Here is a 72,089-nt window from a genome sequence, read left to right as displayed (position 1 = left end):
ATGGATCAGTGCATTTCGATGGCATCCTTCACTTCTGAATCACTGCTGATACATTTTCTCCAATCAGAATCTTCCCACTGGGTCTGGTCTTGCCCGCTATGAACTCTTTGATGAATTTAATGAACACCGACAATTTCAAAGCTTGCAAAAATTGTAAGTTGATCTCCAATTTTCCAAAGATGTCCATAAAATCCACAGGCTCACCCTTTTTCTTCTTAGCCTCTCCTCGGTGCGGGAACGGTTTCACTTGCCTCCCTGGTCCTGCAGATCCTTCAGCTGGAAACTCGTCCATTTCTCCCTTTGCTAATTCCTTCTCTGCTTCCGGCTCTGGGTCTAGTAAGAATGGTTCAGTTTCTATAGGTAGCGATTTCTCTAGATCACCTTCCCGAATATCATCCCTCCTTAAGGTACTCTCCACTTTTGAATTTTCAGGTTCAGGAACTGAGTTCTTTCCCTTCTCTCCTTCTGTGGAAGCTATCTATTTATTCGTTTTCATCAATGGACCGTCATCCCTTTTCCCAGATATCAAAGTGATTTGACTGATGTTAGCTCTGTCTGGTGGCCTCACTAAAGCAGGAATCCTTCCTTCATTCCCTCGCATTTCACTCAAAGAAGTTGCTATCTGAGACAACTGTTTGGCCAACATGTCCATTGTTGCCTTCTGCTCTAGCTGCGCATCCTGAAGCTTATGCACTACGTCATTGTTGGATTGCGAGTTGTTCTGCATATGCTGTTGAGAACTGACTAAATCATGTACCATGTCATCTAGATTCCTTGGTGTTTTAGGAATGGGTTGGCTGGGATTCGGTCCCGAACCTTGGTTCGATCCGCTTCCGTGGTTCTGTCAAAAGTTTCCCTGACTCCCTGAATTGTTGTTGTACTGATTTCCTGGCCCTTGGTTCCCTTGGTAAGGTGGTTGGGAATTTTGATAATTTCCAGGGTAGTTCCTTTGGTGCGGTGGTACATAAGGGTTCCCCTGGTGGTTGTGATTCCTGTTTCCCCAAGCCGAATTATCCCCTAATTCCGGTTGTTCCAGCTGCTCTACCCCTCCTGATTTCTCCCAGACCAATTAGTCTGTCTTTCTGGTTGATGTGTCAACTGAGTGTTCTGTTGTGGGGGTGGCTGGTTTGGATCGTTGTCAGACCATCTAAAATTGGGATGGTTCCTCCAGGGTGCATCCCTCTGTCTCCCCGAATTCCAACTTCCATCTAGGTTCCAACTTCCCATCGCATTAACTTGGGTGTGGTAATCTCCCTCTAGAGGGCCATAGTATTGCTGGGGTGAAATTTCTCCTGGACCTGGAGGCTTTTCTTTTTCTTGTGAGGCTGTTGGATTAGTCTTCTCGATTGCATTCAGGAGTGCTTTCTCAAGCATATCTATTCTCGCCTCGACTCTTTCGTCATCATGCTCTCTCAGCGCATTTGCTGACCCTCTCCTCATAGCATTACTCGGGCTGTCGTATGCCTTTTTGGCTTCAATCAACTTTCCCAAGATCTCTCTGGCTTCACTCTCCTTTTTCTTTGTGAAATTTCCCCTGCTCGAGGAATTCATCAAATCCTTCGACTCGGGGTTTGCCCCTTCATAGAACAGATAATAAATCTCTACCTCGATCATTCTGTGATTCGGGCAGGCATCCAACAATTCTTTAAACCGCGACCAATACTGACTCAGAGACTCGTCATACTCTTGCTTACACTCCACGATTTCCTTTTTGAGGGCGTTCGTCTTGTTCGACGGAAAAAAGTAATCCAGAAATTCCAGCTTGAAATCTCTCCATGTACGAATGGAATCCGAAGGTAACCTTAGTAGCCAGGTATTGGCCTCTCCCTTCAAGGCGAACGGAATCGCACGTAGGCGATAATCTTCCTCTGTTGTGTCGTTGGGCCTTTTCTGAATACTGCACAACTTGCTGAACTCATTTAAGAACTCATACGGACACTCGTTCCTCCGTCCAGAGAATGTTGGTAAAATGCCTAACACATTTGTTTTGATATCTAGGGCTCTCTGACATGGGTTCATCACTATAGCCTAGGCTGGCTCACCATCTAGATGGGCAGTGAGCGAACCAATCTCCGGATCTGGATCGACTACATGTGCCATGTCCCCGATTTCTGCCTCCTCTGTACTTGTTTCTGAAGACGACTTAGGATCCTCCCTTCCTGACAAACTCCAACTTTCGTCGCTTTCTGAACCAAACGGAAATGGATCTCCTGTAGATAATCCCAATCTGGTGGTGACCGTAGATGCTGTGTCCTTGACCTGCCAAATAAACTGATCGTTCCTCCACTCAGATGAGTTACCCCAGTATCCAAACTGTGAGCTGCTGCTCATAAACTAAATCTGAAAAGAAAGAAAAGAACAAATCCAAACTATGTACGCCAAAATCTCTAAACACAATCACAAATTACGCCTTCCATCCCCACAAACGGCGCCATTTGATAGTCGCGGCTTTACTGTGCATGCTTTTATGCTGGGTCGAGCTTCTCAGACCAGAGAATCCGCTAGATCACAAGGTCTAGGAACTCTAAGGATCTCATAAGTCTCAGTCGTTGGACACACAGATTCTGCATTCAAAAACCCTCAACCCGCTATACTATGAATTAGTTCATGGAAGTAGGGATCGATCCCACAAAGATGGATGCGTAAGAAAGCATTTAGAAGACTCTGGAAAGATGTATGGCTGCTGCCACATAAATTTGGGCTGAGGTATAACTACTACTAGACCTAAGAACAAAGTAAACCCTGGACCTAGGAAACTGAAAACATAATACTGACATTGAACTTTCTCATAACTGCGAGATATTAAACTAACTTCTTAGACCGAGCAATCAACTTCCTAAATTGACTAGACAGAAAGCAAGTAAATAGTGGAGACCATTTTCCAAAAACAGAAAGTACGGAATTAAAGCTGCAAATAACAAACTAAAGGGTTAACTAACACTGACGTACATCTCATTACCTGCATCAAATACGAACATGAAGAAAACAGAGCACGAACCCAGATTCAAATAGAATGTAATAGTGCGTACGTCGGAAACTTGCAATTAGACGGAAATAAAACAGATCTACATATACTAGACGGAATGAAATGAAAACACGAAAATCCGACATCAACTCCGATCACTTTGTTTCAGATCCAAACGTGGATGCTTAATCCACTCCGGATCCAAGCATTCCGAACCCAACAACCAACACAATAAACTCCATAACTTCTGATTCAACCAACCTATCCCGATCAACACAAGCTTTCAATAATTCTGCGCAAACTCAGTGGATCAACGCAAAAATCACAGTAACCACGACAAACTTAAAACCAATTGCATCCATGTTCGAATTTAACAGCAACTCAAATACGGAAACAGAAACTTCATAAACCAACGGAAATTCAACAGAAGACAAAGCTGAGTTTCGAACAGTGAAGCTCGGTGAAATTCACGACGGAAAATTAAAATGAAAGCAATTAAATTGTATCTTCGCCCTCCGCGAGGACGGTGTTGCCCAACTACTAAACAGCAAATGAAACCCGAAAACTGCCCTACGATTCCCTAAACATTCCCCCAAGTGTGTAAAAGTGAGTGAGCTACGAGCCACAATCTGGTCACAAGTCCTCCACCCGAGAAGGTCCCTTCAGATTGCATGCTCTCCTCCTTATATAGGTGCGGAGTTGATCTTCTAGAAGCCTTCGTAGAAATCTCCATTCTACCCTTCAGCTTCGTTGTCTCCTTCGTCTAGTCATTTTTCTCCAAATTGCTCACTTATTCGCCAGTTTCCTTGGACCATGCAATTGTCCTCTTCTTTTCCTGGATCTGGCGAAAACCTTCTACACACCTGGCTTAAAATAGGCGTTAGACCCTGCAAACACATGAATTTTACCCTTTAACCAATGCATGAAATTAGCCTTATCAAACGGCTGCTCGAAGTAATGGGGAAGTTTGAAGATCCAAAGAGGGCGGCAACCTACAAGGAGAGGTGTGGTTCTGGTAAGCTAGCGAAATCTGGGAAACAGTACGACCCAGAAGAGTTGAGGGATATTGACTCAGATGAGGAGTTTTGCCAATACATAGGTGCTATTGGGTTTGATTGGCTCTTGAAACATAGCACCGCGGAAGTGCCAACGTTGTTAGCTCGGGAGTTCTTTTCGACGTTTAGGCTGAAACCCACTATCGATCTTGACGCGGACTTGATCTCTTTCCGTTTGTTTACTGAGGAGCACGAGATGAGTATGAGGGAGTGGTCCCTATGGATTGGGTTGTTCACTCGCGCAGAGGATGATGAGGGAATTTGGAACGAACGAGTAGTTGGAGCTCCGAAGTTCACTCCCGGATTTAAGCCACAATCTGCGTGGGAGTTTGTCACCCATCCTAAGGTGGGACAATTCAAGACCAGCTATTCGAAGAGCTTCCATATTGACAACCGCATCCTGCGATTTGCCCAGATGTTTATAAGCTACAACCTAATGGGGACTTCCAATTCTGCCTTGACAACTGTCGACCTCTATTTTACATGGTGCATGGCGAAAGAAGTAAAGGTGCACTTGGGGTATTGGCTGGCTCAGGCTTGTCATCAAATGGCCGCCAATCCCTCCCGCCACATGTATACATGTCACCTTCTCGGAGCTTACCTCCAGCGCAACACGATAATGAAGATAGCCAAATCCGCGCCCGAGGTAGTCATGTGTGAGCCGCCGGAAATTTTCAGCGTTGATTATTTCTTCAACAAGGCCCTGCTCTACATGCATGGGAAGGATGTGTGTTTCTATGAGGTGGGCAGGATGGAACCCCAAGTGAAACCGGAGCAGGATAGTGTCAAAGTAGTGAACAACGAAGAATATGAAGAGATGAAAAAGGGAATGGGCATGATGCAGAAGGAGCTCAGTGATGTCCGAAAGGAGATGGGCGAGATGAGGAAAGAACTCGGTGGGGTCCGGGAGAAAATACAGAACCTCAGGGGCGGTGTTACTGGACTGGTGGAGAGGTCATCTGCGCAGAATGATCGTATGGCGGAGGTCTTAAACTTGATGATGATGACCAAATGGCTGAAGGAGAAGTTTTCCGAGCCCCAGAAGAAACTACCCTCTGGCCCCAGCAGCGTGTCCAAGTAGCTAGGGCAGGGAAGCTCTGAAGGGGTTAGCAGCGGAAGCGTGCACGAAATCTGATCACATAAATTTGATCTATTTAGCATATTATTTAGGCAAATTCTATTCGCGTAATTATCACATGTATCATGCTCATAACTTGAATTAAAACATGCTTTAGCATATAAAATCCCTAAAACATGTTCACTACGGAATTAGCCAATTTACCTCGTAGATTCAATCAAGAATCGATGATGGCTTGCTCCGTCTCCACGTGAAGATCTTCAGTAGTCGACCTCTGATCTTCTGACTGGTGTCCCGGACTGTATACTGATATTTGTGTGGGCAAATCTCACCAGAATACTAGGACTCGAATAATGAAGACAGAACTCAGCTCACGGAGGGAGCAATTTTCGAATTCTCTCTCTTTCTCTAGTGGGGGACGAAAATTGTAACTTTCACAATTTTTTTTTCTGTTCTCCTATTTATAAAGTCACATATTGTGCCCAGTCAGGGATCTAAGGAAGAATTTGGACATGACCTCACCCAATTAGCTTTTTACTAATTAAATTGAACCCACAATTTAATATAAGCTTATATTAGAATATTACAAGCAGCCACTACAGAAGTAATATTGCACTGCCTTTCCAAATCCGAAATTACAAGTATTTCGGGTTTCCTTTTTATTTGTTTAATTCATTTCCCGCACTTAAGATAAAAACATCCATTAATTAATGTCTGCTATGGACTTAATTAATTAACATATTTTATTCTCCAAGAGTGGACTTAGCAAGAAACTCTTATTTATTATTCATAGAGTAATTAAACTCCAACTAGCTAGGTTCCGAATAATAAAACCTCGTTTCGAGCTCCTCTTGTGGATGTTATCAAACGAGACTCTACTCGCGCACGATTCAACATAATAGCAATCCTAGCACCGCTAGACAATGATCACCACTACCCAAAATACCTGGATCGTTGGGTGACGAAAAACCCGCACCTTTGGTAAGTCAAAGTAGTAGATACTCAATATCGTATGCTCAATGCTAATGTACATTGATTAAGAAATTAATTATCAAGACCTCGTCTTTCAGTAGATAGCATAAAGACTCGTCTTGCTGTTAGATCTATTCAGTGCTATACCACACCAACGTCATCATATTTCAATAAGGCTTAGAAATAATCGGACTAACATTGCAACCTTTCACGATAGGTAGTCTAGGTCTATCTGGGTTGTGAAATTCTTATTTTTCTTTATTCATAACTGACCGCGTACCTTAAATTGAGCGCATCCCACAACCGGTCTACTAGAACAAAGACTTAGACTTATGTTATGTTCACTTATACATTTAAATATGCAATAAACATCCATTAAATGTAAAACATAACAACATTATGACAAAAATAATCTGTTGCATTCATTGAAAAATAATTATTAGAGTTTTACAGTATTCAATCACTCGAAAGGTGATTTCTAGTATACAAACCCTAACAAGCTCGTCCCTCCAGCAACCCCCACCAGTTTCCAAGCCCCTGTGATCCCCGTCTGCATCGAAGCCCTTGTCTGTGAAGAAGCCAGTGTCGAAACAAAGAGAGAAGGAAGAGGAGAAACCGGTGTCGCCAGCTAGGAAGAAAGTGAAAGTGACCCGCCCCTATGTTCCACCCCAGTTTGGCTCCCGGTGAGGGCCAAACCCCGAATTGAGATCCCCATGACCAAGTAACTTTTACTTTTCAGTTTTTCTTTCGTTTTCTTTTCATTTTTATGTTTAAGCTTGTGCTTTTGTGTTTGTTTTTCCAACATGCCTCGTGATGTTTATATGTGTCTTCTCCCACTTAGCCCAATCCTTGGTCTAAGTGTGAGAAGTTTGTGTTTCTTTTAGGCATGTTTTGGTTTTTGTTCTATTGTAATTTCTCCCACTTAGCCCGTTGCTCAGTCTAAGTGTGAGAAGTTTGTTTTGCTTGTGCTTGTTCGTTGTGTTGTGTGTTGTGCTCTGTGTGTTTGTTAGGTCTGTTTTTACTTCCCTGTTTCCCCCCTTCACTGGGATAGCTTGGGGACAAGCTTGAGTGAAGTGGGAGGGGGAGGGAGTTAGTGGAGTTTCTGTTAATATGAATAGGAGTCTTTAGGTTTTTGTGTGTCGCATGAGCCAGTGAATACAATAAGGCAAGATTTCCTTAGTAAGAGCAATTGAAGATTTGATGAATGTCAACTTTGAGGCATTTTTCCTTAATAAGCTGAATTCGGTTTGAATGAAGTAAGAACGATAGAGGATGCCTTAGATGACCTAGTTGTGAAGCCCCACTATAAGAGTGAGTTATAAGCCTAAACATTTCGAGCTAACATGTAAAAAGGGGGGCCTCCACTAAATGCTTGAGGAGAAGAGTCTAAAGGAGAAAATAAAAAATCGGGGGTATAAGCTGAACGAAGTCAAGAAAAGGGGGTATAAGCTGAACGAAGTCCAGGAAAAGGAGGTATAAGCTGGACGAAGTCCATGGAGAAATAAAATAAAAAAATCAGAGGTATAAGCTGGACGAAGTCCAGAGAGATAAAAAATATATATATAAAAGGGGGAATAGAAAGAAAAAAAGGGAAAGAAAGAGATCTTAAGGCAGGAAGCAATAGTAACCTGACCCAGGAGTTAAAGGGAAAAGGGGACTGCAGGAAGGAGAAACTCTCATAACCCGAACATCAGTGGTGTGTCATTGACGTAAGAGTGATTCGATCCTAACATCCCTGGAGAGGAATGAGAGATCGAGTGAATCCAACAATTGGGAAGTCAATAGGCTAGCTTGACGAACTGACAGACCGATTAGGTAGAAGAAGGAAAGGGGAGGATTTGGAGACTGTAGACGAATCGGATAGACCTTAAGCTTGTGGGGACGGCTACCTTAAAGTTGAAACTAGTTCATGCCTTTGTTTTTGTTTTTTTTAAGTGTTTATTTTCTTTTTGAGAGTTTGTAGTATGTCTAGGTCTAGGAGCGTGTGTCTTGTTTGTGTCCAGAGTCGGTCATAGGATAACCCTGCATTGGAATTTAGCCTTATTTCTTTTTCTTGTCTTTCATGCTTGAGGACAAGCATGGTTTAAGTGTGAGCAGTTTGATACGGCTAAATTCCTGCATTGGTTAGGGGATTAATTTCATGCATTTACGGGGTCTAACACATCTTTTTAAGCCAGGTGTGTAGTAGAATCCGCCAGGCCAAGGAACAAAGGAAGGCAATTGCCTGGTGAGGGAAATTTGGCGATAAAGTTAACAATTTGAAGAAAAATGACCAGACAAATGAGATCACATTTGAGTGGTTTTAGGGGTTTATTTTCGTTTTTTGTTGGGTAACACCGTCCTCACGTAGGACGAAGAAACAATTTACTGTTTTCATTTCGTTTTGTTGTTGTGAATTTCACCGAGCTTCGCTGTTCGACGCTCGGCTTTGTTACCGTCGTTTTTTCGTTGTTCGTTTCTATGCAATTTCTACTTTCCTTTAAGTTGGTGTTGATTTCGAGTATGGATGATGTTAGTTTCTGAATTTATGGTTATTTGCTTAGTTGGATGCTTTTCGCACTTGATTTGTTGAAATTGGAGTAGAATCGTGGTTGGATTGTCGATTGATCGGAGTGGAATTGTTGAATCGGAGTTATGGAGTTGTTCCTGGTTGTAATCGGGTTTGGATTGCTTGGATCCGGAGTGGATTAAGCGTCCGACGTGTGGATCTGAAGCAGAGTTGTCTGATTGTGAATGACTTTGATGTTTCATTTTGTGTTCTGTTTACTTCGTCTAGTAGATATAGATCTGTGGGTTTCCGGTTAATCGTCAGTTTCTGACCTCCGAACTTGTATGTTCTGCTTGAATCTGGTTATTGGCTCTGTTTTCTCCATGTTCATGTTTAAATCAAGCAATGAAATGCAGGTTGTTAGTTAAATTCATAGTTCGTAGTTGCAGCTTTTCGTCCGTACTTTGTTGTTTTAGGGAGATGGTCCCCACTGCTTGCGTTCTTTCTGTCTAGATAATTTAGGTAGTTGTTTACTAGGTCAAGGAACTTTGTTTGAGAGATTGGAGTTATGAATATGTTCCATGCCTGCATGATGTTTTCAGTTTCCTAGGTCTAGGATCGTATTTTCTTCCTAAGTCTAGAATTAATTTTCCTCAATCCAAAATTGCGTGGAAGCAGCCAATCCCTTTGCCAGAATCTCCCAAAGGCTTTTTTTACGCGTCCATCTTCGTGGGATCGATCCCTACTTCCCTGTACTAATTCATAGTATAGCGGGTTGAGGGTTTTGAATGCGGAATTTGTGTGTCCGACGACTGAGACTTCTGAGATCCTCTGAGTTCCTAGACCTTGTGATCTAGTGGATTCTCTGGGTTTAAGAAGCCTGGCCTAACTTAAAAGCACACACGGGTTCAAGATAGCACTTCAAGCTATCTGGACAAACGGACAAGCATGATCAGGAAGAAGAGGGGAGGGAAAGGAATCTGAGACTGTAGACAATTGGATTGACCATAATCTTGTGGGGACGATTTCCAAGCTTTATAAACCAGTTATGTTTTTCCTTTTACATGGCAATGTGTTTAGTATGTGTTTTCTTTTCTTAGAATCTTCCATGTAGTTGCGTTTGTTTATGTTGCTTTCTATAAGAACCATGGTTGAAACTTGCCTCTTTTATTTTTCTTTTCTTTCATTCTTGAGGATAAGTATGGGTTAAGTGTGAGCAGTTTGATGAGGTTCGTTTCGTACATGTGTTCAGTAGTAAAACTGGATCAAATTCTGTAAACTAACGCTTAATTTTGAGCCAGGTGTGTGTATAAGTCCGCCATTTTCAGAAACTAAGTTGATCAACTGGGCGGACAAGTGGATCAGGAGAATGAGCCAAATCGGCGCACAAACGGATCAAGTGAACCAAATGACAAGCAGCGAAGCACCAAATGAAAGATTAATACGCCGCACAAGAAAAAATCCTCAAGGGAAAAGGGTAAAGATGACCTTTCAAAAGACAAATGCCCTAAGGATCAAGACCTCACGCCTTCTTACAAATGGAAATAGAGAAGGAAGAAGGAGGGAGGCTTCAATCAGTGCCACTCATTAGTTTTCGGCTGTTTTCTAGAGCTGAAATTGGCAGCTCTAACACTCCGTTCTCCTATTTTTACACACACACACACACACACTTGGTTCCTTTCTAGTTTAGTTTAGTTAGTTGGCGCTTTTGGTGGTTTTTTTCTACACATTTCAGCTTTCGGTTCTGTATTCCACTCCGAGAAGGGGTGATAAAATAATTTCTTATTTCCTTGTTTGTTTTCAGTTTACTTTTGTTGTTATTGACGATTGATGCTTTTGACTTAGTGGATTCGAAGTTATGTTTTCATTTTAGGTCACCGTGTTCTGTTTTATGCATGATGTTTCTGATTTGCTTTCAGTTTCCTTTTCATTTTGCATTTTCTAGGTTATATATGTTTTGCTCTGCTTTGATTTGTTCAGATCTGATGTTTTATGCTTGAGAATCCGTAGTATGTTTAGATCCAATAGTTTGTGTGTCAGTTCATGTATGATTATGGGTTAGTTTCATGTTTTACGTAGTTGTAGTTTAGATCTTAGAAGTAGATTTAGTTTATGAGCTGATTTGAAGTTTAATCTTCTTTGATCTCTCAGATCTACATTTCTGCTATGTTTTCCAGGTTGATTTTGCGAAGAAGATGAAGCCGTTACAAAGTTTTTACTTTATCGTACAATTTGCAGGGGACTGACAGCCCCCGTGTATTCTGTTTGTCCATTTATGGAAAGTTCAACTAAGTTGAGCAAGTAGACTAATTAAGCTTTATGAGTTGATCAGTTTAATTGCTTTAATCTTCCCAGTCTAGTAGTTAACTTAACCCACCCCTAGAAGCGTGGCCGCAACCATTCCCCTTTCGTGTCCAGCATACAAATCTCAAACGCCTCATCTCTGTGGGATCGATCCTTAATTCCCTTTCTAGTTAATAGTATTAGTGGGTTAAGGTTTTGAAAGCACGCTTGTCTTGAGTTCTTCATTTCTTTTCTCTCGAGTCGGAGTAAATCAAGTTGATCAGCCTGAGTTTCAACTAGATCCACTAACATGTTTTCACAGGTAGAAGAACATACAATTAGCTGGCCGGATCAGTTTGATGATTTGACTTGAGTAGTCCACAACGATACAAATGCATACTGAAGAAGAAAGACACAAAGCAAGCACTTTTCAACATCCAATTAAATTTTTATTACTAAATAATTATTATAATTCAAGTCTTAAAAACAACTACTTGCATATATAATTAGTTTATTAGTGTTATCATTCAACGAAATAAAAAATAAATATCTATTCACATCCAAATTTTATTACTAGTTCATCTTTAAAATTCTAAGTTATAAAAAAACTTCATGCGCAAACACTTAATTTTTAAACGTTATCATCCGATGAAATATTAGTAGTCATTCAGATCTAATTATTTTTTAATTACGAAATCATTCTTAAAATTTTAAGTTAATTTCTTTATTGTTGTCGTCTCGTATCCATTCACATCCAATTATTTTTTTGTTAATTAAACTTTAAATACTAAGTTATAAAAACAACTCCAGTGCATATACTTTATTCCTAAACGTCATTATCTAAAGAAATATTAGTAGTCATTCTCATCCAATTATTTTTTATTACCAAATAATTCTTAAAATTCTAAGTTACTAAAACGAATGTATGTGTATATACTTAATTTCTAATTGTTATCATCCAATGGAATAATAGTCATTAACATTCAATTAATTTTTTATTACTAAATCATTCTTAAAATTCTTAATTATAAAAATTACTGTATGCATAGATAATTAATTTCTTAATGTTATCATCTAATGAAATAATAATAATAATAATAGTTATTCGTATCCAATTAAATAATAGTAGTACTCCAATACTACTTATTATCATCTAATTTCTTAATTTCTTAATGTTGCCCTCCAAACAATATATTCTCGTATCATATCATTTTGTGAACCTTCTCGTATTATCTTGTCTTATGAGTTGTGTGTATCATCTTTATACCAATTTTTATAATTTAAATTCATCCTCGGAGCATTGTTCGACTCATTCGTACACAATATTTCGTTTTCTTTTCATTTTTATGTTTAAGCTTGTGCTTTTGTGTTTGTTTTTCCAACATGCCTCGTGATGTTTATATGTGTCTTCTCCCACTTAGCCCAATCCTTGGTCTAAGTGTGAGAAGTTTGTGTTTCTTTTAGGCATGTTTTGGTTTTTGTTCTATTGTAATTTCTCCCACTTAGCCCGTTGCTCAGTCTAAGTGTGAGAAGTTTGTTTTGCTTGTGCTTGTTCGTTGTGTTGTGTGTTATGCTCTGTGTGTTTGTTAGGTCTGTTTATACTTCCCTGTTTCCCCCCTTCACTGGGATAGCTTGGGGACAAGCTTGAGTGAAGTGGGAGGGGGAGGGAGTTAGTGGAGTTTCTGTTAATATGAATAGGAGTCTTTAGGTTTTTGTGTGTCGCATGAGCCAGTGAATACAATAAGGCAAGATTTCCTTAGTAAGAGCAATTGAAGATATGATGCATGTCAACTTTGAGGCATTTTTCCTTAATAAGCTGAATTCGGTTTGAATGAACTAAGAACGATAGAGGATGCCTTAGATGACCTAGTTGTGAAGCCCCACTATAAGAGTGAGTTATAAGCCTAAACACTTCAAGGTAACATGTAAAAAGGGGGGCCTCCACTAAATGCTTGAGGAGAAGAGTCTAAAGGAGAAAATAAAAAATCGGGGGTATAAGCTGAACGAAGTCCAAAAAAGGGGGTATAAGCTGGACGAAGTCCAGGAAAAGGAGGTATAAGCTGGACGAAGTTCAGGGGAGAAATAAAATAAAAAAATCGGAGGTATAAGCTGGACGAAGTCCAGAGAGATAAAAAATATATATATAAAAGGGGGAATAGAAAGAAAAAAAAGGGAAAGAAAGAGATCTTAAGGCAGGAAGCAATAGTAACCTGACCCAGGAGTTAAAGGGAAAAGGGGACTGCAGAAAGGAGAAACTCTCATAACCCGAACATCAGTGGTGTGTCATTGACGTAAGAGTGAATCGATCCTAACATCCCTGGAGAGGAATGAGAGATCGAGTGAATCCAACAATTGGGAAGTCAATAGGCTAGCTTGACGAACTGACAGACCGATTAGGTAGAAGAAGGAAAGGGGAGGATTTGGAGACTGTAGACGAATCAGATAGACCTTAAGCTTGTGGGGAAGGCTACCTTAAAGTTGAAACTAGTTCATGCCTTTGTTTTTGTTTTTTTAAGTGTTTATTTTCTTTTTTGAGAGTTTGTAGTATGTCTAGGTCTAGGAGCTTGTGTCTTGTTTGTGTCCAGAGTCGGTCATAGGATAACCCTGCATTGGAATTTCGCCTTATTTCTTTTTCTTGTCTTTCATGCTTGAGGACAAGCATGGTTTAAGTGTGAGCAGTTTGATACGGCTAAATTCCTGCATAGGTTAGGGGATTAATTTCATGCATTTACGGAGTCTAACACATCTTTTTAAGCCAGGTGTGTAGTAGAATCCGCCAGGCCAAGGAACAAAGGAAGGCAATTGCCTGGTGAAGGAAATTTGGCGATAAAGTTAACAATTTGAAGAAAAATGACTAGACGAAGGAGATCACTAAAGCTGAAGGGCATAATAGAGATTTTTGCGAAGGCTTCTAGAATGATCACCTCCGCATCTATATAAAGGAGAGAGCATGCAAAATTGAAAAAAAGCTTCGGCACTTTTGTTTCTTTTGGCTCTCGGTTCACTCGCACACATTCCTACACACTTGGTATTCGAAATTCGAGGGGTTTTAGGGGTTTATTTTCATTTGTTTGTTGGGTAACACCGTCCTCACATAGGATGAAGAAACAATTTACTGTTTTCATTTCGTTTTGTTGTTGTGAATTTCACCGAGCTTCGCTGTTCGATGCTCGGCTTTGTTACCGTCGTATTTTCGTTGTTCGTTTCTATGCAATTTCTGTTTTCCTTTAAGTTGGTGTTGATTTCGAGTATGGATGATGTTAGTTTCTGAATTTATGGTTATTTGCTTAGTTGGATGCTTTTCGCACTTGATTTGTTGAAATTGGAGTAGAATCGTGGTTGGATTGTCGATTGATCGGAGTGGAATTGTTGAATCGGAGTTATGGAGTTGTTCCTGGTTGTAATCGGGTTTGGATTGCTTGGATCCGGAGTGGAATAAGCGTCCGACGTGTGGATCTGAAGCAGAGTTGTCTGATTGTGAATGAGTTTGATGTTTCATTTCTGTATTCTGTTTACTTCGTCTAGTAGATATAGATCTGTGGGTTTCCGGTTAATCGTCAGTTTCTGACCTCCGAACTTGTATGTTCTGCTTGAATCTGGTTATTTGCTCTGTTTTCTCCATGTTCATGTTTAAATCAAGCAACGAAATGCAGGTTGTTAGTTAAATTCATAGTTCGTAGTTGCAGCTTTCCGTCCGTACTTTGTTGTTTTAGGGAGATGGTCCCCACTGCTTGCGTTCTTTCTGTCTAGCTAATTTAGGTAGTTGTTTATTAGGTCAAGGAACTTTGTTTGAGAGATTGGAGTTATGAATATGTTCCATGCCTGCATGATGTTTTCAGTTTCCTAGGTCTAGGATCGTATTTTCTTCCTAAGTCTGGAATTAATTTTCCTCAATCCAAAATTGCGTGGAAGCAGCCAATCCCTTTGCCAGAATCTCCCAAAGGCTTTTTTTACGCGTCCATCTTCGTGGGATCGATCCCTACTTCCTTGTACTAATTCATAGTATAGCGGGTTGAGGATTTTGAATGCGGAATTTGTGTGTCCGACGACTGAGACTTCTGAGATCCTCTGAGTTCCTAGACCTCGTGATCTAGTGGATTCTCTGGGTTTAAGAAGCCTGGCCTAACTTAAAAGCACACACGGGTTCAAGATAGCACTTCAAGCTATCTGGACAAACGGACAAGCATGACCAGGAAGAAGAGGGGAGGGAAAGGAATCTGAGACTGTAGACAATTGGATTGACCATAAGCTTGTGGGGACGATTTCCAAGCTTTATAAACCAGTTATGTTTTTCCTTTTTGAAGAGGTTACGAGGTGCGTAGGTGTCGTTCAAGTGAGGATATATCCTACTGGCAGGATAAAGATCCTAACTAAGCCTAGACCTCGTCTTCAAAGGGTCCTCAACCCACTTCTACTGATCAGTATAGTGGAGGTAAGGGTCGAATCCCACAGAGATGGTGCGTTTAAACTACTGCGGTGATGTTTTGGAGGGTTGGTTAGCTACCACGCTCGGGTTGAGTTTCTACCTAGGCGAGTAATTAAAGGGTGGCGTCCTACTGACTAGGATGGGGGAGCAGATCATGGAATGCAACTGTGTACGTGGAAATGAGGGGACATGGTGTAACAGAAATTGTTTGGAAAGGACGGTATTTCTATTTTTGGCTAAACAGAATATTCAGAGTGTAGTGGAGGTAGTGGTGACTAGGCTGACAGATCTGCAGGTACAACCAGAGGTGAAGGACAAAAGAAAGCAAAAGTAAATAAAAGTAAGGTGGTCCCCAATCTGGATGTAGACATCGTCTTCTCCAACAACACAACTTAAACTCAGATAACAATTCCAGATCCAACCCGGCAAACGCAGATTAACAACTCGCGAACACAGATCTAAAACTAAGAAATCAAATCTGAAATCAAACGCTGAAACTGGACTTCTGCATGCTGGTCAACATGAAAGATCGATTCAGAAAATAAAACGAAGCCTTGCATGCAACGATCTACTTCCAGATCAAATAGTACATGTTTACCTATCCTAAAGAAATTTGTTACGTAACAGAATTTAGAGATTTAGCACTTAAAACACCGAGAAATCTTAGATCTAAGCTAACTAGACAAGGAAAGAAAAGAACACTACAATGAACGAAACGGAAATCAACTTCATAGCATTAACACGTTCGGATATCCAAAGCAAGCATTTCAAAACAACAAAATCCCAAAATGTAACAGAAATCCAACGTAAAGACGGAGAACTAATTAAACTACGAAAGCAATTTAAAGATTGTTTGCCACTCCGGGCGATAAAATCTCTGACTGGAACTACGATCTAGCTAACTGGAACGGACGATGACTGGAACTCGGGAACATTCTGAACGTCAGGTGATCATGGCTCGGCGAGGCAAGAAGTGGACACGGCTGAAAGACTGAAATTACCGAGAGAACTCTCTACCTAAAGATGATGGTGAATTGAAGTCTATCCCCCCCCGGCTCCTCCTTCTCTCTCCAACTTGGCTACCTTTTATAGGGAGGCTACCCTTGATTTTTAGGGTAAATCCTCGCTGCAATTTGACTTCTTTGCCCTTAATTGTGGGTAATCCGTCCCAGCTATCCGTCTTCTTCATCTCAAGCCGTTTTAGCACGTATACGGATCAGTATGAGACCATGCTGGCGCTTTTTCTACCCGAACACTCCGGAACTTCCCTACTGGCCAGAACACTTATCCTGCACACTTTGAGCAACTGCTTTGCAAGTATAATCATTTAAACCTGTCATACTGACCAGTAACCGAGGCCTAGAATACGACTTATCAAACTGCTCACACTTACCACATGCTTGCCCTCAAGCGTGAAGAACAAACAAAAAGCAATAAGTCGCATTCTAGCCTGGTTACTTCCCTGCCCGACTCTACCTAAAACTGGACTCTAGACTACAACGACGAAGAAGAAAGAAAACACAAACACAAACACAGAAATACATAAAACACTAACAGATTGGGCTACATTTTCAACCATCCCTCCCCTCGGGATCAGGTGCAATCCGGCCTTAGACAGCCTTGAACTTCTGCCGCCCCCCTCTTTCTCTCCCAGTCAGTACATCTGCTTGTCAAGATCGCCCACACTCTCGGTCAACCACTAGGTTCACTCAGTCACTCGCACCTCACCAGGAACGTTAGGACTGAATTCTCTCATCATGCTCAACCACAATTGCTTTGGACTTAGATCTCACGTGCAGCTACTGAAGGACTTTAAGGCTTGTAACGGGGCTGTTGGGTTGTAGTGTTTTGGGTAGATGTTCCTAAGGCTCTAAGGTTCAAAAACTTCTATTTAATTTATGAAGGGGGATTGTGTGCATCAGGCTTCTGATCAGTTGCTTTTCTTAGCTGGTGCTTCTGGCTTGAGTTTCCAACTGGTTAGTAGGCTTCTTGTGGCTTCGCCACCCTTATTCCTTCATTTTTTTGTGTGGTCAAATCTCTGACCATTTTCTTCTTTTCTTTCTTTCTTCCTCTCTTTTTTTTTTCGTGGCTTTGCCACCCTTATCCCTTCCTTTTTTTGGACCTGGAATGTCTCCCTGGTCGATTTTCTTCTAACTTTCCTGCCCAGCTGGTTTCTGCTTTTTTCACACTTCTTCCTAGCCAGTAAGCTCCATTTGTTTCATGCCTTACACACAGTCCCAGGGGCTAGGGGTGTTTATCTGGGTATAAAAGGTTAAGAAAAAAGGGTTCTAAAGGTGGTTTTTTTTTTTTTTTTTTTTTTTTTTTTTTTTTTTTTGGGGGGGGGTTCCTACTGCCTTCAGTATTTGCTACCCGTGATCACTTCACCCTAGGCAAATTGTGGCAGCCTCCCTTTTCTTTAAGTGTATGTGGAAAGTGGTTCCACTTTAAGGCTTATAACTCACATTTTAGAGGGCTTTCGTGTTTGGCTCTAAGTGTGGGCTTTTCTCTCATACTCACATCATCCATACTGGTCAGGAGGTACTAAGGAGAGTGGTTTCGGTTTTCCAGCTTGTCTTATCTCCCTCAATTCCCTTCACCTCCAGCTCAGGACGGTTGAGTTTTAAGCCCAAATCAGCACAAAACGAGCACAAACACAGAACACACATATATACATCATACTGGCCATTACGTCCCCCCTCCTACTTCACAAGTGTCTGCCCCAGATAAGGCTGTGAAGTGGAAAAAAAAGTACTGGCCAGTATGGTAGACACACAGACAACAAAATAACAAACAAAAATAACAACTCAAACAGAAACTTCTCACACTTAGGCTATGGAATAGGCTAAGTGGGAGAGGTTTGAACACCGGACAAAATCCACTAAACAAAGAAACACGTATATACAAAAGAAACACAGAAAACATGCTACCAAGAAACAAACCCTAACTTCTCACACTTAGACTATGGAATAGGCTAAGTGTTATGAAGTGGGGTTTGCTCGCAAACACAGATTATACTACCTAACCGAATACCACAACATAACAAAAATACGAAAAGTTAAAAAAGCTTAAAAAAAACTAACTTGGTCAGTAGGGGGGGGGTCTATCGAAGTCGCCTGCTCCTTCGTGGGGCAGGTGGTGCAGGTTGTTCCTTCGGGTTGTCCTCTTCCGTTCCAGTTTCATTTTCCTTCGCCGGCTCCTCGGCTCTTGCCGGCACCTCGGCGTCCGCTGTCTCTTGCTCATCTTCTACTCCGGTCTCTTGGATATGTGGTTCATCAGTCCGGCCACCATGGCCACTCGGTCCTGCAGCTTGCTCCTTCCTCAGGTAGGTCATTTCTTCTAAGATGTTATCCATACTGGTTAACATTCTGTTCATTGCTTTTTGCATCTTGGAGTTTTCCTCCCCGAGATCTGATACTATAGCTTCCATGGCCGCCTGCCTCTGATGCATCATATCCTGCTCTGCAGAGCCCTTCAACATCCTTTCCACAACTCCTGCCAGCTTGATCACCTCTGCCTTCAATTGCTGATTCTCCTCTGCCATTTCAGTGACTGTCCTTTCTAGAGCGGCTTGCTTCTGAGTCAGTATTCTCTGCTCCGCAGACTCCTTCAATACCTGTTCCATTGCTGACGCTAAACGAATCATCTCTTCCCTCATCTGTCTATTTTCCTCAGCCATCTTTTCCACAGATTGTTCAATTCTGTCTCGCCTCTGGTCATGTCCTGGTGCTTCCTGAGCTGTTGTTATCCGAGCAGTGGGTATTGCCTCTTCTCCCATCGCATAAAAGTAGGGCACGCCCTGCCTCATGTACACCGTGTTCGTTCGGACGAACAGAGGGATGTCGAACAATCCTGGGGCGCTCACCATCGTTAGTGGGGTTAGGTCTTCGTCCTCCGAAACGGTGATGTTGTTCCTCATGAAGATTCCCAATATATGGCAGAGGGAAATATTCCGTGCTGGGTGAGTTGCGACGAGGTGACATGTGTATGCAGTCCAGAACCCTAAGTGCAGCTTCTTGCCCTTTTTTGCACACCATATAAGGTACAACTCCGTCATTGATGTCCGGACTGCCGAATTAGACTGCCCCAAAAGATTGTAGTCTAAAAAAAATTGAACCAGGCGTAAAACGGGGTCGCTAAGGTGGATCGATCGGGAGATCGTGGATTGGAACTGCCCTGCTCCGGGGTGAGTAAGTTCCTCCCAAGCCGACTGGGGCTCAAATTCCACATGCCGGCGGGGAATCCCCCGCTCCCTGTTTCTCCATTCAAGTCCTATTGCCTCCTCCAAACTGCATATACCCAACCTCACAGTCCACTCAATCAGATTCATCCTAATTTCTCCTCCAAATACCCTGAAGCTAACACACTCTATATCCAAATCAGTTGTGACTTCGAATCGAAAAGTTGCGAAAAACTCCTTGGCCAAATCGACCGGGACACTTAACTTCTCATTCCTCAACAACCATTCAAAACCCAACTCATGCAAAAGGGCTAGAAACGATTCACTAATTTGCATCTCATCTAAGGATGGGAGATGAATTACCTTTCCACACTTAACCTTCTTGCCTTTTGCGTTCTTTGTGCGGTAAACTGACTGGAGCTTCTTGTCGTCAAACAACTTCATCTCTTCCACAACGTCATCCGTGAGTTCCACCGTCCAACGCTTATACCGGAGTGGTTCGGCAGTTGGATGCAACAGTTCTCGATGATCGTTGGGGAGTTCCCGCTCCTTGTATTCCTCCTCTTCCATGGTTGTGTCGCTATCTGATTCAGATTCTTCACTGGCCTCGTACTCACTATCGCTCTGTGTCTGCCGGTTTGATGGGGTCCTCCGGGCAGTCTCAGTGATCACTATGCCTGTGTTCGGGGTACGCATTCTTTTGGTTTTTGATTTTTTCTCCACAACGGTCTTGCCCTTTCTTTTCCTTTCTACTTGGTATCTAGCTTCCTCTTCCGCCTCGGTTGGTGGCGTCTCCTGGGTAGTGGAGCTACACTCTTTCTTGGCATCTTCCTTCTCCAATTGTTCGGGGCTCACTGACTCGGGTGCGAGGTCCAGTCCCTCAGCCACCCGCTCGGCTTCCACACCCTGATCCTCTTGCGCCGGACAGGGTTCGTCGTCACTCACGATCTCTAGGGGATCCTCCGCCGTGTTCGGTTCCGCCCTGTTGGGTGCCCACTTACCCAAACAACGTTGCGATTTCCTCTGCGGTTTGGGTGGCTCTGCCTTGGAGCCTGTCTTCACTACCAGTTTCCTTCTGACGGGGATCGGTTTAACTACCGGAGGTGCCCCTGGGGTGGATGCCTCTACCTCTGGTTCTGTTGTCTCTGTTCCTGCTTCCTTGGCTTCACTCTGCTTTTCCCTCTCCTCTTCTCCTTCAGACTGGGATGTCTTATCCTTCGGTATGGGTTCTCTAAAAGCTTGTTCATTCTCTCCTACTGATCTTGGTGCGAGGTCCAGACCCTCAGCCACCAAGTCAGTTGTCTCCTCTCTTCGGTTTACCCTGTTCATTATCGAGTCAAACTCCTCGTCCGTCATGAGGCCCTGTTTCCTGGCTGATTCGTTCAGATCTATCTCTGGCCGTCTTACTTCTTGAAATACTGGGTCCTTGTCGGGCGTCATTTTTGCTCCGCCACTCTCTCCCTGGGTTTCCCTTACTTGGCTGGACCTTTTCTTTCGCTCCTCAGAGTCGGAGCTGTAAAACGCGGCGATAGCTTCCAGGTCTGCCGAATCTGGTACCGAGGGTTCCGATGCCGCGGCGGCTGAGGGAGATCCTTCCTCCGACTGTAGTTCTGCTTGTCTGACCTGTGCATGAGGAATTTCACTGGGTGCGGTTCCTATGCCCCCCGTGTGGCCGAAATTGGTCAATGCCGCCGTCCAGTCCCTAGTCGGGTCTTGTTGGCGAAGGAATACCATTACGGCATCCAAAGAAATAGTGGCCGGCGGTTGAGCAGTCGGTGCGGGTGGTTGGTTCGACTGTGGTTGGGCCTCCGGGGTATCTTCTCGCAGCGGCTGCGTATCTTGGGTATTCGCACGACGGGGCTTGATTTTCCTCGCGATACCTTTCTTACCCATGACTGTAATTTGTGATTTGACGGTAGAAATTAGGGTTTGGTTTGAGAACGATGGTTCTGTGAGAGGGATAGAGGAGAATTTCTTGAAAGGTATTTTGGAAATGAGGGTTTTTGAGGGAGAAAGGGAGGGTCGGTTGGTTTAGTTCGGATTAGAAATGGCAGTTGCAGGTGGTTTCAACCGGCTATCAGTGGTTACCGGTCATGCCGCTTCATGTGAAAAGTGGTTGGGCGACAGGTGTTGGTTCCTGATTGGCTAGCGTGTGTACTCTCTCTGCTCCACACCATTCCAGCACTGCCACCCTGCAAAAGCTGCACACGCTTAATTCAAATTTACGTCCTATCCACAATTTCCCTCTATACTTACCTATTACGGAAAATAATTCAAAATGGCACTTAAATACAAATTGGAGTGACACTAAATAGGTAATCTCTTGGTCAAAGTGTACCCCAACCTAAAGATTCCAATTAGATTTGAGTTTCCCGGGCATTAACTTCAATCTCGACTGGAAGAGTAGTACTTTCTGGCCAACATGGAGCTCCTTGGTTCTCAGATTTCTATCATGCCATAATTTCGTTCGCTCCTTGTACCACATGGCCGAGTCGAAAGATTCCAATCTAAGTTCTTCAAGCTCCTGTAATTGCAGCTTCCTTTCCTCCTCACAGGCTGTAGCATCCATATTCACTTTCTGTACTGCCCAGTATGCTCGGTGCTCGATCCCTACAGGTAAGTGGCACATTTTTCCAAAAACTATTCGGTAAGGGGACATACCAATGGGGGTCTTGTAGGCTGTTCGATATGCCCAGAGAGCATCCTCTAATCTCACGCTCCAATCCTTCCGAGAAGGATTTACAGTTTTCTCCAAAATCTTCTTTATCTCTCGATTAGAGATCTCGGCTTGGCCGTTAGCTTGCGGGTGGTAGGGGCTTGAAAGTCTATGGTGCACACCGTACTTTTTCATTAAAGCTTCAATTGTACGATTACAAAAGTGTGTACCTTGATCAGAGATGATCGCCCTTGGGACTCCGAAACGGCTGAAAATGTGACTCTTTAAGAATTTGGCCACCTCCTTTGCTTCACACGTACTTGTGGCCGTCGCTTCTACCCATTTGGAGACGTAATCCACCGCGACTAGGATATACAGATTGCCATAGGACGAGGGAAAAGGCCCCATGAAATCCATTCCCCATATGTCGAATAATTCACAAACAATAATCGGTACTTGCGGCATCTCATCTTGGGCAGATATTCCACCGGTCAGTTGGCAACGCTCACAGCTCCGGCAGAACTCGTATGCATCTTTGTTGAGAGTTGGCCAGTAAAAGCCGCTATCCAGAATCTTCCTTGCCGTCTTCTTGGATCCGAAGTGCCCTCCACATGCTAACGAATGGCAGTGGGTCAACACATCCCGCTGTTCCCAGTCAGGAATGCACCTTCTTATCACTTGATCGGATCCTACCCTCCATAGGTAAGGGTCGTCCCAAAAATAATATTTTGCCTCACTCTTGATCTTCATTCGTTGGGCTTTGGTAACACTTGGTACCTCTGGAAGTTCTCCAGTTACTAGGTAGTTGGCCAGGTCCGCATACCATGGCTCCTGCCCTACCTTCTCTTTTCCTTTTGCTGCATCATTCTGACCAGTAAGTTTGTACACTTCTTCCCAATCAATTTTTCTGGGTGCAAAAATCACCTCACATAAGTGTTCCTCTGGAAACTGGTCGTGCACCTCCTCGCTGTTTCCTTCTTGCACTATTCTGCTCAAATGGTCTGCCACCTTGTTTTCGACTCCTCTCTTATCTTCCACCTCCCAATCAAATTCTTGCAACAAGAGTACCCATCGGATCAAGCGTGGTTTTGATTCTCTCTTGGTAACTAGATACTTAAGGGCTGCATGGTCAGTGTATACTACGACCTTAGATCCCAGCAAATATGGCCGGAACTTCTCGAAAGAAAACACCACTGCCAGCATCTCCTTTTCGGTGGTATCGTAATTCCGCTGGGCTTGATTTAGAGTCTTGGACGCATAAAAAATTACGTGCCTCCTCCCATCGATCTTCTGACCCAGCACGGCCCCTACCGCAAAGTCGCTGGCGTCGCACATTACTTCGAAAGGATGGTTCCAATCAGGAGCTCGTATGATAGGTGCGGATACTAATTTTTCTTTGAGAAGATCGAAAGCTGCCTTGCATTGCTCATCAAAAACGAACTCCACATCATTTTGAAGCAGTCTGGTAAGGGGTTGGGCGATTTTGGAGAAATCCTTTATAAATCTTCGATAAAATCCAGCATGTCCCAGGAAACCCCTTATTCCCTTCTGATCAGTAGGGAATGGTAATTTGGATATGACATCCACCTTGGCTCGATCCACCTGGATACCTCTTTCTGAGACTACGTGTCCTAGGACTATCCCTTCGGTGACCATAAAATGGCACTTCTCGAAGTTCAAAACCAGACTCTTTGCTTGACACCTTTCCAAAACTATGTCCAAATGATGAAGGCAAGAGTCGAACGAGTCTCCGTAAACCGTGAAGTCATCCATAAATATTTCTATGCACTCCTCAATCAAATCGGAAAATATGCTCATCATGCATCGTTGAAACGTACCTGGAGCGTTGCATAAACCGAAAGGCATGCGACGGTATGCATAGGTTCCAAACGGGCAAGTAAAAGTGGTTTTGTCCTGGTCCTCAGGATCCACGTGAATTTGGAAGTACCCGCTGTACCCATCTAGGAAGCAGAAAAATTTTTTTCCAGCTAATCTCTCTAATATCTGGTCGATGAAAGGCAAAGGAAAATGGTCCTTCCTTGTTGCGTTGTTCAGCTTCCGGTAGTCGATGCACATTCGCCAACCCGTGACCAGCCTTGTTGGAATCAGCTCGTTCCTCTCATTCTTGACAACTTGGATCCCGGATTTCTTTGGAACCATGTGGATCGGGCTGACCCACTCACTGTCCGGCACTAAATAGATAATCCCTAGCGACAACAACTTCAAGATTTCCTTTAAAATTTCCTCTCGCATGTTAGGGTTTACCTTCCTTTGAGCATCTCGATGAGCCTTCGCTCCCTCTTCTAGCCTGATGTGGTGCATGCAAACGTCGGGGCTTATCCCTACTAGATCTGTAAGGCTCCATCCGATTGCCTTCTTATTCCTATTCAACACAGTCAGTAGCCGCGCTTCTTGTTCTTTTGTGAGACTGCTGTTGATGATTACGGGATATGAGTTCTCCTCCCCGAGGTAGGCATACTTCAAGTTCGATGGTAACTTTTTTAGCTCGACTTGGGGTGGAAGTGTGTCTTCGGGTAGAGGGTTTTTCTGGGCCTCCCCGTCTTTCTTTAAGTCTTCCCCTGAAGGTTCTTCCGTACTGACTGGAAGCTTGGCCCCTGCGGCTCCAATGAACGCCGACTTTTGACAGAATTCCTTGATCGCTCCTTCTATTTCTTCGTCGGTCAACCCCTGGCTACTGATCAACTCACACCACGCAGCAGCTTCTTCGTCGGCCTGATCACAAGCATCTAAAGCCTGGAGTTTTTCCTGTAATAGTTCGGTCTCAAGAAAATCTTGGACTAGAGGGTCAATCACATCAACAAAGCATAGATTTTCAGAATCAATGGGTTTCTTCATGGCATCATTTATATCAAAAGTAAACTTCTCACCATTAAAATCAATGCAAATAGTCCCCTCGGCCATATCCACTATTGTCTTAGCCGTTCTCAAAAAAGGTCTCCCTAACAAGACTCCACTAGACTCTCTCGCTTCATGCTCACTCATTTTGATCACATAAAAATCAGCAGGGTATGTGAACTCCTGTACTCTAACCAACACGTTCTCTAAAACTCCCTCAGGGCTTATGCACGACCTATCAGCCAGCTGGATCAACACCCTAGTGTTTGACAGCCTCACTCCTTTCAGTCGGTTATAGATTGATAATGGCATGACATTAATGGAAGCTCCAAGATCACACATCGCATGTTCAACCTTCACATCCCCTATAGTTATGGGTAAAGTGAACATACCTGGATCGGCCCTTTTGGGCGGCAGTTTCTCTTGCACAATTGCGGATGCGATCCCTTCCACCATGATTTGTCCATCTTTTTGAGCTTTCCCGGCTATGAAATCCTTAATGAATTTTCCGAGCGGGGGTAGTTTCACGGCTTGGAGGAATGGTATGGTGACGTCCAACCTTCCAAAAATCGACAAGTAGTCGACCGGGTTCTCTTTCTTCCTCTTTGTAACAAATCGGAATGGGAATGGTTTCTCCCATTTTTTCTCTTCTACGGGTTCCTCAGCAACTTTCTTTGGTAGCTCTTGGGTCCGAGCCTCCATTCTGGGATTTTTCTCTTGAGGAGGTTCCTTCCTGGTCAGTAAGGCATCGGGTTCACCTCTTATACTTGGTGTATCATCCAGGAAGAATGGATCCTGCATTCGAGGCATGAAATTCCCTATTTCCTCAGCTGAAATTGTCTCGCCTCCTATCTTCGTTCCATTCGATCCTTCACTCGGCTGTTTCGGTTGAGGTGCATCATAAGTAGTTCCTGACCTCAACGTGACCTTACTCACATTTGCCTTCTCGGGCATTTGGACTGTAGATGGGAGTTTTCCTGCATTTCCCTTCAAATCACCCATCGAACTGGCCAGTTGAGCTAACTGCCTATTCATCATATCCATGTTCGCCTTATGTTCTTTCTGGGCATTTTGCATCCCCTGCACGACCTCATTATGGGCTTGCAATTCTCCTTTGATGTTCTGTTGTGATGCTAGCATTTCACTCATCATGTCCTCAACGGATCTCCTCGGCCTGTTCGAGTTTTGGAAATGACCCGGCCCTTGGTGTTGATAGTTCTGGGAGGTTTGCTGTCCTTGATTAGGCGGGTATTGGTTATATTGGGCAGGAGGAGTGTACTGATCTTGAGGATATTGATTCTGGTGCTGGGCTTGGAATTGATTCTGGTTCTGATGGTGTTGGGATGCTTGGTTTGGTTGATTTTGGTAGTTTTGGAAATTTCTCTGATGGGGTGGCACGTAAACAGGGTTCGAGTTTGAGCTTTGTGGGTTATAGTTTTGGGCTTGTTGGTTTCTTCCTGACCAGTTGGGCTGGAAGTCTGGGTTTGCTGGTCCACGGTTAGGGTTTTGGTTCGGGTAAGGGTTATATTGGTTCTGGCCTTGACCTTGGTTCTGGTTTTGGTTCCCTTCTCCCCATCGAAAATTCGGGTGGTCCCTCCATGGTGCGTCCCGTTGTCTCCCCTGGATCCAATTCCCATTCTGGTTAAAATACCCAGCAGCATTAGCTTGCTCCGTACTGATCAAGTCATTCGGATGCTCGTATTGGGCCCCTTGATTCCCCTGCTCTGCACCCTTGTAGTTCCCAGTTGGGAGAGGTGGTGGAGTGCTCTTCTCGATGGCACTCAAAAGTGACTTCTTCAGTTCATCCATCTTCAAGTCCATTTTCTGCTCCAGCTTGTTCTCCTGATCAGTAGTCGATGCAACCGCAGCCCGCTCTCGGTTGTATCCTTCCCTTGAATGGTCATACTCTTTCTTTGCATTCAGTAGCTTCCTTAGGACTCTCTTTGCTTCGCTGACCCGTAATTGCGTGAAGCTTCCTCCCGAAGATGAATTGGCCAGGTCTTTGGTTACCGCGTTCATGCCCTCGTAGAAAGTATGATGTACTTCAATGTCCGCCATGCGATGGTTGGGACACGATTCCAAAAGACCCATGTATCTTGCCCAATAGTCGCTCAAGGGCTCGTCATATCCTTGCTTCACATTCGTTATTTCTCTCTTCAGTGCGCTTGTCTTAGATGACGGAAAAAACTCGCCCAGGAATGCTGACTTGAAGTCGGCCCAAGTCTCAATAGAGTCAGGGGGCAAGCGCATGAACCAGGTGTTCGCTTCCCCCTTGAGCACAAATGGCAGAGCTTTCAGCCTATAATCATCTTCAGTCGCTCCTGCTGGTCTTCTCTGCGCTCTACAAATCTTACAAAATTCGTGAAGGAACTCATACGGCCCTTCATAGCTTTTCCCGCAGTATGTAGGTAGAATCGCTATGACATGAGGCTTCACGTCACAAGCAGTCTGTCCCGGGGTGACCACGATAGCTTGCGGTGGTTCTCCTTCGGTATGCGCATTCAGCGTACCGATCTCTGGATCTTCGTCCATGTTGGCAGCTATTCCTGGATTGTCTTCCAACAGTGGTAACTCCACGGGAATTGGTCCTTCTATGGTGTCCTGTTCTTCGTCGCTACTCGTGTCTAGGTCAGACAGAGTTGTTGACAGGCCAGAACGAGTGGTCACAAGTATGGATCCTCGCTGAAGTATCTTCGGTTTCCACGGATTAGGATCCGAACTGCTTCTCATAAACTGAAACAAAAGAAAAAGAGAAAAAATTATACACAATATTTACGCCAAAGTATCACACACAATAGTATATAAAACGCCATCCATCCCCGGCAATGGCGCCATTTGAAGAGGTTACGAGGTGCGTAGGTGTCGTTCAAGTGAGGATATATCCTACTGGCAGGATAAAGATCCTAACTAAGCCTAGACCTCGTCTTCAAAGGGTCCTCAACCCACTTCTACTGATCAGTATAGTGGAGGTAAGGGTCGAATCCCACAGAGATGGTGCGTTTAAACTACTGCGGTGATGTTTTGGAGGGTTGGTTAGCTACCACGCTCGGGTTGAGTTTCTACCTAGGCGAGTAATTAAAGGGTGGCGTCCTACTGACTAGGATGGGGGAGCAGATCATGGAATGCAACTGTGTACGTGGAAATGAGGGGACATGGTGTAACAGAAATTGTTTGGAAAGGACGGTATTTCTATTTTTGGCTAAACAGAATATTCAGAGTGTAGTGGAGGTAGTGGTGACTAGGCTGACAGATCTGCAGGTACAACCAGAGGTGAAGGACAAAAGAAAGCAAAAGTAAATAAAAGTAAGGTGGTCCCCAATCTGGATGTAGACATCGTCTTCTCCAACAACACAACTTAAACTCAGATAACAATTCCAGATCCAACCCGGCAAACGCAGATTAACAACTCGCGAACACAGATCTAAAACTAAGAAATCAAATCTGAAATCAAACGCTGAAACTGGACTTCTGCATGCTGGTCAACATGAAAGATCGATTCAGAAAATAAAACGAAGCCTTGCATGCAACGATCTACTTCCAGATCAAATAGTACATGTTTACATATCCTAAAGAAATTTGTTACGTAACAGAATTTAGAGATTTAGCACTTAAAACACCGAGAAATCTTAGATCTAAGCTAACTAGACAAGGAAAGAAAAGAACACTACAATGAACGAAACGGAAATCAACTTCATAGCATTAACACGTTCGGATATCCAAAGCAAGCATTTCAAAACAACAAAATCCCAAAATGTAACAGAAATCCAACGTAAAGACGGAGAACTAATTAAACTACGAAAGCAATTTAAAGATTGTTTGCCACTCCGGGCGATAAAATCTCTGACTGGAACTACGATCTAGCTAACTGGAACGGACGATGACTGGAACTCGGGAACATTCTGAACGTCAGGTGATCATGGCTCGGCGAGGCAAGAAGTGGACACGGCTGAAAGACTGAAATTACCGAGAGAACTCTCTACCTAAAGATGATGGTGAATTGAAGTCTATCCCCCCCCGGCTCCTCCTTCTCTCTCCAACTTGGCTACCTTTTATAGGGAGGCTACCCTTGATTTTTAGGGTAAATCCTCGCTGCAATTTGACTTCTTTGCCCTTAATTGTGGGTAATCCGTCCCAGCTATCCGTCTTCTTCATCTCAAGCCGTTTTAGCACGTATACGGATCAGTATGAGACCATGCTGGCGCTTTTTCTACCCGAACACTCCGGAACTTCCCTACTGGCCAGAACACTTATCCTGCACACTTTGAGCAACTGCTTTGCAAGTATAATCATTTAAACCTGTCATACTGACCAGTAACCGAGGCCTAGAATACGACTTATCACTTTTACATGGCAATGTGTTTAGTATGTGTTTTCTTTTCCTAGAATCTTCCATGTAGTTGCGTTTGTTTATGTTGCTTTCTATAAGAACCATGGTTGAAACTTGCCTCTTTTATTTTTCTTTTCTTTCATTCTTGAGGATAAGTATGGGTTAAGTGTGAGCAGTTTGATGAGGTTCGTTTTGTACATATGTTCAGTAGTAAAACTGGATCAAATTCTGTAAACTAACGCTTAATTTTGAGCCAGGTGTGTGTATAAGTCCGCCATTTTCAGAAACTACGTTGATCAACTTGGCGGACAAGTGGATCAGGAGAATGAGCCAAATCACCGCACAAACGGATCAAGTGAACCAAATGACAAGCAGCGAAGCACCAAATGAAAGATTAATACGCCGCACAAGAAAAAATCCTCAAGGGAAAAGGGTAAAGATGACCTTTCAAAAGACAAATGCCCTAAGGATCAAAACCTCACGCCTTCTTACAAATGAAAATAGAGAAGGAAGAAGGAGAGAGGCTTCAATCAGTGCCACTCATTAGTTTTCGGCTCTTTTCCAGAGTTGAAATTGGCAGCTCTAACACTCCGTTCTCCTATTTTTACACACACACACACACACACTTGGTTCCTTTCTAGTTTAGTTTAGTTAGTTGGCACTTTTGGTGGTTTTTTTCTACACATTTCAGCTTTCGGTTCTGTATTCCACTCCGAGAAGGGGTGATAAAATAATTTCTTATTTCCTTGTTTGTTTTCAGTTTACTTTTGTTGTTATTGACGATTGATGCTTTTGACTTAGTGGATTCGAAGTTATGTTTTCATTTCAGGTCACTGTGTTCTGTTTTATGCATGATGTTTCTGATTTGCTTTCAGTTTCCTTTTCATTTTGCATTTTCTAGGTTAAATATGTTTTGCTCTGCTTTGATTTGTTCAGATCTGATGTTTTATGCTTGAGAATCCGTAGTATGTTTAGATCCAATAGTTTGTGTGTCAGTTCATGTATGATTATGGGTTAGTTTCATGTTTTACGTAGTTGTAGTTTAGATCTTAGAAGTAGATTTAGTTTATGAGCTGATTTAAAGTTTAATCTTCTTTGATCTCTCAGATCTACATTTCTGCTATGTTTTCCAGGTTGATTTTGCGAAGAAGATGAAGCCATTACAAAGTTTTTACTTTATCGTACAATTTGCAGGGGACTGACAGCCCCCGTGTATTCTGTTTGTCCATTTATGGAAAGTTCAACTAAGTTGAGCAAGTAGACTAATTAAGCTTTATGAGTTGATCAGTTTAATTGCTTTAATCTTCCCAGTCTAGTAGTTAACTTAACCCACCCCTAGAAGCGTGGCCGCAACCATTCCCCTTTCGTGTCCAGCATACAAATCTCAAACGCCTTATCTCTGTGGGATCGATCCTTAATTCCCTTTCTAGTTAATAGTATTAGTGGGTTAAGGTTTTGAAAGCACGCTTGTCTTGAGTTCTTCATTTCTTTTCTCTCGAGTCGGAGTAAATCAAGTTGATCAGCCTGAGTTTCAACTGGATCCACTAACATGTTTTCACAGGTAGAAAAACATACAATTAGCTGGCCGGATCAGTTTGATGATTTGACTTGAGCAGTCCACAACGATACAAATGCACACTGAAGAAGAAAGACACAAAGCAAGCACTTTTCAACATCCAATTAAATTTTTATTACTAAATAATTATTATAATTCAAGTCCTAAAAACAACTACTTGCATATATAATTAGTTTATTAGTGTTATCATTCAACGAAATAAAAAATAAATATCTATTCACATCCAAATTTTATTACTAGTTCATCTTTAAAATTCTAAGTTATAAAAACAACTTCATGCGCAAACACTTAATTTTTAAACGTTATCATCCGATGAAATATTAGTAATCATTCAGATCTAATTATTTTTTAATTACGAAATCATTCTTAAAATTTTAAGTTAATTTCTTTATTGTTGTCGTCTCATATCCATTCACATCCAATTATTTTTTTGTTAATTAAACTTTAAATACTAAGTTATAAAAACAACTCCAGTGCATATACTTTATTCCTAAACGTCATTATCTAAAGAAATATTAGTAGTCATTCTCATCCAATTATTTTTTATTACCAAATAATTCTTAAAATTCTAAGTTACTAAAATGAATGTATGTGTATATACTTAATTTCTAAATGTTATCATCCAATGGAATAATAGTCATTAACATTCAATTAATTTTTTATTACTAAATCATTCTTAAAATTCTTAATTATAAAAATTACTGTATGCATAGATAATTAATTTCTTAATGTTATCATCTAATGAAATAATAATTATAATAATAATAATAGTTATTCGTATCCAATTAAATAATAGTAGTACTCCAATACTACTTATTATCATCTAATTTCTTAATTTCTTAATGTTGCCCTCCAAACAATATATTCTCGTATCATATCATTTTGTGAACCTTCTCGTATTATTTTGTCTTGTGAGTTGTGTGTATCATCTTCATACCAATTTTTATAATTTAAATTCATCCTCGGAGCATTATTCGACTCATTCGTACACAATATTTCGTCTTCATCGTTAGATCCAAACATTTTAGTACAAAATATCATTGGTGTTGTTAGCCATGAATATTACTCAAATTTTCGAGGATTCAAGCACTTTAAGAAATAAGTTTAAAATTTTTAATAATCTGATACTATTTTTTTAATTTTATGGGACTTGCTAAATATTAAATTGATTTACTTAAGCATAAAGACATAATTTGAAATTTGGATTACCTCAATTTGAAATTTCTTGTAATAATGGAACGGCTTGTATTGTGCATGAATTTCATACCATATGCCCATAATTAATGTAATTTATAATTTGAGAGTGATTTGACTTTACGAATATAAAATAGGGGTAATATAGTAAAGAAATAATGGTTGATAAGAAAATCGGTTTAAAATTCAAGGGCATTTTGTTTATACAATGTTTGTTAATTTATCTTTTCTCTTTTACTGGAACACGTCTCCTTTCTTTTTTAACTTGTTTTAACCATTAATTATTAATTTCGTCATAATTAATTTGGTTGTGGTTTTTGCCAATTAATGATCTAAAATTGCCTAACCTATTCCATTCTAAAATTCCTCGCCACGCAAACTTCATAAAACTAAGATAAAGCACATGTTTATTTAAGTGATGAATGTTAACAAATATTTAAATAGTAAGCTTTTGATCATAAACTATATCAATCGCTGATGGAGAATTGACTGTTCATCAGCTAATTAAGCCTAACTTTTTATATGAGAGTACTACTTTTGATAAATGGAGATCACATTCAATTAATTTATCATAATCAGATTATATTAACTTTTTCAACTCACTTTCCATTATATTTCTTAAAACTTTTATCAAATTCAAAGAGTTCAATTCAATTAATCATGAACGGAGGGAGTTTGTTGTTTGTACTCGTTTGCTGGGTTAAAAAAACAACACAAGTTAGATTGATCAAAATAGTGTATGACTAAATGACACATGTCATAGGTTATATACAAGGATTTAGAATACAAAAATTATGAAATTATATCTTTTAGTATATATCAATAAAGATATATTCCACCTTAGATCCTATTCAGTGCTACACCACACAAGTGTCTAGTGTCTATTTTCTTAGTTAGCAAAACTTTCCGACTGACACTGCAACCTTACATGATAGGTAACCAAGGTCTATATAGGTTGTGACAATAATTTTCTTCTACAAGGAACTGACAGAGTCACTTACTATGATGACATGTTCCACTACTTGGCCTATAATGCAGAAGTCTTAGACTTGTTTATATTATACTATGTGTTTACACATATACTTATTACTCCCTCCGTCCCACAAGAATATGTCTATTTCCTTTTTAGTTCGTCCCACAAGAATATGCACTTTCTAATTTTGGAAATTATTTTCTCTCTAATGAGGTAAGACGCATTCTCCACTAACAATACTTCAATTATTTTTTCTATGTCTCTCTCTTACTTTACAAATTTTACATAAAACCCGTGCTGAACACAAAGTGCATATTTGTTGGGGACATAAGTAGTACTCCCTCCGTCCCAATAAATATGCAACATTTGTTTTTCGGTACGAGATTTTATGTAGTGTTGTTTTGTGAGTTAATGAAGAGAGAGTAAAGTAAGAGAGAAGAAAAAGTAGAGAGAGTAGTGTTTCCATTTTTAGAAACGTTTAATGGGACAGACCAAAAAGGAAAACGTTTCATTTCTAATGGGACAGAGGGAGTATAATATAAACTATTTATTAATGTTATATAATTCCATCGTAAGTTGTAGAAGCACCTGAGAGCTCCGCCAATTTATTTAAAACGAATCAAGCGGACCACCAAGTTCAAGCCAACTAGCACAATGACCATTTCTCACTCAGAAATGTTATCTCTTAGTAGAGATATCTCAAGTTTTGATGGAGCACCCGATCTAGCACAAGAATCACCATTATATTTTGATCAAGGTGGGTGTTTCTACAAATGATAAGTTCTTGGACGGAGCCTCTATTCAGAATCATAAACCCACGAGCGCAATCGCTCTAGAGAAACTAAGAGGAATCACATCACCATCAATCCAAGAAGTTATACCATAAGATAATTCTTAAGTATCAATTGTTTTAACACAAAGCATAGAGTCATGTCAATGTCATAGCGGAAGAATTGTAAGAGTACCTAAAAGATACATTGGCTTAAGAGATAAAGGTGTCGACTATGATAAGATCTTCTCCGCGGTCACTATGATCAAGTTAATTCATATCTTCTTGGCGATAGCATCCTATATGGATTTAAAAGTTTAGCATAGGCTTCAAGACAACTTTCTTAAACGAAAGTTTTGAGAAGAGCATTTACATCGAGCAACCTGAGGGATATAAAGTCAAATATAAAAAAAACACGGTATGGAAGCTTAACTAGTCTATTTATGGGCTCAAGTAAGCTTCAAGATCATGGAACCTTGGTTTCGTTCAGGCAATCAAGTCCTTTGGATTCGAACAATGCCCTCTCAAAAGTTGTGTGTATAAGAAAGTTGATGGAAACAACGTGGTATTTTTTGGACTCTACCTACATGCCTATTGATTGGCAACAACGGCAAGATGTCATTAGGTGTTAGGGCATGATAATCCAATCAGTTTTAGATGAAGAATACAGGAGAAGTTGGACAAATCCTTGGAATCAAGGTTATCTGAGATTGCAAGAAAATTAAATTGTGCTTCTCTCAAGAATCATACATCGACCTAATGCTGAAAAGTTATAGCATGGAAAATTCCGAGAAAGACACATACCTTTTCGACATAAAATTACTTTATCACGAGATGTGTCCTAAGATACCAATAGAAAAGGATGAAATAAGACGTCTACCATATGCTTCAGTAATGGAACATCTCATATATATTATGATGTGCACTAGACATGATATCTTCTTTTATCATAGGCATAATAGCTAGATATCAATCTACATATTGGATGATTGTAAAGAACACACTCAAATACTTGAAATTACTAAGGAATATATGTTGATTTATCTCTCAAACAAGTTGTGTCTAACATGTTACACGAATTCAGACTTTCACAGACTAATTAGGATTCAAGGAAATCTACCTCTGGTTATGTGTTTATCTTAGGAGGTGGATCCATAACGTGGAGGTATGCATTGCAAACTTCACCATGGAAGTTGTTACTGCTTTAGAAGACGCAAAACAAGCTATGTGACTCAAAAATTTCTTATTGTAATTAGACGTGATTCTATTTTTTCAAAGAGTATTACTTCCTCCGTTCGTCATTAGGAGTCTCATTTCTTGGTGGCATGGATTAAGAAATATTAAGAAAAGTGGGTGAAAAAAGTTAGTGGAATAGGGGTCTCACTTGTATATATTAGTTTTAAATGAAATGTGTGTGGAGTGAGTTAGTGGAATGTGGAACCCTATTACCATTTAGGGTAAAAATAAACCGGGACTCCTATTCGCGGACGGACTAAAATGAAAAAGCGAGACTCCTATTCGCGGACGGATGGAGTACGAGTTATTATACTTGTCCCACCATAAGCGATATCTATTTCTTTTTAGGACGTCTCACCTAAACTGGATCAATTTTCATCTTTGGCAACAAAATTTTATATGGCTCTCTCTTACATTCTCTCTCCTACTTTATCTACTTTTCACTTCTCTATTTTATTTGTTCTCTTATTTTATACTCTCTTCACCTAACTCTTTAAACATGGCTTTCTTAAATCTCGTACCTAATCTTTCTTATGGCGTGACAGAGGGAGTAATAACTATGGTGAAGTGGTCACCTCGAAGTAACCACGAGTCCCACAAGACTAGCAAACAAATAGAGATGAAGTATCATAAAGACGAAGTATTATGTAATCAGAGAATTAGTGAGACATGAAGACTTTGAGGTAGCCAAGATTGCATAATAAGACCACCCGAATGATCATTTCACTAAATGTCTTCCTTTCCTAGCACATAATTCAATCGTCATGTGGAAGCAATGTATTTTAGATGAATGAAGGGCCAGTTTAGAGTAGAAGTGGGATGATGACAGTTTTGTATACTTGAAGCATGTTTTTTAGAACATGTGATAGATTGTTATAGTATATACCGAAAAAAATATTTTAGTATGCTTATATTTGTAAATGTTTTTTTTTTATTTTATGAGACGAAATTTATTTATCACAAGGTTAATCAGTGCTATAAATGTATCGAAGAAATTTCTATGTGTGATACCTTTTTATTTTCTACCGTTTATTTATATCTTATAAATTTATTATGTCTAAAGCTAATTGAGGCATATTCTTTTTCACTATATCTCAGGCTAAATGAGGCATTTCCTTTTAGTCATTAATTAACTCTTTCCTCAATCCTGCATATTCTCTCTTTTATTCTACTTTATTCTTTCTCTATGCTTTATTATCTAAAATATATTTCATTATATACTGCTACTACTTCCTAAATTCTTATAGTAAAATAGAAATATCTCCCTGGGCCTAGGACCAAAATCACTTGGCCGGACCAAAGGTATAATAATTATTTTGCTTGATTTGCTATGGGATGCTAGCGTTTTGTATATTTTTTGTTCTCATTATACTTGAGAAACAATTAGGCATATATTAAATCGGTTTAAAAGAGAAGCTTTTCTTATTATGTTATGTTTAAATAATTGTGGGGGTAACATGCGAGGATTAGAAGAAAAAAGCTGTGAGAGTTAGGAAGATAGATACTCTGGTCTCGGAATTGGATTGTTACATTGAAATATATTTTAGCTTGGTTCGATATCGTGGAATTGAGTATGCGGAATTGGAGCCTTCAATTCCGAATCTAATGTTTGGTATTACAAAATATTTATATTTAGACTTAATTTACAATTTCAATTATTTATAATTCCACAATTGGAATTCCAAATAGTTATAAAACTGGGCATCTTCACACACTATGTACACACAACAGACGTATTACACACACTGCACACATACACTACACACACTTCATCAGAAGCCTATCCACAAAGAAAGAGAAAACAGTGTTTGTGCTTATTATTATCAACCAACTGCAATAAAGAGTAGTATAGTTGAAAGCATATACATTCTGCTCCGTCAGAAGCCTATCCACAAACAGTCCAGTTATGAAAAGAGTTATTTATGCCCAGAGGGGCATCGCCGTTGGTTCCGGAAGGGCAGATTTGCAAGAATACCCAAGGATTGATTCCCACTACTACCGTGTAGTTGCAACACCTCTCAAGCACAAATGTGAGGCCTTGGGAGGTAGGCTTCTGGCAGAAAAGTGGGTTACGGCTCTCCCCTTAGCGGGCCACTGCGTACCCTGATTGAGCACCCCTCACAATACTGTCGGGCCGGGATGTTGGGAGCCTTGGGTTTTTTTTTTTTTTTTTTTTTTTTTTAAATTAACTTCATATATTTATATCATATATATGAAGGAGGAAATTACAAATCAACTCCTATAACAAGGAGGAAAGACAAATTACGCCACCCAGGGTTCGAACTCGAAACCTCCAGGATGGACGCGGTATCCAACACCCTTTACCGCTAGGCCAAGGGGCTTGGATGTTGGGAGCCTTGGGGATGGGGTTTCAACCTTTCTGCAAGAATGAAAAGAGTTGTTTCCTGATAGGGGCAAGATTGATACAGAAGTTGGGTTGAAGAAACCTTGAACTTCTTCTGGATGGTATTTGTCAACGGTGTCATTTTACAACTTGTACATCAGACAAGACCATCCTTTGCAAAATGAAAATTCCAAGATTATAAGCAAGAAATTCCAAAGTAGGGTTTACATACATGCTTCCCTGAAACTAGCATGATGATGCACATAAATATAGTAGAGAAATGCCGAGTTGAGAAATATGTTCAAACTAGACAAATGCCAGCAAATAATTATGCTTTTCTGCTAAGTTCTCATTTTTTCGATGGCCAGAAAATAGTATAGTAATTTTTGTTTTACCTGTATACTAACGACCAATACATCCAAGATCAAACATGCCCACGGAATTCTAGGATTTATAATAATGTATTACTCCATTCGTCCCATAAAATTTGCTACCTTTTGACCCAGCACGGGTTTAAAGAAATTTCGAATACATGATGTACACACTCTATATGACTTGTTTAAAATTCTGATTCCTCTAGTAACCTTTTCTTAGAAAAAAATTATATGACTTCACCTTGTGTACACAGTCTACATGACTTCACCTTGTTTCTGACGTTCTGTGTTGTACAATTAAATTTACCTCTGTTATATGATCAATCCACAACAGATTGTCCCGCCTGCGGCTCAAATGGCGATTCTTGCACACGCGTCTGTTGCATGAGACATGCATATGTTGCCCGAGTCAGCTTCAGGCCTCTTTTCACCATACTATTATGAAATTCAAAAGCCTTACTAAACTCTCCAGCAACACAGCATGAATGTATCAGCAAGTTATAAGCAACTGCATCAGGCTCAATCTCATTGTTTAACATTGATTCCCATAAACTGAAGGCTCCTTGCAAATTACCTCTCCTACAATACTCATGTGCGATAGTTGAGTAGCTAATACAATCTGGAGAAATACCATTATCTGACATTTCATTTAGGGTCTGATAAGCTTCCTGAATTCGGCCCAACATGCAGAAACCTCGAATGAGCATATTGTAACTCACTGTGCTACCATGGGAACCTTTGAGCATAGCCTTATGAAGCCGGTTAGCCTCCTCCATATTCCCTTCTCTGGTAAGATGATCAAGAAAGCATCCGTGTGTGATCTCATTTGGAAATATCCCGCTAACCAACATTTCCTTTAACAGAACCTCTGCTTTCCTCACCAATCCTCCCTTACAAAGGCTATTAATCATCGCACTGTATGTCACAACATTTGGGCCAAAGCCTTCACTAATCATAAGATCCCAATGAGCCATAGCCATCGCAAGATCACCGGTCTTTCCATACTTGTCGATGAAACAAGTATAGATAAAATCATCAGGCCTTAGTCCACGGTCATGAATTTCCTTCAAACTTTTAATCAATAGTGCTGAGTCTTTCTGATCAAGAATCCCTTGAATAATTATAGCATAGCATATAAGATCCATGTTAATACCTCTTTCCTCCATCTCATCACGAGCACGCTGTGCGTCCTCCAGTCGTCCATCCTTGCAATACGCATGCATCAGTTCAGAATAACAAAACTCGTTCAAATCATTTTGGCGATCCATAAATTCTTTTGCTTCAGATACTCTACCTGTGGAACAAAGTCCATAGATCAGAGACCTGTACGTAAATGAGTCTGGCGTAAGATCCTTCTTCAACATCTCATCGAACAGCATGAAAGCTTTTTCTGTGTTGCCTACTTTACAATTTCCTTCTATCAGAACATTGTATGTTACCTCATTTGGAGCAACGTTCATTTCCGACATTTTGCTGAACATTTTATATGCTCCATCCATCATATTTGCATTACAAAGACCATAGATCAGTGCAGTGAACGTATGCACATTAGGTGAAATGTCTTTCCCAGTCATCTCATGATATAAAAGGAATGCCTTGTCCAATTCTCCTTTCTTACAGAAACCATGAATCAAAGAAGTATATGTTACAACAGTGTGACTCAATCCTATTTCATTCATCTCAAGAAACAGTTTTTCAGCTGCTTCCAATTTTCCCAACTTGCACTGCCCACTAATTAACATGTTATAAGTGTAAACTGTTGGCTTTATTCCTGCACAGAGCATTTTACCAAGAAAATTGATAGCTTCATCCAGTTTCCCACTTTTACATAATGAATTGATCAAAATGTTATAACTCACTTCATTTATGATCAAACCCTTCTCCTCCATCTTCATAAAAAGCAACTGTGCTTTCTCTAACTTTTCGTTATTACACAATGAGTGAACCATAGCATTGCAAACATATAAATTAGGCATTTTCCCAAGTTTCTCCACCTTATCAATCAAATCAAAAGCATCGCCAATTTCCCCTTTTCTCCTCATTCCATCAACAACACTAGACAAAGCCTCCACACTCGGAACGAGCCCGCACTCTACCATCTCATCCACCAACTCTCTTGCAAACCCAAACTCATCCACTCTACACAACCCCAGCACCAACGTACAATACGTCACAACATCGGCTCTCATGCCCTTAAACCTCAACGAATCCTTAATCTCAACAGCCTTCGAGACTCTACCACTCTTACACAGCCCGTGAATCAACACATTGTAAATAACCACATTCAACTTCACTCCATCCCCCTCAATCGAACCGATCATCTCCTTCGCTCTATCATAATCCCTCAACTCACACAAACTCCTAATCACAGCAGCATAAACATAGACATCAGCAACAACCCCCGAATTCACAAGAATTTCGTCAAACAAGGCAAGCACCATCTCAAATCTCCTCACTCGTATCAATCCATTCAACACCGCGCTAATCGTCCTCACCTCCGGAAACAAGCCGCATTCCTTCATCAATCTGAGAACAACAACCGAATCCAGAACCCTTCTACTCTGAACATAACTCTGCAGCAACAAATCAAATCCGTAGGGCGAAGAAAAATCGGATCTGTTATAAGAATCGAACAAATTGCGAAACACGAAAGCCGGAGTGTCATCCCTTTGCAATAGGGTCTGCAAAAGCGAGGTCGCCGGCCAGTAGAGTTTAGAGTGGACTAAGGAGTGGACGAGGAGGCAAAACGACGCCGTAGAGTGGCGGAAATGCTTGTGAAGGCCGAGGAAATTGAAGAAGCGGAGGGCTAACTTGGAGTCGTGGAGATTGCGGAGGATGAAGGACTCAACGTGGCGGCCGGTGAGGCGCGTGGAAATGGAGGGGTTGTCGAGAGCGAGAGACCAGCTCTGAGTACCCCTGGCGACGCTGTTTAGCACTGCCAGGAAGCTCTCATCGTCGGCTGCCGGCGACGCGGCTCTGAACTTGGAGAAGGGGATAGGGTTCCGGATTGGCAGGCGCATTTTCCAAGCGTTACACAGTTATAATTTGGGGAAAAGCTCTACGCATCATCGCCGATAACAATTCGTCAACTACATAAACATGTTTATCAATACGGCGTAACAATGGAGATCTCTTATACAGCAGCAGTTTCTTATATGAGGACCATTATTTATTTTACTTTATTTATATTTCAATGTTTAAATTATTTTTTTATATTTTTAAGCCTGCAAATTGCATAAAAAATAAAATTCGATTCATCATTTCATTCAATTAGTTGAAGTTACAGAAAAAATAAATAAGTTAGAAATTTAAGTTTTAGTAATTAATTAATACAATATAGAATTAATGGCATTGATTATTTTTTATATTTCTTAAAATATACAATCATACTCTCTCCGTCCCGCACTACTTGCACTTATTTCCTTTCTGGGCGTCCCAAGTTATTTGCACTCTTTCCATTTTTAGTAACAATTTATACCTGCAGCCGTAATTGTTGACTTTGTCTATCACTCATTCCTTAATCTCCGTGCCCAAAAAGAAAGGTGCGAGTAGTGCGGGACGGAGGGAGTACATTTTTTGATAATAGTGTCTCTCTCTCGGATCCTTGCCTCACGATAACCACCCCTGCCGGTTAGACTATCGCCCACACCCCGCCTTCCCGCCGATCACCCCTCGCCCGAAGCCTGCACCACCCCCTGTACCATCGACGATAACCCATGGCTGTCCTGCCTTCTCGACGACGTTGAGCAACGACACAAGTTCACCAAGTCCTCGGCCAGCAACTTCGCCAAGGTTGGTCGCCTGAATGAATAACCCGTCAGACCCCGAGGAGCAGGTAACCATCTCGGACCAACAAATGACGTTCAAAACATTGGTTTCACCTCCCACTCAAACGGCATCCCAACCATATACTTCTCCGGAGCGAAGACCCAAAAGCTGGCCGATAGCATCGGACATGCCATCGTGGGTAAGTTCTCTCATTCCATTCCAACGGGGTCACCAAATCCTAAAAGCCCTTGACAATATCAAATTTCGTTGCAGATTTAATTGGAAGTATATTAATGCCAAACATATTCTCATTCAATGCGAGGACATTGTGGATTACGTCCGGATCCTCGGTGGACCGAAGGGCACCCCCGTGTGGTACATCGACCGGCACCCAATGAGGGTATTCAAATGGTCCCCGAATTTTGATGCATATTGCGAGTCCCCAATCGCGACAATTTGGTACAACCTAATCGGTCTCCCAATTCACTTGTTCGACCAATCATCCCTATTCGCCATCGGCAAGCTTCTCGGTACCCAATCCAAGTTAATCGAGCTACGGCCAACAAGACAAGGCTCTCATTTGCACGAATTTGCATTGAGATAGGTACAGCAAAGCAGCCACCCGAATAGATCATACTTGACATTTGTGGACGAGAGACGGTGCAACAAGTCCGGTGGGACAAGATACCTCCTATTGTTGAGAATGCAAGCATGTGGGTCACTCGAGTGATGTATGCTACGCGATGGGCAAGAAGGAACGGCCAGCAAAGAGAAATTATAACATTGCAACACCAAAACAGCCACATCCCAAGGGCCAAGGCACGAAAGGGAAGCAAGCCACGGTGAAAAATAACCCCAACCCTAATGAATGGAAACACCAAGGAAAGAAAAAGAGTGCGGGAGATCGAACAAGCAACAAAGCAAGTGGAGAGGAAGCCGAGGAATCGGAATGGCAGGGCCCAGACATTATGGGCGAACTCCAAGAAGGGAGTGGAACGCGTGCCGAGACACAAGGCACAGCGAGAGCAAGACCTGGGGGTGAGGGAAGGAGAAACCCAATACGTTCGGCCCCCGAGTCACCAGCACAAACACATGGGAGTAGGGATGCGGCATTGGGGCACTCCAACGCGAAACGCTCGGTGTCTATGCCTACACGAGGGAGTATGAGGGGGGCGCGCGCCAATCAATGATGAGGGGGCGTGGGTACTTCCCGGTAAAAAACCATTTAAGTACCAACAAATACTACTCTCTCATGGCAAATGGCGAATTTGACGTTGACGAATGTGGGGAGGAGGAAGGCTCGGCCATGGACGTGCAACCGGGTAGCGAGAATACCGGAGAAACCCAACTACTCTGCAATGGCGAGGATCATACAAGGGAGAGAGAACAGTTACTCATCGAATATCAAGGAGGGCATTCATCCCTTCCGGGTACGAACCCTATTTGTAAATGATGTCTCACAATATCATGTTTTGGAACGTTAGGGGAATCGCAAATGCGACAACCCAAAACGTACTAAAAAGACTAATCAAAAGTTACAATGTTTTGTTTCTTGCAATAATGGAGCCGCTCACGACCCCTGACCCAGACCGGATCTCTAAGGCCTTGGGGTTGAACTTTAAAGGCTCAAACATGACGGGAAAGATCTGGATCTTCACGGAAGAAGGATCTAATTTTAATATTGAGTGCGATTCGGAACAAGTCCTACACGGGCGACTCTCATCTCCGCGCTTGGCAAGCTCCCTCGCCATCTCGGCCGTCTATGCAAAGTGCACAAGAGCCAAAAGGTACTCATTGTGGGATAAGATGAGAGAGTTAACAGGGCTCCTTGACGGAACACCATGGATGATCGGCGGTGACTTCAACACGATTTTATCACACCGGGACAGAACAAGGAGCGACACCAACCGGCAAGCCGAGATGATTGATTTTGCGGAGGCAATTGAAGATTGTAAGCTCCTTGATCCTGGGTTTGATGGGGCGGATTTTACATGGGCCAAGAATGGGCTGTTTGAAAGGTTAGACAGAGTGATGGTTAGCGAGGCATGGACTAGGATTTTTGAGGCAACGCGGGTCACCAATCTCCCACGGGTCGCCTCAGACCACGGCTCGATCCTCGCAAGGTGCAAGGTGCCGAACAACACTAACGGAGGCAAAGCCTTTAGGTTCCAAAACATGTGGATCCAACATGAAGGCTTCGTGGCACTAGTGCAAGATGTATGGAAGGAACCCACAGGGGCGGGCGGACTCCTAAACCTCCAAATCAAACAAGCTAGAATTAAAAGAGCACTAAAGAGGTGGAACAAAGAGGTTTTTGGGAATATCCACGGCAACCTCAAGAACATGGAGGAAGCGATCGCCATGGCCCAAACCAATTTCGAAGAAAGCCTAACACCCACGAACAGAACGGTGATCAACAAACATATGGCCGAATATATCCTCCTACTAAGGATGGAAGAGGACTTCTGGTGTCAAAAAGCAGCATTAAGATGGCTAGCGGAGGGAGATAAAAGTACTCGCTTCTACCAAAGTTGGGTGAGACAAAAAAGGGTCTGCTTACGCATACACTCGATCTGGGATAATGGACACGAGCTCACAGGTGAAGCGGAAATTAAAAAGTCAGCGGTCGAGTTCTATCAACAACTCCTTGCGCCTAGCAACCCGGCCCTTGATGAGCCGGATCTCGACCTAATCCAGCAAGTCCACCCCCCGAGTTACTTTTGGATATTGCAAGGTCGCCGGATGTGGATGCATTTAAGTGTGCGACATTTAGTATCTCCGGGGATAGTGCACCCGGACCCGATGGCTTCTCGGCTAGTTTCTACCAAGCCTGCTGGGGTATTGTTGGCCCGAAGGTCGTGGAAGCGATCAGACAGTTCTTTATGGGGGCCTTCCTTCCCCCCAAGCATAACAGCCACAAGCATTGTCCTCATTCCAAAGAAGGCATCGCCTGAGTCATGGACCGAATACCGACCCATCAGTCTTTGTAATGCTTTGAACAAGATTATCACTAAGGTACTAACGTCAAGAATCTCTCCTTTCCTCCCACAGGTCATCTCCCCAAACCAGAGCGGCTTTGTGAAAGGTCGGCTCCTCAACGACAATGCCCTCCTGGCCAAGGAGATGTTCCACGAGCTTACTAGATGTTCCTGATAAGTCGTAGTCTAGGCCTTGGTTACTGGTCAGTATAATGTGCATAATTGGAATATATCTGCAAAACAGTTGCTAAAGTGTGCAGGGAAAGTGTTCTAACCAGTATGGGAATGTTCAGATAATTCAGGTGAAAAGGGCGTCAGTAGGGTACAATACTGACCAGGATGCATGCCAAAAAGGCTCGAGATGGAGAAGAAGGATAGCTGGGAAGATCAGCCGCAAGCAAGGGGCAAAAGAGTCATTTCATGAAGAGAGTCTACCCTAAAAATCAAGGGAGGCCTCCCTATAAAAGGAAGCCACATGGATAGAGAATGAGAATCAATTAGTTCAAAACCTTCACACTTAGTTAGAATTCTCTCTCGGTAGATCAGTTCCTACAGCCTCGTCCTTCATATTCTCGTTCCTCGTCACAGCCATGGTCACCTGAAGGTCATCAGTTCGCCGGAGTTCCACATCCTCTCGTTCCAGTCAGCGTGTTTCGTAGTGTTAACAGTTTCCTCGCCCGGAGTGGTAAAACAATCTTTAATTGCTTTCTTAGTTAATCGCACTTTGTTTTCTTACGTTGGATATGTAGCATTTTCAATACTTGCTTATTTTGAAGTCTTGGTTGTGATCCAAACGTTTATGATATGAAGTTGTTTTTATGCATCGGTTCCTGTTTGATTCTGTTTCTTTCTGCCTAGATAGCTTAGATCTAGTTGTTACGGTAATTTCCAAGTATTGCGAGCATGTTTTCATTTCTGAATTGATAGATCTGAGTTCATGAGTTTAGATAGCTATTAGATTTTAGATCTGAAATGGTTAAGTGTGAAAACCTAATTTACGTGATTTCTGCCACCTTGCATGTCACCCAGTAAGCGTAATTTCAGTTTCGTTAGTTTAATCTTTTGATTTGGAGTTTAGATTGTAGATATGTTCTTGTGGAGTTTGTTAACCTGAAATTCTCGTTCATGGAATCTGAGTTGTTTGATTTGTGTTCATACTTGTTGGAGAAGACTATGTCCACATCCAAATTTGGGACCACTTTTACTTTTAGTTACTTTTTGCTTTTGTCCTTTACTTTTCTCTACTTTTTTCTGCTGGTACCCTACAGATCTGTCAACCTAGTCACCTAACTACCTCTTATTCTGTGATATGTCGTTTCGCCTTTTATAGTAACCCCGTACCTCCCACATAATTTCTGAAACATAATGTCCCCCACTCTCACGTACACAGCCGCTTATCAATCATCATTCACCCCTCCTAGTCAGTAGAGTACCATCTTAAATTCTTGCCTAGTTAGAATCTCAACCCAAAGCGTGGTAGCTAACCAACCTTTCCAGAATATCACCACAATTACCAAAGCGCATTCATCTCTGTGGGATTCTACCCTTACATCCACTATACTAGTCAGTAGAAGTAGGTTGAGGAATTATTGATAGCCAGGTTCAGGATTAGCTGGGATTTTCTATCCTGATCAGTAGGATACATCCCTTGCTTGACGCGACACCTGCACAAACATGCTCTTTCAAATGGTGCTGTTGCCGGGGATGAATGGCGTTATTAACTATTATTGTGTGTGATACTTTGGCGTATGTATTGTTCATAATTTTTTTTTCTTTCTTTTTCTTTCAGTTTATGAGAAGCAGTTCGGCTCCTGACCATTGGAGACCGAAGATACTCCAGCGAGGAACTATACTTGTGACCACTCGTTCTGGCCTGTCGACAGCCCTGTCTGACCTAGGTACGAGTAGTGACGAAGAGCAAGACACCATAGAGGGAGGAATACCAGAACAAGTACTACAGTTGGAGGGTAACCCAAGGAGAATGGCTGCCCAAGGAGATGATGATCCAGAGATCGGGACGCTGAACGCGCATACCGAAGGAGAACCACCGCAAGCTATAGTAGTCACCCCGGGGCAGACAGCTTGTGATGTGAAGCCCCATGTTATTGCAATTCTGGCCACGTACTGCGGGAAAAGCTATGAAGGCCCCTACGAATTCCTTCATAAGTTATGTAAGATTTGTAGGGCACAGAGAAGGCCAACAGGGGCGACAGAGGATGACTACAGATTGAAGGCTTTGTCGTTCGTTCTAAAAGGGGAGGCTAACACCTGGTTCATGCGATTGCCCCCCCAATTCCATTGAGAGTTGGGCAGATTTCAAGTCAGCCTTTTTAGGCGAATTTTTTCCGTCATCTAAGACGAGTGCGCTGAAGAGAGAGATAACCAGTGTGAAGCAAGGTTACAATGAACCCTTGAGTGATTATTGGGCAAAGTATATGAGCCTTTTGGATGCATGTCCGAACCATCGTATGGCGGATATAGAAATACATCACACCTTTTATGAGGGGATGAACAAGGCGACAAAGGATCTGGCAAACTCCTTGTCAGGAGGAAGTTTCACGCAGTTAAGGGTCAGTGAAGCTAAGAGGGTCCTAGGGAAACTCTTGAGCGCAAAGAAGGAGTACGACAATTCAAGAGATGGTTACAGCAGAGAAAGGATTGCGAGTGCCTTGTCTACTGACCAGGAGCATAAGATAGAGCAGAAAATGGATTTGAAGATGGACGAATTGAAGGAGACACTCTTGAGCGCGATCGAGAAGAACGCACCACCAACTTCCCCAGCTGGGAACTACAAGGGTGTGGAACAGGGAAACCAAGGACCGAGCTATGATCAGCCTAATAACTTCGAGAATATGGAGCAAGTCAATGCTGCCGGGTACTACAATTCTAGTGGGCATTGGATCCAGGGGAGACAACGGGACGCACCATGGAGGGACCATCCGAATTTTCGATGGGGAGATGGGAACCAAAATCAAAACCAAGGTCCAGGTCAGAATCAATACCACCCTCACCCAAACCATAATTTCAACCGTGGCCCAGAAAATCCCAACAACCAGTTCAACTGGTCAGGAAGGAACCAACAACCCCACAGTCAACAACCTCAAAACCAACCCCCACAAAACCAGAACCCAAACCCTGTCTATATACCACCCCACCAGAGAAACTTCCAAAATTACCCGAATCAGCCTAATCAAGGTTCCCAACATCAGCAGAACCAGAACCAGTTCCAAAACCAGGCCCAGTATCAAAACCAAAACCAAAATCAATATCACCAAGACCAGTACAACTCTCCTGGCCAGTATAACCATTACCCACCTAACCAGAACCAACAAAACTTCCAAAATTTCCAGCCCAACCAGAACCCCCAGTATAACCAGCACCAAAGGCCAAATCAGTCCCAATATCCTAACAGGTCAAAGACGATCTATGGAGGACATGATGGGAGAACTGCTCGCTTTACAGCAGAGTATCAAGGGTGAATTGCAATCCAACAATGAAGTGGTGCATGGGATGCAGAGTGCCCAGAAGGAACATAAGGCGAATATTGATATGATGAATAGGCAGTTGGCCCAGCTGGCCAGTTCGATGGGTGAAATGAAAGGGAATTCCGGGAAACTCCCATCTACAGTCCATGTACCTGAAAAGGCAAACGTGAGCAAGGTCACATTACGGTCCGGTACAACCTATGAAGGACCCCAACCGAAGAAGTCCAGTGGAGAACCTAGTGGGACGAAGGTGCTAAGAAACGTTGTCTCAGAAGAGGAACTACGCAGACCTCTACCCCAAATGCAGGATCCATTTTTCTTGGATGAGGAACCAGCGAGAAACGGTGAAACCGGAGGCATGCAGCCCAAGGTGGACTTGCCTAAGGAAAAGGGACCGACGAAGGAGACTCCAGCCCAGAATGTACCCAAGGAAAACTCCGAAAAGGTTGTTGAAGGACTGGTTGAAGAGGAGAAAGGAAAGAAACTGTTCCCTTACCGTTTCGTGACCAAAAGGAAGAAAGAGAACCCAGTGGATTACATGTCGATTTTTGGGAAGCTGGATGTTACCATACCATTCCTCCAGGCCATGAAGCTACCCCCACTTGGGAAATTCATTAAAGAGTTCATAGCCGGGAAAGCCCAGGAGGAGGGAAAGATCATGGTGGAAGGGATAGCATCAGCAATTGTGCAGGAAAAGCTACCACCCAAGAGAGTCGATCCAGGTATGTTTACTTTGCCTATAACTATGGGAGATGTAAAAGTCGAGCATGCAATGTGTGACCTGGGAGTTTCTATTAATGTTATGCCTTTGTCAATCTATAACCGGCTGAAGGGAGTGACGTTGTCAAACACTAGGGTGTTGATCCAACTGGCTGATAGATCATGCATAAGTCCTGAGGGTGTATTAGAAAATGTGTTGGTGAGAGTATATGATTTTACTTATCCTGCTGACTTTTACGTGATCAAGATGGGTGAGTCTGAAGCTAGGGAGTCAAGCGGTATATTGTTAGGAATGCCATTTCTTAGGACAACTAAGACGATTGTAGATATGGCTGAGGGAACAATTTGCATTGATTTTCATGGAGAGAAGTTTACCTTTGATATCAATGAGGCCATGAAAAAGCCTATCGATTCTGAAAATCTATGCTATGTTGATGTAATTGACCCCTTAGTCCAAGATTTTCTTGAGACTGAATTATTGCAGGAGAAACTTCAAGCTTTAGATGTATATGGGCAGGCTGATGTGGAAGCGGCTGCATGGTGCGATCTGATCATTAGCCAAGGGTTAACTGACTAAGAGATAGAAGGAGCAATTAAGGATTTCTGCCAGAAATCAGAATTTATTGGAGCCGCAGGGGCTCAGCTACTAGTCAGTACAGATGAAGTTTCAGATGAAGAGTTGGAAAAGAAGGGGGATGCTGCAAGAAGCATTTTGCCGGCTGACATACTTCCCCCACAAGTTGAATTGAAGAAGCTGCCGGCTTATCTGAAGTATGCTTTCCTAGGGGAGAAAAACTCGTACCCAGTGATCATTAGCAGCAGCCTGACGAAAGAATAAGAAGCAAGGCTACTGACCGTCCTAGGCAGGAACAAAAAAACAATTGGATGGAGCCTTACAGATTTGGTGGGAATAAGCCCCGACGTCTGCATGCATCATATTAGGCTAGAAGAGGGGGTGAAAGCACATCGTGACTCGCAGAGGAAGGTGAATCCCAACATGCGGGAGGAAATATTGAAGGAAATCTTAAAGTTGCTTTCATTGGGGATTATCTACTCGGTGCCCGACAGCGAGTGGGTCAGCCATGTACACATGGTTCCCAAGAAGTCCGGGATTCAGGTGGTTCAAAATGAGAGGAATGAGCTGATACCGACAAGGCTAGTCACTGGTTGGCGGATGTGCATAGACTACCTCAAGCTGAACGCCGCAACCAGGAAAGACCACTTCCCCCTACCGTTCATCGATCAGATGTTGGAGCGACTGGCTGGGAAGAAGTACTTTTGTTTTTTGGATGGGTACATCGGGTATTTTCAGATCTACGTGGACCCTGAAGACCAGGATAAAACTACCTTCACCTGCCCATTTGGAACCTATGCGTACAGACGCATGCCGTTCGGTCTTTGCAACGCTCCGGGAACATTTCAGCGATGCATGATGAGCATATTCTCCGATCTAATTGAGGAGTGCATAGAGATATTCATGGATGACTTCATAGTCTACGGGGACTCTTTCGACTCATGCCTTCATCAATTGGATATAGTCTTGGAGAGGTGTCAAGCGAAGAGCCTAGTCTTGAATTTTGAGAAGTGTCATTTTATGGTCACGGAAGGGATCATCCTAGGACATGTGGTGTCAGAGAGAGGTATCCAGGTGGATCAAGCCAAGGTGGACGTTATTTCCAAACTGCCTTTCCCTACTGACCAGAAGGGGATAAGGGGTTTTCTGGGGCATACAAGATTTTATCGATGATTTATAAAAGACTTCGCCAAAATCGCCCAGCCCCTTACCAGACTTCTTCAAAACGAAGTGGAATTCAATTTTGATAAACAGTGCAAGACTGCTTTCAACCTCCTTAAAGAGAAGCTGATATATGCACCAATTATTCGGGCTCCTGACTGGGATCATCCGTTCGAAGTGATGTGTGATGCCAGCGATTACGTGGTGGGAGCTGTGCTGGGTCAGAAGATCGAGGGAAAAAGGTATGTGATCTTTTATGCATCTAAGACATTGAATCAAGCTCAAAGGAATTATGATACCACAGAGAAGGAGATGCTAGCCGTGGTATATTCATTCAAGAAGTTTCGGCAGTACTTGTTGGGATCCAAGGTCATCGTCTATACTGATCATGCGGCCTTTAAGTACCTGATTGCCAAGAAAGAATCAAAACCCCGCTTGATCCGATGGGTACTCCTGTTGCAAGAGTTCGATTGGGAGGTGGAAGACAAGAAAGGGGTTGAGAATAAAGTTGCGGATCATTTGAGCAGGATAATGCAGGATGGGAATAGCGAGGAGGTGCGAGATCGATTCCCGGAAGAGCACTGTGAAGTGATTTTTGCCGCCAGAAAAATTGACTGGGAAGAAGTGATGAAGCTTACTGGCCAGGATGTGACACAGAAAGGAAAGGAAAAAGTAGGGCAGGAGCCATGGTATGCGGACCTAGCCAACTACTTAGTTTCAGGAGAGCTTCCAGAAGTTTCGAACATCACTAAGGCTTAAAGAATGAAGATCAAGAGTGATGCAAAATACTACTTTTGGGACGACCCGTATCTCTGGAGGGTAGGAGCAGATCAAGTGATAAGAAGGTGCGTTCCTGACTAGGAGCAGAGAGACGTATTGACACGTTGCCACTCTTTGGCATGTGGAGGACACTTCGGTCCCAAGAAAATGGCAAGAAAGATTCTGGATAGCGGATTTTATTGGCCAACCCTCAACAAGGATGCCTACGAGTTTTGTAGAAGTTGTGAGCGTTGTCAACTGACCGGTGGAATATCAGCACGAGATGAAATGCCATAAGTTCCGATCATTGTTTGTGAGTTGTTCGACATATGGAGGATGGATTTCATGGGGCCTTTTCCCTCGTCGTATGGGAACTTGTATACCTTAGTTGCAGTTGACTACGTCTCCAAGTGGTAGAAACCAAGGCCACAAGCACGTGTGAAGCAAGAGAGGTTGTCAAGTTCCTCAAAAGTAACATTTTCAGTCAGTTCGGAGTACCAAGGGCCATAATATCCGATCAAGGCACCCATTTCTGTAACCGCACCATCGAAGCCTTGATGAAGAAGTACGGTGAGCACCACAGATTATCCAACCCCTACCACCCGCAAGCAAACGGCAAAGCAGAGATCTCTAACCGAGAGATAAAGAAGATTCTAGAAAAACCCATCAATCCTTCTAGGAAGGACTGGAGTATGAGGTTAGAGGATGCTCTATGGGCATATCGGAAAGCCTATAAAACTCCCATAGGAATGTCTCCATACAGAATCGTTTTCGGAAAGATGTGCCACTTACCCGTTGGAATTGAGCACCGAGCATACTGGGCAGTACAACAAGTAAATGTGGATGCTACAGCCTGTGAAGAGGAAAGGAAGCTGCAGTTGCAGGAGTTAGAGGAACTTAGATTGGAGTCGTTCGACTCAGCCATGTGGTACAAAGAGAGAACTAAATTGTGGCACGACAGAAATCTGAGGACCAAGGATCTTCATGTTAGCCAGAAAGTACTACTCTTCCAGTCAAGATTGAAGCTCATGCCAGGAAAGCTCAAGTCGAAGTGGACAGGGCCTTATGTCATCACCGCACTCCGTTCTAATGGAGCAGTGGAGATTTCAGGGAGTCTTCCTAACTCTAAACCTTTTATCGTTAATGGACATAGGCTAAAAGTATTTATGGACAACATTGATGTGGCTGTGGTGGATGAGATTCCACTGCAACCACATACTCAGGTTTCATACTGACCGGTAGGATAGGGATTGGAATTCCACTGGGCTAGCTCCTTTTAGTGTGATTTAGATATGCTGGCACAGTAGAATTCCAATTTTCCTAAAGGAGATGTAAATATGGTAAATATGTGGTAGTTAATTAATTTAAACCGTTGCATGCAAGTTAATTTTAAGAAAACCCAAAAAAAAATTTCGGACCTCAAATATTAATTGGGAGTACGTACTGACCACCAGCATACCCATTTGGTGAAACTCCCAATTTTATTTAAGTGTCTATTTCACTTTGTTTCTAATCTAGGAAAATATAGGGGGAAATCATTAAGGGACGAAGTTTGAATTTGGGGGTTTGTTGCAGCTTTGCAGGGGGACAGCGTCAGGGAAGGCGCGTGTGCAAAGAAAGAGAGACGACGTCCAAACCCTCAACTGCCTTTTCTACCCTCATAATCAAACTGTCTCTCCCATTTCACTTCACAAACCCTTACCTCCATCCCTCTCTCCAGAAATTTCCACCATTCTCTCCACAAAAGCCAACACCCGCATTACCACCAGAAATTCACCGAATTAAGCATGGGAAACAAGAAATGGGCGAAGAAAATCACCAGCGAGAAACCTACTTCAAACCGCAGAGAAGAAACCCTAGAATCGCAACCGACAATGGAAGAGCAGCCATCGAACCCGCAACCACCGGAGCCGACTCCTCAGGCTCCGACGATGGTTTCTTTGGACGTAATGACGGAGTTCCTTCGACAGCAGGACCCAAGTCGAGATTGGGCGGCTGAGTTGGCCGGTTTTAGCCGAATCGGGTGCAAATGGAGCATGACCGGAGAAACCCCAGCAGTACCTACACCAGAACCGAATGTGCAACCCACAGCACAACCACCCACTTCCATTCCGACTTCATCAACAATTACGCCAGAAAGGGAACCTCCCTCGGTGACCGAACCCTCGGAATCCGCCCAAACTCCCCAACCAAGCGACTCAATGGATGTTGACCCCATCTCTGCCTATTACGACTCCGAACCAGATGAAAGGGAGGCGAGAAGAAGAAATGAGGAAAAGAGCCAGAAGGGAGGCGATGAACCAGAGAAAACGCCGACAGCGGAGCCCATTCCTCAAGAAATGGCGAGGGAAGAGATAGATTTAAATGAGACGGCCAGAAAGCAGGGCCTAATGACTGATGAAGAATTTCAGGCTCTTCTGGATGAGGTAAATCAGACGGAAGATGGTACCGCCACGATGGCGAGGGTCTAGACCTCGCATCAAGGGCAGTAGAAGAGGGTGAGAAAGACGATGGAGAGAAGAACTCAGAAGGCCTAGCCGAACGGCCAGTAGACGAAGTGGTGGGAGGCCAGACTAGAGAAGAAGGGACAAAGTCAACAACTCCCCAGACAAAGGTGGGGAAGAGTGATGTGCATATTGAGGAGGAGGAAACAGTAGCAAGAACAGAGGTACCCGGACCAGCGGCACCGCCAGTGATAAAACTGAAGGGGTTGGCAGCGGAAGCGTGCGTGATTTACCGATCATATAAACTTGATCTAGTTAGCAGATTATTTAGACAAATTCTATTCGCGTAATTATCACATGTATCATGCTCATAACTTGAATTAAAAACATGCTTTAGCACATAAAATGCCTAAAGCATGCTTACTACGGAATTAGCCAATTTACCTCGTAGATTCAATCAAGAATCGATGATGGCTTGCTCCGTCTCCACGTGAAGATCTTCAATACAAGACGTCGGATCTTCTGACTGGTGTCCCGGACTATACGCTGATATTTGTGTGGGCAAATCTCACCAACGTACTAGGACTCGAATAATAGAAGACAGAAACTGCTCACGGAGGGAGCACAAATTTCGAGTTCTCTCTTTCTAGAGGGGGACGAAAATTTTGTATATTAAAAAGTGTATCTTCTGTCTCCTTTATTCTCCTATTTATATAAGTCACATATTGGGCGCAGTCAGGGATCTAAGGAAGAATTTAGAACAAGCCTCACCCAGTTAGCTTTTTACTAATTAAATTGAACCCACAATTTAATATAAGCTTATATTGGAATATTACGAGCAGCCACTATAGAAGTAATATTGCACTGCCTTCCAAATCTGAAATTACAAGTATTCCGGGTTTCCTTTAATTGCATTTGATTTATTTCCCGCGCTTAAGACAGAAACATCCATTAATTAATTAATGTCTGCTATAGACTTAATTAATTAATATATTTCGATTTCCAAGAGTGGACTTAGCAAGAAACTCTTATTTATTATTCATAGAGTAATCAAACTCCAACTAGCTAGGTTCCGAATAATAAAACCTCGTTTCGAGCTCCTCTTGTGGATGTTTTCAAACGAGACTCTTCTCGCACACGTTTCAACATAATAGCAATCCTAGCACCGCTAGATAATGATCACCACTACCCAATATACCTGGATCGTTGGGTTACGAAAAACCTGCACCTTTGGTAAGTCAAAGTAGTGGATACTCAATGTCGTGTGCTCAATGCTAACGTACATTGATTAAGAAATTAATTATCAAGACATCGTCTTTCAGTAGATAGCATAAAGACTCGTCTTGCTGTTAGATCCATTCAGTGCTATACCACACCAACGTCATCTTATTTCAATAAGGCTTAGAAATAATCGGACTGACATTGCAACCTTTCGCGATAGGTAGTCTAGCCCTATCTAGGTTGTGAAATTCTTATTTTTCTTTGTTCAGAACAGACCGTGTTACCTTAAATTGGACGACGCCCACAACCGGTCTACTAAAACAAAGACTTAGACTTTGTTACGCTTGCTTATACATTTAAATATGCAATAAACAACCATTAAATGTAAAACATAACAACATTATGACAAAAATAATCTGTTGCATTTTTTGGAAAATAACCATTAGAGTTTTACAGTATGCAATCACTCGAAAGGTGATTTCTAGTATACAAAACCCTAACAATCTCCCACTTATACTCAAAACAGCATTCGAGTATACAAAATGGTAGTGCACACGTCTAAATTTCTCCCACTTATACTGAAAGCGAGTTGAGGTCTTGAATGAGTCGAACTCCCATCCCTTCAACGTAGCATTCGAACGGTTTCACCGCCAAAGCCTTTGTAAAAGGATCTGCCAGGTTGTTCTCTGACGCAATCTTGACCACTTTTATGTTTTCTCTCTGCACTATATCTCTAATGATATGATACTTCCGCTCTATGTGTTTGCTCGCTTTGTGAGCTCTTGGTTCTTTCGAGTTTGCCACAGCACCAGAATTGTCACAATAAATGGTGATGCTCTTGGGCAGATTCGAAACCACACTTAAATCCATAAGGAAGTTCTTGAACCATACCGCCTCTTTTGCAGCCTCCGAAGCGGCCACATACTCGGCTTCCATGGTCTAGTTCGCGATGCATTTCTGCTTCACACTCTTCCAAATTACGGCTCCACCTCCTAAGGTGAACACATATCCTGAAGTAGATTTTCTCGAGTCCTGATCAGCTTGAAAGTCTGAGTCAGTATATCCCAAAGGACAGAGCTCGACTGCATTGTAAACTAGAGCATAGTTCTTAGTCCGTTTAAGGTACTTGAGTATGTCTTTACGGCAGTCCAATGTCCTTGGCCCGGATTCGACTGATATCTTGTCACCATGCCAACAGCAATGCAAATATCAGGTCTAGTACAAGAAGAAGCCCAACAACAAGAAGCCACGTACAGTGAACACTAGCATAGTCATTACTGAGTCAGTTCAGCGAGCCTAGGAACACCGGAGGGAACAGAGTGATAGCGAATACGCTGTCAGTGAAGAGTCAGAATCGGACAGTGATATTTCCTTGGAGAATGAGGAGTACAGTGAGCAACAGCTCCCGCACGATCATCGGGAGCTAGTACATCCCCCGGTAGAGAGACTGGGGTACCAGCGCTGGACAGTGGACCTTACTGATGATCTGGTGGAGGAGATGAAGTTATTCGACTCTAAGAAGCTACAAAAGGTTTTCGATAGCAAGGATGAAGGGAGTAAGCAAGTGAAGAGCGGAAATGTACTTCATATTCCTTCTTTAGATGAGTTGGGTGCCCGCGAGCAGTTTCTCTCTTATTTGCATGCGTTAGGATTCGAATGGTTATTGGAGAATGGGAACCCGAATATCAGTGTTAGGCTAGCAAAGGAGTTCTTGACAACATTCAGATTTAGGGTCACCACAGATTTGGACGAGGTTTCTATTAGCTTTTGGTTGTTTGGAGGGGATATAAGCATGAATCTGATTGAATGGACAGTACGTTTGGGGATGTGTAGTCTGGAGGAGGCGGTAGGATCGGAGTGGCGGAGCAGGGAATGGGGAATTCTCCATAGACACGTAGACTTCGAGCCCCGGGAGGCATGGGAGGAATTAACTCACCCAGCCACTGGGAAGTTTGCATCTACTCTCTCTCGCTCCATCCATTTCAATAACCCAATCCTACGCCTAGTACAACTCCACTTGGACTTCAATTTGCTGGGGCAGTCCAACTCCGCTGTACGAACGTCAATGACAGAGTTATACCTTCTTTGGTGCGCCAAGCGCGGAAGGAAGTTACATCTGGGTTTTTGGACTGCTTACCAATTCCATCTAATTGCCACCCATCCAGCGAGAAATCTCACCCTCTGCCATATCTTGGGAGTGTTCGTCAGAAACAACATTATCATCACAGAGGCTGACGGCTTATCCCCCCAAATCATGGTAGATCCCCCTGGGTTGTTTGATACCCCATTCTTCGTCCGAACGAATGCTGTTTACATGAGGCAAGGAGTACCACGTTTTTACGCGATGGGTGAGGAAGCTATACCGACTGGGAGAACTACAGCAAGCCAGGGAACACAAGATCAAGAACAGAGGCAGGAGAGATTAGAGAAGGCAGTGGAAAAGTTGGCGGAAGAGAATCCGCAAGCTAGGACGGAGTTAGCTCGCCTGACAAATGTGATGGAAGGATTCTGAAGGAATTAGCGGAAGGAAAGTTAGTACGAGGAGCTGGACCAAGTGGCCATGGAGGCCAGGATGATGAACCCAGGGTGCCGGAGACAGAGGTAGCAGAACAAGAGGAATAAGGTAACAGAGAACAAGCGGAATCTGAGGAAGAACCATCCGGGAACGAGGAAGAGGATCTGGCAGAGCCACATGCACCAAGCCCTGCTCCGCGGAGGAGTAGGAGGAACATGTGACCACCACCCCCCTTGACAAGTTAGTTTTTCTTTTCCTTTTTAAGTTTTAGTTTTTCGTATTTCGTATTTTATGTGTTTTTTTAGGTAGTATATCTGTGTAGTATGTGAGCAAACCCCTTACATAACACTTAGCCTATACAATAGTCTAAGTGTGAGAAGTAAAGGGTTTGCTATTTTTGGCGCATGTGTATCTGTTTATGTGTTTTTATTTTTGAGTGCATGTTAGCTCACACTTAGTCCACTGCGTAGCCTAAGTGTGAGGAGTTTTTGTATATATGTGCGTGTGTTTGTTAGGTTCTGTTTAGATTTTAAAATTCTCCCACTTAGCCTATTATATAGTCTAAGTGTGAGAAGTTTTTAGTAGAATCATGTGTTGCTTGTTTGGTATGTCTGTGTGTCAGCCATACTAGCCATTACCTTTTTTCACTTCACAGCCTTATCTGAGGGCAGACACTTGTGAAGCGGGAGAGGGGATGCAATGGCCAGTATGACGTGTATATATGTGTGGTCTGTGTTATTGTTTGTCTAGGTCTAGTTTTTTTTATATACGTGTTGATTGGGCTTAAAACTCAACTGCCTCGAACTGACGGTGAGGGGAATTGAGGGAGATAAGATATGCTGGACAATGAAAACCACCCCCCTTAGTATCTCCTAGTCACTGTAGATGATGCAAGTATGAGACCATCCTTAGAGCCGAGCACAAAAGCCCTCTTAAATGTGAGTTAAAAGCCTAAAGTGGAACCACTTTCCACTCATCCAGAAAAGAAGAGAGTGGCTGCCACAAGATGCCTAGGGTAAAGTGACAGCGTGTAGCATACACTGAAGGCAGTAGGAAACTCCCCCCTCCAAAAAAAAAACCCTTAGAACCCCACTTTCGAGCCATATATACCCAGATATAACCCATCAGCCACTGGGACTGTGTGTGTGCAAGGCATAAGGCAAGGAGGCAACTGGCCAGAAGGACTTGCAAGAAAGAAACCTACTGGAGCGAGAAATGGAAAAGCAAGGAGAAAATCGACCAGGAAGTCATTCCAGGTCCCAAAAAAAAGAAAGAATAAGGGTGGCGAAGCCACAAAAAGGAAAGACGAAGGATGTGAAGAAAATGGTAGAAAATACTTGACCACAAAAAAATTGAGAAGGAACAACAAGGGTGGCGAAGCCACAAGACGCTACTGACCAGTTGGGAAGCAACATCAGAAAAGGTCCAGCCAAGCAGAGGTGACAGCCAAGAGCCTGAGCTCACACAGTTTCCCCACATCGAAATAAATTAGAGATTTTTGAGCCTAGAGCCTCAGGAACAACCAATCCAAACACTACAAGCCAACAGCCCTATGAGAGAATACAGTCCTAATATCCCCGGTGAGGAATGAGTGACTGAGCGAATCTGGTGTTTGGCCAAGAGTTTTGGTGATCTTGACGAGTGGATATACTGACTGGAAGGAAAAGGGGAGCAACGGAAGTTCAAGGCTGTCTAAGGCTGGATTGCATCTGACCCAAAGGGGAGGGATGGTTGAAAATATAGCCTGATTGACGTGTTTAAGTGTTTCTTTTGTCTTTTATGTGTGTTTGTCTTGTTTATGTGTTTTTCTTTGCGTCATAGTTTAGAGTCTAAGTTAGGATAGAGTCGGTCAGGGGTGTAACCAGGCTAGAATTTGACATATTGCTTTTTGTTTGTTCTTCACGCTTGGGGACAAGCAGGTGGTAAGTGTGAGCAGTTTGATAAGTCGTATTCTAGGCCTTGGTTACTGGTCAGTATAATGTGCATAATTGGAATATATCTGCAAAACAGTTGCTAGTGTACAAGGAAAGTGTTCTAGCCAGTATGGGAATGTTCAGATAATTCAGGTGAAAAGGGCGTCAGTAGGGTGCAATACTGACCAGGATGCATGCCAAAAAGGCTCGAAATGGAGAAGAAGGATAGCTGAGAAGATCAGCCGCAAGCAAGGGGCAAAAGAGTCATTTCATAAAGAGAGTCTACCCTAAAAATCAAGGGAGGCCTCCCTATAAAAGGAAGCCACTTGGAGAGAGAATGAGAATCAATTAGTTCAAAACCTACACACTTAGTTAGAATTCTCTCTCGGTAGATCAGTTCCTACAGCCTCGTCCTTCATATTATCGTTCCTCGCCACAACCATGGTCACCTAAAGCTCATCAGTTCGTCGGAGTTCCACATCCTCTCGTTCCAGTCAGCGTGTTTCGTAGTGTTAACAGTTTCATCGCCTGGAGTGGTAAAACAATCTTTAGTTGCTTTCTTAGTTAATCGCACTTTGTTTTCTTACGTTGGATATGTAGCATTTTCAATATTTTCTTATTTTGAAGTCTTGGTTGTGATCCAAACGTTTATAATATAAAGTTGTTTTATGCATCGGTTCCTTTGATTCTGTTTCTTTCTGCCTAGATAGCTTAGATCTAGTTGTTACGGTAATTTCCAAGTATTGCGGGCATGTTTTCATTTCCGAATTGATAGATCTGAGTTCATGAGTTTAGATAGCTGTTAGATTTTAGATCTGAAATGGTTAAGTGTGAAAACCTAGTTTACGTGATTTCTGCCACCTTGCATGTCACCCAGTAAGCGTAATTTCAGTTTCGTTAGTTTAATCTTTTGATTTGGAGTTTAGATTGTAGATCTGTTCTTGTGGAGTTTGTTAACCTGAAATTCTCGTTCATGGAATCTGAGTTGTTTGATTTGTGTTCAAACTTGTTGGAGAAGACAATGTCCACATCCAAATTTGGGACCACTTTTACTTTTTAGTTACTTTTTGCTTTTGTCCTTTACTTTTCTCTACTTTTTCTGCTGGTACCCTATAGACCTGTCAGCCTAGTCACCTAACTACCACTTATTCTCTGATATGCTGTTTCGCCTTTTATAGTAACCCCGTACCTCCCACATAATTTCTGAAACATAATGTCCCCCACTCTCACGTACACAACCGCTTATCAATCATCATTCACCCCTCCTAGTCAGTAGAGTACCATCTTAAATTCTTGCCTTGTGAGAATCTCAACCCAAAGCGTGGTAGCTAACCAACCTTTCCAGAATATCACCACAATTACCAAAGCACATTCATCTCTGTGGGATTCGACCCTTACATCCACTATACTAGTCAGTAGAAGTGAGTTGAGGGTTTATTGATAGCTAGGTTCAGGTTTAGCTGGGATTTTCTATCCTGATCAGTTGGATACATCCCTTGCTTGACGCGACACCTGCACAAACCTACTCTTTCAGTTCCCCAGCGCCAAACGTAGCGGTTAAGATCGACATGGCAAAACCCTACGATAGAGTCCAATGGCTGTTTCTCACCAAGGTTCTACGGCGCATGGGCTTCTCGGATGCATGGCTCTCTCATTGAAAGGTGTATTGGATCTTGCTAGTTTTCGATCCTCATCAACGGAGCTCTAGCGGGTTTCTTCAAATCTACACGGGGATTAAGACAAGGAGATCCTATATCCCCCGCTTTGTTTGTGATTGCCGCGGACTACCATTCGAGGGCCCTTGATAAGCTCATCCTCGGCCAAAAGGATATGACCTTCAAAGCCTTCCGAAGAAGTATCGAGATCAGCCATTTAGCCTATGTGGATGACATAATCATATTCACACAAGCGGCTGCGGACCCCTTATGTCGGCTTAGAGCATGCCTCGACGGGTACGAGAGAGTCTCAGGACAACAAATCAACCTTGCCAAGAGCAATTTCTATATTGCAGAAATTCATGAGCAATGGGCAAGCTCAATCCAAACGGAAGGGGGTTTCACTAGGGGGAACTTCCCTTTCCTCAACTTAGGCATTCCCATATACCGAGGTGTGAAGCGTACAGATATGTTCATGTTTGTCCGTGAAAAGATTGCAAGAAGGATCTCCGGATGGGCTCACCGGCACTTATCCTTTGGAGGGAGACTTACCCTCATCAAGAGTACTCTAGTAGTGATCCCGTTACATATCTTACAAGCCATCGAACCCACTGCAGGCATCCTTAAACAACTGGATCAACAAATGGCGCGGTTCTCTTGGGGCTCTACAAAGTGAGAGGAAACAGACCCACTATAGTGATTAGCTGGGACCAAATGTGTCTCCCTACTGCCGAACGAGGCCTCAGGATACGCAACACCAAGGAGGTACTTCGAGCCTTTAATATAAAACTATGGTGGCGCTTCCGAGAGCAAAACTCCCTTTGAGCCCAATACATGATGGCCAAGTATTGCTCCAACTCCTCACCACTCACTTCAAGGACGTCGGGGAGAAATAGCCCAACGTGGAGAGACTATCCAGAGCCTGGAGTCACGCACACCCGCACATGAGATGGCTAGTGGGACAGGGGAATATATACTTTTGGGACGACATCTGGCTCGACAACTCTCCACTTCGGGACCTCAGCCTTGATGAAAGGGGCAGCCTAACCACCCGTGTGTCGGAGTTTATCAAAGAAGGCACATGGGATGAGCCCAAGCTACAACTCCTTCATGACCAGGCCGGCCTCCCACAACACGTCATTGGACGCATCCTCAATACCCCGATCATCCAAGACGAACCAGACATCCCGAGGTGGACTCTCTCCGGGCGCGGAGAGTTCACATTGGCCCCGATGTGTGGGCGCAAAGGAGCCAACATCCGAACAGGAAGCACCTTAGCCGAACCATGCCCTATCTCATCCTGTGGTTCATTTGGGCAGAGAGAAACAGGAGCTGGCATCATGATACACAGTTTAAACCACACAACGTGGTATGGCAGGTCCTCATGTTCATCCGGAATAGTATGGCCAATGGAAGCTTGAAGTCGAAGCATTGAAAATGAGTTAAACTTGGGATTAACATCCCCCTACAAGCGGAAGCACCTAGGCCGCAACCTCTAGTCATGGCGATCAAATGGAATCCCCCAGACCAACCTTGGATAAAACTCAACACGGATGGCTCCTTCAATGAAGTGACCAACAAAGCACCTAGGCCGCAAGATGCTTGTAGCCTTTATTACGCCTCTTGAAGCGCACTCAGCACTGGAAGCCGAGCTACTAGCCATGATCCATGGGCTTAACATAGCCAAGGAGTTTGGCCTACCAATCTGGATCGAATCAGATGCCGAGCAAGCAATCAAACTGGTCAATGGAGCAGGATGAGGTCCGGCACTCACCCGGCAAGCCGTGGCGCATTTGGTCTTGCACAAGAGACAACTCAATTTCCGAGCAACATTCATTCACCGGGAGGGGAACAAAGCGGCAGACTTGCTCGCGAGAATGGGACTTGAGCAGGATAACAGCCAACGTATGGAGCATATTACAGCGCCGAGAGCGCTCAAGGACATCATTCGAATGGATGAGATGGGAGTCCCAAACATTCGGGTCCGAGATGGGGATGAAGACTAACCAGCAGGATCAAGAGGAAAGCAAGAAGAATGATATCTATCTTAGAAATGAGCATAGTTTTGAAGGGTGTATGATGGGGTCCGGAACATGTAGGGCCGGACCGCATACTACTCTTGTAATTTGTGTAGGCACATCACTTTTGGGTGCGGCCTTGTTTTGTAATCCTTTGAAATGATATATAGGGATGAGGGACCCACAAACCCTCCACCGTGAAGGTGTTTGATTAAAAAATATATATATATTTCTTAAATCTCGAGTCCTACTGCGAGACAGAGAAAGTATATATTGTTGATACCAACAATTACCATCCTTTGGATATCGGGAGCACAGGACCTCTGCTGTGCAGGGCTTGCTCCCCTCCCATTCAAACAATGCGTTGTCTTCAAATTCCTCCAAATCTGCCACCAAATAAAAAAACGTGAATATGCTTTCTTTCTTTTAGCTTTTTATGGACATAGAACCTGTATAGATTTTGCATTCCTTGTCCTTGTATCCATCCCTTCATACAAACAAGGATGATTGTAGGGATCAAAATAATCTTTTTCAAAAATTTTGCTAAAGAACACCTAGCAATAGCTCGATGAAATGACTAATAGAAGATACTTATTGTGAATTCAGTTGGGAATTTAAAACTTGGTGTTGTGATCTTAGCAACTTAAAATTTACTTCATATATCTTGCTTTGTATCTAATAATTGTTTGATGAGTATAAAATAGTTTTGACAGCTTATGCATTATAGATAAGATTGGCTACTTATATGCTTAGCAGTAATTCAATTTTTCAGTAAGTTTTTTATGAGCATAAATAGCTTTGACAGATTATGCATTGTAGATAATATTTGTTGATATAGTTAGCATTACTTTAATTTTTATCCAAGGCAATAATAAGGAAACAACAAAGATGGCTACGGCATGGACAAAAGGAATATCTCTTCAAACTAAAAATAAATAGATAAAAACATCAGCAAATATAATTATATAAAACAATCCAAAAAATACTTTAAGGGAATATCTATGCTTTCATTTCTCCAAAACAACATTAGCAAAACTAATTGGATAAAAACCATCCAAATTACTTGCTTAAACATGACTAATTTGAAAATACTTGTTCAAAAAAGGCATGAGATGTTATTATATCAAAAACTACATTCAAAGTATGCCTCCAAAGCTTTGTATAGTGTTGCAAGGCATTCAATACATCTCAATGATATCCATCTCGATATTGATAATTAGCAGTAGATGTACCTTCGGAGCTCTGTATAGTGCTGCAAGACATGTAAATCAAATACACACATAAATTATTAAAATAATGCCATGTCAGAGCTGAGCATGTTGATCTATTAAAATATGTTCCATCGGCAGCATATAAAGTTTGATCTAATGATGCCTACACAAAAAAAAAGATAAATCACAACTAATTGCACCAAAAACTTCGTACTATAAATAGTTATACTGGTAACAATTCAGTGAAACTCAAATGATCTGTAGTCCTCTCGGGGCACGCACAAGGTGTTGGGATTGCCGAATTTTTGGGGCACGCACGAGTTGCTAGAACTGCCGAACAAGAAACGTGCAATGTACCTCGTGCGCCAACAACCTACAGTTACAGTAAAATTTATATTTAATAAAATTATTTTCCAAATACATAATAGTATAATTTGTGTATATACATGTACTTTATGGTTTGTTTTTCTTCGTTTTGACTGAAGTTCTACCCAACTCTTCAATCGTTTCGAACCTCTTGCACCAATTTTTTTTTCTTGAATCCCTTTGGTGCCATTAGTGAAGAGACCGTTGAAGAGGTATTCACATTGTCACTGAATTCTTGATCTTATTCTGTTGAACACATTTCCATTACCTTTTTATATAGATCCGAACAAAAGCTTCATTAGACAACCTTATTAGAATTTGACATAGTCTCTGATACCGCTCAACCGCTCAGTACTTCGTAATTTAGAATCTTCTTCAACTTCATTACCAATATGGTCATGACTACACCAATTATAGCTTCTCTTGTCCACCTTTTAAGAATATAATTCTCAGGAAGCAACTTCAAGTCTAACATATCAAACACTTTCACAGAGTGACAACATATTAATCCAACCATCTCAAACTTTCGACAACTACAATGAATCATCTTTGTATTGGGATAATATGTCACCCTCCATTCTCTATCACGATGGATTAATCCAATAACTGAAGGGGTTTGCAGCGGAAGCATGCGTTCTATCGGATCACATAATAATTCTGATCTATTTAGCAGATTATTTAGACAAATTCTATTCGCGTAATTTTTACATGTATCATGCTCATAACTTGAATTTAAACATGCTTTAGCACAAATAATCCCTAAAACATGCTTGCTGCGGAGTTAGACAATTTACCTCATTGATTTACTGAAGAATCGAAGATGGCTCGCGTCTTCTCCACATGAAGATATTGAGTACTAAACCACAGATCTTCTGACTGGTTTCCAGACTGTAATTTGATATCAGTGTGGGCTGATCTCACCAGAATACTTAGGACTCAAATAAAGAAGACGGAAACTGCTCATGGAGAGAGCAAAAATCATCCCCTATGATGGATAGGAGCTGGATGAAAATTTTGTGGAAAATAATGTGTATTTTCTGTCTCATTTATTCTCCTATTTATAATAAGTCACATATTGCGCCCAGTCAGGGATCTATGGAAGAATTTGGATATGGCCTCCCCCAATTAGCTTCTTACTAATTAAATTGAACCCATAATTTAATATAAGCTTATATTGGAATATTACGAGCAGCCACTACAGAATTAATATTGCACAGCCCATCCAAATACGAAATTACAAGTATTTCGGGTTTCCATTTGTTTGTCATCAATTTCTCGCGCTTAAGATACAAACGTCCATTAACTAATTAATGTTTGCTATGGACTTAATTAATTAACATATTATTAACTCCAAGAGTGGACATAGCAAGAAACGCTTATTTATTATTCATAGAGTAATCAAAATCCAACTGGCTAGGTTCCGAATAATAAAACCTTATTTCGAGCTCCTCTTGTGGATGTTATTAAACGAGACTCACCTCGCGCACGATTCAATATAATAGCAATCCTAGCACCGCTAGATATCAATTACCACTACCCAATATACCAGGATTCTTGGGTTGCGAAAAACCCGCACCATTTGGTAAGTCAAAGTAGTTCATAATTAATACCGTATGCTCAATGCTAATGTACATTGATTAAGAAATTAATTATCAAGACCTCGTCTTTCAGTAGATAGCATAAAGACTCGTCTTGCTGTTAGATCCAATTCAGTGCTATACCACACCAATGTCATCTTATTTCAGTAAGGCTTAGAAATATGCGGACTGACATTGCAACCTTTCACGATAGGTAGTCTAGGCCTATCTAGGTTGTGAAATTATTATTTTTCTTTGTTCAAACTGACCGTGTTACCTTAAAGTGGATGACACCCACAACCGGTCTACTAAAACAATGACTTAGACGTTGTTACATTGCTTATACATTTAAATATGTAATAAACATCCATTAAATGTAAAACATAACAACATTATGACAAAAATAATCTATTTCATTCCTTTGGAAAATATCATATAGAGTTTTACAGTATTCAATCACTCGAAAGGTGATTTCTAGTATACAAACTCTAACAATCTCCCATACTCAAAACAGCTTTCGAGTATACAATGTATATGTGCAACACGTTTAATTCTCCCACTTATACTGAAATCTAGTTGAGGTCTTGAATGAGTCGAACTCCCATCCCTTCGACATGGCGTTCGAACGGTTTCACCGCCAATGCTTTGTAAAAGGATCTGCCAGGTTGTTCTCTGACGCAATCTTGACCACTAGTATGTCACCTCTCTGCACTATATCTCTAATGATATGATACTTCCTATCTATGTGTTTGCTCGCTTTGTGAGCTCTTGGTTCTTTCGAGTTTGCTACAGCACCAGAATTGTCACAATAGATAGTGATGATCTTGGGCAGATTCGTAACCACACCTAAATCCATAAGGGAGTTCTTGAACCATACAGCCTCTTTTGCAGCCTCCGAAGTGGCCACATACTCGGCTTCCATGGTCGAGTCCGCGATGCATTTCTGCTTCACACTCTTCCAAATTACGGGTCCACCTCCTAAGGTGAACACATATCCAGAAGTAGATTTTCTCGAGTCTTGATCAGATTGGAAATCTGAGTCAGTATATCCCAAAGGACAGAGCTCGACTGCATTGTAAACTAGAGCATAGTCTTTAGTCCGTTTAAGGTACTTGAGTATGTTCTTTACGGCAGTCCAATGTCCTTGGCTCGAATTCGACTGATATCTTGCCACCATGCCAACAGCAAAGCAAATATCAGGCCTTGTACAAAGCATAGCATACATGAGACTTCCAACTGCAGATGCATATGGAATCCTTCTCATCTCTTCTATCTTAGATGGCGTTTTTGGGCACATTTCTTGAGATAGATGGATGCCATGTCTAAAAGGTAAGAAACCTTTCTTGGCATCTTGCATGCTAAAGCGACTAAGTACAGTATTGATGTAGGGTTTTTGAGATAAGCACAACATCCTCTTTTCACGATTCCTAAGAACCTTGATCCCGAGGATGTGTCCCGCGTCTCCCATATCCTTCATCTTGAACTGGTTCGACAACCAAGTTCGTACTGATGACAATATCCTTTTATTGTTACCAATTAGAAGAATGTCATCTACATATAAAACTAAGAACACAATATTCCCCTTTTCAACCTTCTTAAAAATGCAGCTTTCGCTTGGGCATTTCTCGAATCCAAACTTATGAACAGTTTGATCGAAACACTGGTTCCATGATCTAGATGCTTGCTTGAGGCCATAAATGGCCTTCTTAAGCTTCCAAACCATGTGTTCCTTGCCCTTTATGGCATATCCTTTGGGTTGTTCCATGTAGATGATCTCCTCAAGACCCCCCTTCAAAAACGCAGTCTTAACGTCCATCTGCCATACATCCCTATCCATGTAAGCTGCAATAGACAACAGAATCTGGATCGATTTGAGCATGGCCACCGGGGAGAAGGTCTCATCGTAATCGATACCTTCCCATTGGCCACTAGTCTTGCCTTAAAGACTTTAACTCGTCCATCGGGTCCACGTTTACGTCTGTATATCCACTTGCTCCCAATGGCAGTACAACCTTCGAGTAGGACGGACAAATCGTACACGTCTTTGTCTATCATAGATTGTAGTTCCGAATCCATTACTTTCACCCATTCGCAATGATCGATATCTGCCTGCGCCTCTGCGAAGTTCCAGTGATCTAATACATTGCTGTCCGAGGAGTGATCCATAGATTCCCCCAAACCAATGTATCTATCGGGCTCATGAGTGACCCTCCCACTACGGCGCGGCACTACAATATTTGGAGTAGAAGTTAAAATTTCGGGAATTGATTGTACACTAGGTACGGGTTCTTGGTTAATGGAACTTGTGACAGAAGTTAGCTCGCCAAGAGCCACTTCACTACTGGGTTTATGATTCATTACATAATCTTCCTCTAAGAATGTCGCGTGAGTACTCACAATGACTTTCTTGTCTCGGAGACTATAGAATTCATAAGCTTTCGATCCTCTAGGGTACCCTATAAACACACATACCTCCGTCCTTGATCCTAGCTTAGTTAGATCTTTTTCCAATACATGAGCCGGGCAACCCCAAATCTTGAGATGTGCTAGATTAGGCTTGCGAGCAGTCCACAACTCATAAGGAGTAGTGGGTACGGATTTTGACGGTAAGTTGTCTAAAATATGACTTGCAGAAAGTAAGGCATGTCCCCAAAACGAAATAGGTAGCCGTGCAAAACTCATCATCGACCGGACTATATTCAACAAGGTCCTATTCCTTCTTTCAGTCACGTCGTTCTGCTGGGGCGTGCCCGGCGCGGTCAGTTGGGATTCAATTCCGGCCACCGAGAAGTAGTCCAAAAACTCGGCACTGAGGTATTTGCCTCCGCGATCAGATCGCAGGCTTTTGATATTCTTTCCATGATACGTCTCCACATATGCCTTAAACTCTGTGAACTTGTCAAAAGATTCAGACTTGTGGCGCATCAAATATACATATCTAATTTTCGAGAAGTCATCAATAAAAGTGATGAAGTGTCGAAAACCACCTCTTGCCTCTGTTGACATTGGTCCACACACATCGGTATGAACGAGCTCAAGTACTTCCTTGGCTCTATTGCCCTTAGTCTTAAAAAACCTCTTGGTCATCTTGCCTTCTAAGCATGATTCACACTTATGAAAAGGTTCCTTCTCTAGATCTTTAATAAGGTCTTGTTCCACAAGAGAATGGATCCTCCTTTCATTGGCATGACCAAGTCTAAGGTGTCATAAGTACGTTTCGTTCATTGAACTTGGACGTATTTTTCTTTTCTTTGAAATTTTCGATGTTGCATTGAGTTCTGATTTGCGATTATTAAACTGTGTAGATGTAATTTTGTACATATTGTTTTACATGATACCACGACAAATATAAAAACCATCTTTCTTAATAACACAATTGTCATTAACAGAAATTGAAAATCCATCAAAAACCAATTTAGAAACTGAAATTAAATTTCTTCTAAGAGAAGGTATCAACAAAACATTCTTCAAAATCAAAAATCTATCACTACTAAAATGTAAATAATCGTCTCCCACTGCAACGGCCGCCACTTTTGTAGCGTCGCCCAACTGGACTTCGATCTTACGATCATATAGCCGTATTGTCACCTGCAATAAGTCAGGATCAAAACAAATATGATCAGTGGCTCCAGTGTCTATGACCGAAGTATGAGTAGATGTTGAAGTCAAACATGACTCGACCACTAGAGCTTGGTGCATACCAGTAGCCTTGCCCTTTTTAGGACAATCTGGCTTTAAATGCCCCTTCTCTCCACACTTGAAACACTTCCCCGAAGGCTTCTTGTTAGCCTTCTTCTTCTTCTTCTTCTTTCCCGTAGCATTCTTAGCCGTAACAGAGTTCGGTGCCCTCTTCTATCCTACGCCAGGCTTAGAGCCAGAGGATCGGGGCGCCAAACTCAACATGGCTGCCTTAACCTGAACCATAAGGTCCTCCGCCGATTGAAGTTCAGTCAACAACTCTGCCAATGTGTAATTCCTTTTGTTCATCTCGAAGTTGAGCTTGAACTACTGGAAGCTAGGGGGAAGACTCTAAAGGATAATTGTTACTTGGGACTCGGGATCGATCGTCCCTCCCAAAACCTCAATTTGATTGAGGTGGCCCATTTTCTCTAGGACATGGTCCCGCACAGACGTGCCTTCCTTCAGTGTCTTTGTCATGATACTCCGAAAGGCTTGAGACTTAGCCGTTCGATTCTGAGTACCAAACAGATTTGTGAGATTTTGCATAATCTCGGTGGCAGTCACCATGGCACAATGTTGATGCTTGAGTACTGAAGACATAGAAGCCAACATGTAGCATTTACCCATCTCATTCTCCTTATGCCACCGGCTATGCGCATCTCTAACTCCTGCTGCGGCGTTAGCCGCCGGTACTTGAGGTTGTGGGGTTGTGAGCACAAAGCTGTACTCTTCCGCTGTGAGAACGATGTCCAAGTTTGTTTCCATTCTATGTAATTTTGGTCATCGAGTTTATTTTCTTTAAGAATTGCAGAAAGAGGATTGAATGACATCTTAACGATTCAATTTGCACTGTGAAACAGAATATTTACTATTTGTCATACACTTATGTAAGAAGTTTAAGTAGATTAACCATAAAACTTTTCAAAATCTTACAACTGTAAAATTAAAATTTTGTACCCTCCATAAGAGGTCAATACGCATTAAAATTTTACAATTTTACTAGTCACAACACCGACGAATAGTCCAGAGACCACATAATGGCATGGCCGCCTAATGTTGCCTAAGCAATACCACCAGATTTCGCATTACAGTATCTTATTTCTACAACACACTCCCATAACAATGTTCATGTGCTGCTAATAAAATTAAGCTATCTCATAAATTCTGTGTGAACTCCTGAATCTCGTAATTTCTTAGGATTATTGAAAGAGCGGGGGGGTGCGTAGGTGTCGTTCAAGCAAGGATATATCCTACTGGTCAGGATAGAGATCCTAACTAAGCCTAGACCCTGGTTTCAAAGAATCCTCAACCCTCTTCTACTGGGTAGTATAGTGAAGGTAGGGGTCGAATCCCACAGAGATGGTGCGTTTAAACTACCGCGGTGATATTTGGAAAGGTTGGTTAGCTACCACGCTTGGGTTGAGTCTTTACCTAGACGGTGAATTAAGATGGTGTCCTACTGACTAGGAAGGGTGAATGGTGGTCGACATGTAGTGGTGTACGTGGAATTATGGTGGATGCGGTGTAACAGAAAATATTCGAAAAGTACTAGGTTTCTATAAAAGGCTAAACAGAAAAGCAGTGAATAAGTGGTAGTTGTGGTAACTAGGCTGACAGATCTGCAGGGTGTACTAAAGTGATGGACAAAAAGCAAAAAGCATCTAAAAAGCAAAGTGGTCCCAAACTTGGATATGGACATCATCTTCTTCAACAAACACAAACTAAAATCAGAAAACAAACCCGATTCAGCACCATAAAAACACAGATTAATAACTCACGAACACAGATCTACAATCAAAAATTCCAAATCGAAAATCAAACATGGAAACTGAAATCCCGCCTACTGATCAGCATGGAAAAAGACAAGAAACACTTAACTGCACCTTGCATGAAACAAACCTCTATGAAATAAAAGGGAACAAATTATGCTAACTCGAAGAAATAAACTACTAACTGGAAACACACGATTCGATACTCAAAACGACCAGAAACTTTAGATCTAACTAACTAGGCAGAAAAGAAAGAAAGCAGCTCGACAAACTGAACAGAAATCAACTTCATAGCATTAAACATTGTTCGGATCTTCAACAAAATACTTCAAAGCAGTGAAATTCAAAAGCAGCAAAGATCCTACGTAAGGAAAATGCAAGTAAATTAAACTACGAAAGCAAAGTAAAAGTGTTTTGCCACTCCGGGCGATGGAACTCCTAAACTATGATCTTGATGGCTGGAATAAGGATGACTGGTACTCCGGGAACATCTGGGCGTCAGGTGATCATAGCTGCGGCGAGGCA

The 72,089-nt window shown here is 42.3% G+C and overlaps 3 protein-coding genes across 3 annotated transcripts; 2 read left to right on the top strand and 1 right to left on the bottom strand.

Moving 5' to 3' along the window:
• Window positions 1–36,826: 36,826 nt before the first annotated feature.
• On the bottom strand, window positions 36,827–40,871 carry LOC121790827 (putative pentatricopeptide repeat-containing protein At5g59900). The gene is made up of 2 exons (XM_042188938.1): window positions 38,057–40,871; window positions 36,827–37,547 (listed from the first exon to the last, which is right to left on the bottom strand). Exon 1 carries the CDS (start codon window positions 40,767–40,769, stop codon window positions 38,070–38,072), a length of 2,700 nt encoding a protein of 899 aa, XP_042044872.1. The 5' UTR covers window positions 40,770–40,871; the 3' UTR covers window positions 36,827–37,547; window positions 38,057–38,069.
• A 12,110-nt stretch (window positions 40,872–52,981) lies between these two features.
• On the top strand, window positions 52,982–53,665 carry LOC121775483 (cell surface glycoprotein 1-like). Its single transcript, XM_042172563.1, has one exon. It carries the CDS (start codon window positions 52,982–52,984, stop codon window positions 53,663–53,665), a length of 684 nt encoding a protein of 227 aa, XP_042028497.1.
• Window positions 53,666–60,855: 7,190 nt separating this feature from the next.
• LOC121775476 lies at window positions 60,856–61,618 on the top strand. Its single transcript, XM_042172558.1, has 2 exons — window positions 60,856–60,900; window positions 60,968–61,618. Exons 1-2 carry the CDS (start codon window positions 60,856–60,858, stop codon window positions 61,616–61,618), a joined length of 696 nt encoding a protein of 231 aa, XP_042028492.1.
• The last annotated feature ends 10,471 nt before the right edge of the window (window positions 61,619–72,089 follow it).

Source organism: Salvia splendens, chromosome 2, assembly GCF_004379255.2.
Source record: "Salvia splendens isolate huo1 chromosome 2, SspV2, whole genome shotgun sequence".
NCBI classification, from domain to species: domain Eukaryota; kingdom Viridiplantae; phylum Streptophyta; class Magnoliopsida; order Lamiales; family Lamiaceae; genus Salvia; species Salvia splendens.
Note: the sequence above shows the minus strand (reverse complement) of the source record. Positions and strands in the feature narration are given on the sequence as shown.

What these genes read in the sequence shown, in the direction of transcription:
- LOC121775476 (XM_042172558.1), top strand. Translation starts at nt 60,856, where the DNA reads ATGGCAAAACCCTACGATAGAGTCCAATGGCTGTTTCTCACCAAG. An exon ending in AATGGCTGTTTCTCACCAAG is followed by an intron (nt 60,901 to 60,967) that starts GTTCTACGGCGC and finishes GGATCTTGCTAG; the next exon opens with TTTTCGATCCTCATCAACGG.
- LOC121790827 (XM_042188938.1), bottom strand. Translation starts at nt 40,769, where the DNA reads ATGCGCCTGCCAATCCGGAACCCTATCCCCTTCTCCAAGTTCAGAGCC.
- LOC121775483 (XM_042172563.1), top strand. Translation starts at nt 52,982, where the DNA reads ATGGGAAACAAGAAATGGGCGAAGAAAATCACCAGCGAGAAACCTACT.